This window comes from Nyctereutes procyonoides, unplaced genomic scaffold (genome assembly GCF_905146905.1).
Source record: "Nyctereutes procyonoides isolate TBG_1078 unplaced genomic scaffold, NYPRO_anot_genome, whole genome shotgun sequence".
Taxonomy (NCBI): Eukaryota; Metazoa; Chordata; class Mammalia; order Carnivora; family Canidae; genus Nyctereutes; species Nyctereutes procyonoides.
Genome location: NW_026575035.1, coordinates 24,383,323 through 24,455,411, shown reverse-complemented (window position 1 = coordinate 24,455,411; position 72,089 = coordinate 24,383,323).

The following is a 72,089-nucleotide window of genomic DNA, read 5'->3' as shown; positions in this document are numbered from 1 at the left end:
TGGCTAGCCCTCATGAAATGGATTCACAAGGTGAGGATAGTTGAGTAATGCCACCCAGCAGGCATGCACTGTGGAAGTAGCCTCAATCACCAAAGAGAATGAAATGAACATCCTCTGATGTCAGACAGCCTATTTCTGCCACCTTGATATTTGCTCCCTGGGCTCATGCGAAATAAGTCTTGATGGCAGGGACAAAGCCCATGAATCCAACCACAACTCAGAATGGATTACACCTCACTGGGGTTAATCTGACCACTGCCACTACTGAGCGCCAACCTGCAAACAGCAGAGGTAATACAGCCTTCAATATGATTCCATCACCCTGAGGAACTGGCTGACTGCATGGTTGCAGGTTGATTAGATGTATACCTCAGATTTAAGTTTATCTTCCTTGTCTGTAGCACTGTTTGTGAACTTATAGAAGGCCATCTTCATCAGCATGATACCTCATTCAAAATTATCTCTGAACAAATCTTTTTTCTTTTTTTGGAAATGAGCTCATATCCATAGAATTAATGTGTCTTACCCACAAAACTTCTGAGTTTTATCACTCAGAAGCAGCTGGCTTGACAAGATGGTGAAACCACCAGTAGAAGACTCAGTTATTTTATCATCTAGGAAATAGCACTGTTTGGGACACTTTTTATAGGATGCATTGATGCATTATGTTGTAAGTCAGAGACTAATTCATGGTTTGGTCCCTGCTACATCTAGAATTTTCAGGTCTGGAACCAATGGGAGGAGGAGATGAGAGTGGCCTCTATCACTGTTAAAGCTAACAACTCACATCAGAAAATTTTGCTTTCTTTGTCTACCATTTTGGACCAAGTATGTTTGAAGGTTCAAATATCCATGAAGGAACGCTTCCACCAGAATTCACAATCCTGGTTCTGTTACATTGGAAGCCAAGAATGCTTCCTGGCTCTTTGGAGTTCTTACTAAGCAACCAAAATGCAGACATTTCAACCCCAATTACCTAGAGAGGAAACTGGGTTGCTGATATAGAACAGGGAAAGGCTATCCATGTAAGGAATCCAAAGGATTCTCAGGGATGCTTTTTTGTCATTAGCACTTTGTCAAATTGTATTCAATGAAAACTGCAGTCACTCTATAAAGAGGGCCTCCAAGAACTCAGACCTACATGAATAAAGGTTTGCGTCACTTCACAAACTGAAGAATACTTCCAGCAGAGGGGCTGGCAGAGAGCAACAGAAAGATGAGTTGTAGAAAATCGCAGTTATGATGGTAAACCTGGATTTCCTGATCAACTTACAAAATCAGGAGCTAGAGCAGTAACATCTTATGTGAATGAATGGTTTTCTTCCTTCTCCTCACCTTACATAATAAATATCATTAATGGTGTTAACATTTTAGGTTTTAGAAGGGAGTATTGACTGAATGCACTTCATCTTGCTCTTCTAATGATATGGAAATTTGTGTGACCCTGGCACCAGGCCCACTATTTTCATCCATATAAAGAACTCTTGAAATCCCAAAGACGAGAGTGGCCAAAGACAAGAGGGACAAAGGAGTGGACTTTCCTGAATGTCCTCTGTTTGGCCTCCCAGATTTACTGACCACAATGCTTCATCCTTTGCTGCTCCTCAAGGTTACATCACTGCTCTGCTGTCTGAGCTACATCACTTCAATCCTGGCCTTCTAGCTTCTGGTTGTGTTTTGTCAATGATTTAGATGTCAGAAGTGGGGAAATGTCAAGGTGTTTGCTCCTCTGTCTCCTTCCAGTGGCCCTGGGGTTTGGCAGTGGCTTCCTCCTTTCTCAAAAGCCAGATCTCCTTCCTGCCAGAGGGGCCACTGCTGCAGCCACAGCTTTTCTTCATCCACTGTGTGCCCTATCCCAAAAGATGAAAGCTTCCCACTGAGCCCCACCCTAACTGCTTCAGGTTGCTTAATTGCTTTCCTCAAGCCTGCTCACACCTCTGTGAAGAGTACTCATCATGTGTGTCTGCTATTTATTTCCAGCTAACAAATTCTCATTTCCATAGATTCCCTTTTGTGAGAAAGCAAACATTCAAAAGTAGAATAAATCTATTTTTAATGATCTCCAAATGAGCTTTTTCCCAAAAGAAAGAAAAAAAAAACTAAGAACTAGATTTTTACTAAGATAAACATTTGTGCACTTCATGTAAAAATTTCAACCTCCTGAGGCTTTTTTTTTTCCTTTTTTTTTGTATTTTTTTTTATTGGAGTTCGATTTGCCAACATATAACACCCAGTGCTTATCCCATCAAGTGCCCCCCTCAGTCCCGGTCACCCAGTCACTCCATCCCCCCGCCCACCTCCCCTTCCACTACTTCTTGTTCGTTTCCCAGAGTTAGGAGTCTCATGTTCTGTCACCCTCTCTGATATTTCCCACTCATTTTCTTAGCTAATGTTTCTCTTTCATTTCCTGTGACACATGGTCAACTATCTTTTATGTTTTTAAATAAAATGATAACCCTAGAAAGGACAAAGAGGATAATCATTCAACATTAATTGACGATCTATCAATGATCAGAATTTATGCATTCACAACAGTATGAGAGGAATGCAAAACCCAAACTATGTATGCATTTATTTAAAAGTCAGTTTCAAGGTTCTACTGTGTGAACAGCCATTTTTTACTATGTCAGTAGAAAGACCAGTGCTGGGTATGGGTATGTAGTAACCATGACACAAAATGTTAATCTCTCAACTAAGCAGAAAATTCCAGATTCCTGTCCTTCGTTTTCCCAGGAAAACGTGTGAAAGGATTCTTCAGAGCCAATTGTTCTCACTATCAAATAATAGTCACTAACATTGTGGTTTGTTCAAGAGTGAATTATGGAAATGTCTGTGATACACCTGGAGGGCAATGAATCAGGATGTTTGAAGGAAGCCCTAAACCAACTTTCCAGGCACCAGTGCCATGCCAGCACTGAGAATAATTCAGGAGCTGGATGCCTCACTTTTCCCATTTTTCATTCCCGACATTCAGATGCAGATTGGTTTGCCCAGAGCCCTCAGGGTCCTTAAAAAAAAATCTTTTTTTAAAAGAAGAACTTTCACATCATTTGCCACAGTCTCAAGGAAATAATTTTGCAAATAGAAAATCTTCCTAAAGTAAAGACCAGTGGCAATGAGTCCTCCACTAACAGAGCAGATTTTTTCCACATATCTCAACGGTTTTTCCTCTAATGACGCATCCTCCTTCTCAATTGATAGCAAATGAGGAGACATAAGGTTTGCCTTGAGTGTCTCCACTGGCACATGAAAGTCCTTGGCCATGTTTCCAGGAATGCATTATCCAACCCAAAGTAAGACCTGTAGAGGTGTAAAGTATCCACCAGCTTCTCCACCTCATTATCACTGATCAAGCAACAGCCTCAAGGGATGGTGGCTGTTGCTCCAACCTTCATGGCCTCCAACCAGATCTTCTGTCTCAGGGAATCCCTCTTCCAGTCAATGGCAGACTTGGTAATATTGCATGAAGATGTGAGGTTTGTGGGCTGGGACTTCCCTCAGAAGGGTGATCTCCAGGCTTTGGAAATCATAGTTAAAACAACTCAAAGCTGAAGATGAAGATCTGAGCATCACTCATAGTGGCCTCCATCAGTTGTTTCACATAGTCATTGCAGATCATTTGCAGAATTTTACCCTTATTGAAGTTTTTGGGTTGGCTAATTTTTATATTATGTAAATCACTGTCCACCTTAGTTCAGACAAAGTAGATATTCTTCTTCATTTTTCTAATTGCTGTAGCTAATTGTACATCATTGATTGTGAAGCATGTAGAAGAGATGATAATAAAGAAATTATACTCCCAATATTTCATTTTCTTCAGATACTCAGTGGTAAAATGGTAGTGGTCCCCATGCCAGATAGGTTTCACAATATCACATTGGGAAAATATTTGTGTTTATATTTGACTCTCTTCAACTTGTCTCCACCAGCTTGGTGGCAGCCACTTCTACCTCTTGTCCCATGCCCTTCAGGCATTGATGAAGCTGGACTTCCCTGCCCCAGACTCTCCAATAACAGCAAAGTTCAGAGAGGTATTTTCAATTTTTCTCAATGCATCACTAATCATAAACCACTTTCTGAAGGTCCCTCTCCTCTAGATGTGATTGAATCAAATTGATGGTTTCCTGAGGGACGATTTGGCTTCCCAGCTTGAATTCCCTAAAAAACTTGCCAACTCTGGAGTCCAGACCACCATCCACCATATGACAGGATGTGGTAGAGGAAGACTAACCCATGGCAGAGACAGTAGAAGGCACTGGAAATTGAGCTCCCTCAGCCTGGCCTTCCAAGCCACCAAGCGGAAAAGGCAGGGCTCGTGCTGTGCCACGTGGGAGCAGGGAAGGCACGGGACGTTCCTTATGGGAACATGCTGTGCCCGTCCCCTCTTCGTCTTCTTATACATCACGCCTCAATGGACTTTTGAGGGGCCTTCTTAAACACCTGGTGGAGTTGGTTTCAGAATGATTTGGCATGGCACTGCCAAATTATGTTGCATGGCGGAGGTGACCATGAAGTTTTGCCATCTCATCTCGCCTTTTGCCTTAGTGGTGCCACCATCTTAAACAGGAGTGAATAACCCTCCTGAGGCTTTTGGGTGGTTCAGTCTTGTTGGACTTTTGATTTCAGCTCAGATCACGATCTCAGAGTCGTGGGATCCAGTCCTGTGTCTGGCTTGGTGCTGGGTGTGGCGCCTTCTTAAGATCCTCTTCCTCCCTCTCTCTCTGCCCCTGCCCCTGCTCACATTCTCTCTCTCTTTCCCTCCCTCTTTCTAAAATAAATAAATAAATCTTTAAAAATATTTCAAATTCATATCAACAAGATGTGACTAGTTTCCCATTGGCCAAGTCTCCATACTTTGTTCTTCTCCATGTGTCAAGGAATCTATATATAAAAATCAATCCATACTTCAAGAATGTACCTATGCAAGTAAGTATAGAACATAAAACTTAATGAAATTAATCCATTTAGATAACTAGTGACCAACCTTGAGGTCCTTGTGGATCCTCAAAGTTAATAATGGTAGATTGTCAATCAATTAAAACAACTATGAAAATTTGATATAAACCATCCATTTGCCATGATGTCTGCGAGGAAGTAATGTGGCAACATACAGAAGATGTTTTATTTTTTTAAAGATTTATTTATTTATTTGTTTATTTATTTATTCATGATAGACATAGAGAGAGAGAGAGAGGCCGAGACACAGGAGGAAGGAGAAGCAGGCTCCATGCAGGGAGCCTGACACGGGACTCGATTCTGGGACTCCAGGTTAGCGCCCTATGCTGAAGGTGGCACTAAACCGCCGAGCCCCTCAGGGATCCCCCAGAAGATGTTTTAAACCACAAAATTCACTTCTGAATTTTAAAAAAATATGTTATTTATAATATATTGGGAATAAAAATTATGAAAATATTTCAGAGCATATTATTATAATGCCTTGTGGCAAATATCTTTTTTTTTCTACTATACATCCATGTAAAAGAAGTAATGTTGGCAACATTTAGTTTTAAGTTGACTGTTATTTATAACAAGACTTATTAAACCTCATTATTGGATAGTGACACTGCCTATACAGCATAGAACAAAACAATTTGCTTAAATTGTCTAAGAATTTAAGGCTGGGATGACAACAATACTGGATTCACTTAGGCTCATAAAATTTTGTATTGAAATCTAAATCAGCTGCTTTAATCAAGCTAGTCAACTTATTTTTCCCACCAAGACTCTCTCTCTAGATTCTAAGGAAAACTGAGGGGGAGGGGCAAGATGGCGGAAGAGCAGGGTCCCCAAATCACCTGTCCCCACCAAATTACCTAGATAACCTTCAAACCATCCTGAAAATCTACGAATTCGGCCTGAGATGTAAAGAGAGACCAGCTGGAACGCTACAGTGAGAAGAGTTCGCGCTTCTATCAAGGTAAGAAGACGGGGAAAAAGAAATAAAGGAACAAAAGGCCTCCGAGGGGGAGGGGCCCCGCGAGGAGCCGGGCTGAGGCCGGGGCGAGTGTCCCCAGGACAGGAGAGCCCCGTCCCGGAGGAGCAGGAGCTGCACCAACCTTCCCGGGCGGAAAGGGGCCCGCAGGGAGTTGGAGCAGGACCCAGGAAGGCGGGGATGCCCTCGGGCTCCCGGGGACACTAACAGACACCTGCGCCCCGGGAGAGTGCGCCGAGCTCCCTAAGGGCTGCAGCGCGCACGGCGGGACCGACCGGAGCAGCTCGGAGGGGCTCGGGAGCGGCTCCGCGGAGGGGGCTGCGGGGCGGGAGCGCGAATCCCACAGCGCAGGCTCCGGAGCACAGGGCGCCGGGACACAGCCCAGGATCCGGCCTCCCCCGGGACAGGCAGAGGCCGGGAGGGCCCAGGACAGCAAGGACGCTCCTGCCCGGAGCTGAGCAGATCAGCGGCCCCGCCCCGGAGCCTCCAGGCCCTGCGGACGGAGAGCCGAGAGCCCCGAGCCCCGTAGTTCCTGCGGAGGCTGAATCCAGGCTTCCAGAGTTGCCATAGCAACTGCTGCTGTTCCTCCTGGGGCCTGGCGGGGTAAACAACCCCCGCTGAGCCCTGCAGCAGGCAGGGGCAGAGCAGCTCCCCCAAGTGCTAACACCTGAAAATCAGCGCAACAGGCCCCTCCCCCAGAAGACCAGCTAGAGGGACCAGTATACTCCCCGTGTTCCAATACAACTTGTTTTTGGCCACTCTGCACTGAGCAAAATGACTAGAAGGAAAACCTCAACTCAAAAGAAAGAATCAGAAACAGCCCTCTCTCCCACAGAGTTACAAAATCTGGATTACACTTCAATGTCAGAAAGCCAATTCAGAAGCACCATTATACAGCTACTGGTGGCTCTAGAAAAAAGCATTAAGGCCTCACGAGACTTCATGACTGCAGAATTTAGATCCAATCAGGCAGAAATTAAAAATCAATTGAATGAGATGCAATCCAAACTAGAAGTCCTAACGACGAGGGTTAACGAGGTGGAAGAACGAGTGAGTGACATAGAAGACAAGTTAATGGCAAAGAGGGAAACTGAGGAAAAAAGAGACAGACAATTAAGGGACCATGAAGACAGATTAAGGCAAATAAATGACAGCCTAAGGAAGAAAAACCTACGTTTAAATGGGGTTCCCGAGGGCGCCGAAAGGGACAGAGGGCCAGAATATGTATTTGAACAAATCCTAGCTGAAAACTTTCCCAATCTGGGAAGGGAAACAGGCATTCAGATCCAGGAAATAGAGAGATCCCCCCCTAAAATCAATAAAAACCGTTCAACACCTCGACATCTAATAGTGAAGCTTGCAAATTCCAAAGATAAAGAGAAGATCCTTAAAGCAGCAAGAGACAAGAAGTCCCTGATTTTCATGGGGAGGAATATTAGGGTAACAGCAGACCTCTCCACAGAGACGTGGCAGGCCAGAAAGGGCTGGCAGGATATATTCAGGGTCCTAAATGAGAAGAACATGCAACCAAGAATACTTTATCCAGCAAGGCTCTCATTCAAAATGGAAGGAGAGATAAAGAGCTTCCAAGACAGGCAGGAACTGAAAGAATATGTGACCTCCAAACCAGCTCTGCAAGAAATTTTAAGGGGGACTCTTAAAACTCCCCTTTAAGAAGAAGTTCAAGTAACTCTGAACGTGAATGGGCTTAATGACCCCATCAAAAGGCGCAGAGTTTCAGACTGGATAAAAAAACAGGACCCACCTATTTGCTGTCTACAAGAGACTCATTTTAGACAGAAGGACACCTACAACCTGAAAATAAAAGGTTGGAGAACCATTTACCATTCAAATGGTTCTCAAAATATACCCTAAAAACTACAGAACACTTCTGAAAGAAATTGAGGAAGACACAAAGAGATGGAAAAATATTCCATGCTCATGGATTGGCAGAATTAATATTGTGAAAATGTCAATGTTACCCAGGGCAATTTACACGTATAATGCAATCCCTATCAAAATACCATGGACTTTCTTCAGAGACTTAGAATAAATTATTTTAAGATTTGTGTGGAATCAGAAAAGACCCCAAACAGCCAGGGGAATTTTAAAAAAAGAAAACCATATCTGGGGGCATCACAATGCCAGATTTCAGGTTGTACTACAAAGCTGTGTTCATCAAGACAGTGTGGTACTGGCACAAAAACAGACATATAGATCAATGGAACAGAACAGAGAACCCAGAAGTGGACCCTGAACTTTATGGTCAACTAATATACGATAAAGGAGGAAAGACGATCCACTAGAAGAAAGACAGTCTCTTCAATAAATGGTGCTGGGAAAATTGGACATCCACATGCAGAAGAATGAAACTGGACCACTCTCTTGCACCATACACAAAGATAAACTCAAAATGGATGAAAGATCTAAATGTGAGACAAGATTCCATCAAAATCCCAGAGAAGAACTCAGGCAACACCCTTTTTGAACTTGGCCACAGTAACCGGAGAAGGACAAACACTGTATGTTCTCATTCATTTGGGGAATATGAATAATAGCGAAAGGGAATATAAGGGAAGGGAGAAGAAATGTGTGAGAAATATCAGAAAGGGAGACAGAACATAAAGACTTCTAACTCTGGGAAATGAACTAGGGGTGGTGGAGGGGGAGGAGGGTGGGGGGTGGGGGTGAATGGGTGACGGGCACTGAGGGGTACACTTGACGGGATGAGCACTGGGTGTTATTCTGTATGTTGGTAAATTGAACACCAATAAAAATTAATTTATAAAAAAAAAAAAAAATAGATTCTAAGGAAAACTATCTTTTATGTTGGAAATCTCACTTCCAGATTCCATCACCTGCATTCTGTACACTCTTCACAGCATGCCAGAGCCCACTAGCTCTAATACAGTCTAATCCTATCAGGTATCTTTTATGCACATCAATGCCCCCTCTTTATTGCACTTCTCCTTTGGTATTTAGCATGAGTTACTCATTTAGTTAGTGGTTGCATGATGTACTTTTTTTTTTTCTGGACTAAATGGCAAGTTCTTCTGAAACAGAAAGCCTCTTATGATTCAGATATAGGATCCAATATGCACTCACTCATAGAAAATGTTCAGTATATACTGGTGACAATTTTTGAACAAATCTTCCCCTTCATTTTGTCCCTGTGATCCAGCAGGAGGACATGCCACATTGGGCGGCCATCAGCTCACTGTACTGAGTATGTCTCCAATCAGATAGTGAATGAAGAGCACTGAGCTAAGATTCAAGGGACCTGAAATCTAGTCCACACAGTTACTAGCCTAGTATGAAACCCAGCTATTTTGTCTCAATTGTTCTTGTCCATATCATAGAAATTCATATAATTTGGACAGCCAGATTGCTCAGTCAGGTCATCTGAGTTCAGCTCAGGTCATGATCTCAGGGTCCTGGAACTGAGCCCCAGAGATGGGCTCTGCCCTTAGGGGGGAGTCTGCTTCTCCCTCTCTTTCTGCCTCTGCCCCTCCCACCCACTCATACTCTCTCTGTCTCTCTCTCAAATAAATAAAAAAGTCTTTTAAAAAAAAGAAATTTAGATAATTTCCCAACCACAGAGAATTGTATTGAGATTCAAATTACATAATAAATAGCTAACTTTACTGCCCTCCACAGAAAAAAAAAAAAAAGTATTATTAAGCCAGAGTAGGATTTAGACCTCTCCTCAAGGGAGCTGTATGTTCAAGCTCTTATGCTACTGTAATGTTATGGCTAGATGAATTTTCTACCCAGCGACCTATTCCCAAAATAACTGATCCTGCCTTACTTTCAAAGGCTTGGTCATAACTTTCTTTCAAAGGCTATTCACTGATTAGATGTACTGATTACAGCACTTTAAACCCAAACTGGCTTTACTTTGTAATAGGATGATTGGCAGTTAATCAAAAGGCTAAAGATTCATTCATTCATAGAGATTCATAGAGGTTCTCTTTTTTAAATCTGAGGCTACTAAAATCTGATACAACAGCAGTTGTGTGTTTAAGTTTCCATGATTACACAGTTTATGTCTCATCATTAGAAAAATAACTGACTGCAGAATAATCTAATCACACAGTGAACTAACACTAACAAGAAAAAGAAATCATTTCCATTTATATTTATTTCATTTACTATATAAAGGCTGAGATGCAGTTTATACCTGAAATATTTAGGGTAGTGAATCTTACAGACAAAAATTCAGACAAGAAAACAAACTAGGAGCTGTGTCCCCCACCAACATTGCTGCCCCAGAATAGCTTGGCTTTAACATGTGCTCTGAAAACATGCCCATGTCTTTGCACTAATAGAATCATACTAATTTTCCTTTGTTTACATTTTAAAGGTTCCTTCTGGGAAAATGCTCATCTAGTGGGAACAGTGGGGCTAGAGAAGATTCAGAAGCTGGGGACCTGGAGACGCTGAACGAGTGGGTGTGCTCCCAGCTTGCTCTCTACAACAGAGAGAGAGGGTTTCTGAGGGACACGTAGCTTGAGCAGACTTGGCTACATACTAAGATTTCATTGTCCAATCTCATCAAAGGCAGCCAAGCAACACCTAATTATATATTTTACTGTTTACATTTCTATAGATGTTCCTAAATACAGTAACAACAATCATTTTTATACCATCTTTTCAAAAATGTTGTGATCTTTAATTCCTTTACCCTTTTATTGCAAACATACAACATTGCATTGTTAACTAGGTGGCATCCCTGCAACCAGGCTTTCCAGGGAATGGTGTTGATGATGATGGCAATGATGAAGATGGTGACAACTTACTCAGAAGGCATTTCAAAGTCCTAGCAATAAACTGGAATCCATTTTGATACCAAGCCATAGTCTCCTGACCCTAACCTTGATTTCATCAGAAAAGACATTCACAGAACTACTGTATTGCTTCATTTTACTTTTTCTCAAGGGTTTTGTTTCTTTTTTAAAGAAGCATCAACCAGAAAGAGTGTTTTTACTCTTATGATAATATGAGCAAAAAGGAAGGCCAGAGCCAGAGAAGGGAGGAAGACAAGGCTGGGTTTCAAGTCTAATGAGACTCTTTAGAGTGTGTTTTACCATGTTAAGTTGTGGGGTTTGTCTCTGGTTTTTGTTTCCATTTGCACAGTGCTTTGCTCAGCATTTGGTCCAGGTACTTAGGACACATGAAGAGATCTTGGCCACTGGTTCTAATCCAGCCCCAGCTGCAGTGGCTGGTGGTCCCAATCCGCCTTACACCCACACTTGTATGCCTTTCATCTTCTGTCTGCCATCTCTTTCCCATGAGGTGAATATTGCTCTGGAACCTGTTTGGTGCCTGCACATATGCAACTTGCAACTCAAAGTAAATTTAACAATCCTCAGAGTAAACATTTGACTAATTGCAGATAGAGGCTTGTAGAGAAATTCTTCTCTCCTCTCTGGCTGCATGTTGTGAGGTATGGTAGCTCATGTGGCTTTATGGTGGGCAATCCCATGAGTTCAGCAAGAAGATGCACTTGCTACCAAGGGATACCAGATCCATATCCCAACTCTTTGTGTCTGCTATCTCCTCCCCCTTCTTCCCATTTGTGCCCCCTCCTTATAAGATTTGCACATCTTATAAACATGTTAGCATATGTGTTTTTGCTTCAGGATTGGTTCTTTTTTTTTAACTGAAATCTATAAGTGAAATAGGTAAAGAGGATTGAAAAGTACAAACTTCAGGTTATAAAATAACTCACAGAGATGAAAAGTACAGCATAGTGAATATAGTCAGTACTATTGTAATAACATTGTATGCACACAAATAGTGACTACACTTACCATGGTGAGTACTCGAGTAATGCATAGAATTGTTGAGTCACTGTGTTGTATACCTGAAACTAATATAACATTATATGTCAATTATATTTTAATAAAAAAGAAATATGAACAAAGGCAGCAATGGGAGTGGGAGTGAATATTAAATGAAAGGCATGAAATTATTAACGTAGAGGAACTTTGAGGTCAGGGTTATGGAGATATCTCCGTTTCAACACTGAAATTGCTCATAAAGATGACAACATTGTTACATATAGGACAGTTTCACACCCAGTTGTTAAAGTCCTTACACCCTCCATGGAGACCTCCCTGATACTCTTGTTCTTAATTATTGCCCTGTTCTCTGAGTTCAATCAATACATTTTATCCCAGAAGTGGACCCTGAACATTATGGTCAACTAATATTTGATAAAGGAGGAAAGACGATCCACTAGAAGAAAGACAGTCTCTTCAATAAATGGTGCTGGGAAAATTGGACATCCACATGCAGAAGAATGAAACTAGACCACTCTCTTGCACCATACACAAAGATAAACTCAAAATGGATGAAAGATCTAAATGTGAGACAAGAGTCCATCCAAATCCTAGAGGAGAACACAGGCAACACCCTTTTTGAACTCAGCTACAGTAACTTCTTGCAAAATACATCCACGAAGGCAAAAGAAACAAAAGCAAAAATGAACCATTGGGACTTCATCAAGATAAGAAGTTTTGCACAGCAAAGGATACAGTCAACAAAACTCAAAGACAACCTACAGAATGGGAGAAGATATTTGCAAATGACGTATCAGATAAAGGGCTAGTTTCCAAGATCTATAAAGAATTTCTTAAACTCCACGCCAAAGAAACAAACCATACAATCATGAAATGGGCAAAAGACATGAAGAGAAATCTCACAGAGGAAGACATAGACATGGCCAACACGCACATGAGAAAATGCTCTGCATCACTTGCCATCAGGGAAATACAAATCAAAACCACAATGAGATCCCACCTCACACCAGTGAGAATGGGGAACATTAACAAGGCAGGAAACCACAAATGTTGGAGAGGATGCGGAGAAAAGGGAACCCTCTTGCACTGTTGGTGGGAATGTGAACTGGTGCAGCCACTCTGGAAAACTGTGTGGAGGTTCCTCAAAGAGTTAAAAATAGACCTGCCCTACAACCCAGCAATTGCACTGCTGGGGATTTACCCCAAAGATACAGATGCAATGAAACGCCGGGACACCTGCACCCCGATGTTTCTAGCAGCTATGTCCACAATAGCCAAACTGTGGAAGGAGCCTCGGTGTCCCTCGAAAGATGAATGGATAAAGAAGATGTGGTTTGTGTATACAATGGAATATTCCTCAGCCATTAGAAATGACAAATACCCACCATTTGCTTCAGTGTGGATGGAACTGGAGGGTATTATGCTGAGTGAAGTAAGTCAATCGGAGAAGGACAAACATTGTATGTTCTCATTCATTTGGGGAATATAAATAATAGTGAAAGGGAATATAAGAGAAGGGAGAAGAAATGTGTGGGAAATATCAGAAAGGGAGACAGAACATGAGAGACTCCTAACTCTGGGAAACGAACTAGGGGTGGTGGAAGGGGAGGAGGGCGGGGGGTGGGGGTTGCTGGGTGATGGGCACTGAGGGGGGCACTTGGCAGCATGAGCACTGGGTGTTATTCTGTATGTTGGTAAATTGAACACCAATAAAAAATAAATTTATTATAAAAAATAAATATATGGTGTAAACCTCAAAAAAATAAATAAATTTTATCTGAGCCAATTATGTAATAGTCAGCAATGTGCACTAATCATCCAAATATGCTGCTTCTGTGTCCTTGACTAGATTATAAATAGCTTGTTTATAGACTCTTCCGTGCCCCTTATTAAAGGCTTGGCACAGTGATTATTCCAAAGTGGATTCAGTGAAGGCTTGCTAACCTCAATTAATTAATTGAGCAATTTTTTAAAAATGAGAGCAACCTTAATGTAATTTGTTGTTTTCATAACTGGAGACTTACAAAATTCTTATACTTTTTTCACAAAAAGGCTTCATATCAAAAAAGAACATGTGTCTTTTAGAAGGGAAAATATACTCATCCATTCAACAAACATTTATCACATACCTACTATGTGCCAGGCATTTTTCCAGAAATTGAGAATGCATGATGAGACAAAAATTTAAAAAGAAACAATGAATTATTCCTTTTTGGGGAGAATGTAGTAGATGAAGAAAGAAAATGAACATCATAAATAAAGTATCTAGCATGTAAGAAAGTGATAAATGCTAAGTAAAAATACAGACCACAGTAAGAAGACTACTGCAGAGGGTGGGTACTGAGGGTGGAGGAGAGGTCAGGCAGCACGGGCCTCTCTAGGAAAGTGACATTGAAGGCACCTGGGTGGCTCGGTTGTTGAGCGTCAGCCTTCGGCTCAGGTTGTGATCCTGGGGTCTTGGGATCGAGTCCCACATCAGGCTCCCCTCAGGGAGCCAGCTTCTCCCTCTTCCTATGTCTCTGCCTCTCTCTCTCTGTGTCTTTCATGAATAAATAAATAGAATCTTTAAAAATAAAAAGAAGGTGACACTGGAGGTAGGAGATAACCACGTGCTACTTCCTGTTTCCATGTGGGATCTTTCTACCTCCACATTATTTTCATCTGATATTAACATTCCCTGGCCCTTTTCTTATACTTTATGTAAAAGCAGAGAGAGTATTCTCTCTTCATCTTCCCTGAACAACTCCTTTTTATCTGTGCCACCTAACATGGCTCTATGGGCAGCAGACCAGAACACCCGGATTCTAATCTTTACTTTATTCTCCATTAGTTGTATATTTATATAGCCATTATTATTATCTAGTGTGTGTGAATACCATCTGTGTGCTAAATACTCTCCTAAGTATTTTATGAGATTATACAAATTTATCTAAAGTAAACTGAGACCCAAGAGATTTCAAAGGTTCTCTGGTGCTCCAACCTTCTATATATTTGAGACAATTCAACTCGTCTCCTAAAAAGATAAGAAATTGTTTCACAGAACTGTGGTACTTGATGTGAGTACTTTGTGTGTGTGTATGGAAGAAAAAAAAATTTACATCATTTTAATCCCGTAGAATCATATCTAGTAGTTTTTTTTTTTTTTAACAATGCTACAAATGAAAAATGAAGCCTGGAAGTGTAAGTAACTTTGGAAAGTTATAGCAGATCTGGGCTTCCCATTCAGATTCAAATCCAAAATGCTGCTGTCTCCACCAGTTTGGTTTACTCGCTTACTAAGTATTTTTGAATATGTACCAGGCATACATGAATGATGTCCCAAACTGCAAGAACTTAGAGCTTTTGGTGGAGACAGACCAGGAAAGAGACAATTACAACATAAAACATTAAATGTCATAAGTGAGGCATAGATCAAACAGAAGTGCATTTACCTCGAATCTAATAAAATTTAAGCTTCCAAAGTGCTGGGAGGGTTCTAATAAGGTGTTTATGGGATTGTTTTGTTTTTGTTGTTCAGTTTGCACATATGTGGTTTGTAGTTACTTCCATGTAAAGTTATTTATGAGACTTTTAAAGAGAGAGCGTATGGTAAGATAGTGGTTCCTAAAGATAACTCAGATCTTAATTCCTGGCATCTGTGAATGTAAAGTGACATGGCAAAACAGAGTAAGAATTTTGAGATGGGGAAATTATCCCGGATTACCCAGGTGGGCCCTAAATACAATCTCAAGGAGATCTCAGAAGGAAGAAGAGGGCAGTGTGACCACTGAAGCAAAATACTATGCTCCTTGAAAATGGAGGGAGAGGCCACGTACCACAAGATGCAAAGATGGAGTGCAGGGCAAGGCTCGATTCTCTCCTAGAATCTTCAGAGGGAGTGCAACCTTGCTGACACCTTAATTTTGGGGCTCACTAATACTGATTTCAGATTTCTGACCTCAAGAATTGTAAGATAATAAATGTTTATGTTTTAAGCAATTTTATGATAATTTGTAATAGCAGTCATAGGAAACTAATACAGGGTGGAATATTCCAGGAATATTCCTACTTCCCAATGGGTGACACATGGAGCACAGGAAAGGAGGCTAAAGGCTACAAGTCAGTAAGAATGCATCTTATAGTGTCCAACACTAAAAGTTTGAGATTTAAGAAACCAGAAGCTACTCTGGAAAACTCTTTCCATAATCAGACTGTAAAATTATGATCAGAGAAAAATTGATCCAACTACATCATAAATTCATTTTTTCTTTCTTGAATTATATGAAATCAAATTAATCAGAATTCTTGTGTAAAGATTTATACTCTTTGAAAGCTACTCACTGACTGGAGCCTGGGTAGCTGGCAGGAAAAATTATTAGAAAGAAAACTAGTAAGGGGAGATTAGGAACTGGAGAAAGGTCTGCTCTTATAGTATAGTTTTTAAACTGGGACAAGCTATCCTTCCACAGCCCGCCTCTCCTGAGGTAGTGAGCAGTAACTTGTTCTTCACATTTACTCCTGGGAACATGGGCTGCTGCTTCCTACACAGACTGCTGGTTACTCTGAAATATTTTCCCACGCATCACAGTGTAAAATATTACAGCATTCTGTGTTAAAGATTAACTGTCTGAATCTCTATACACCATACTGTTGTGAAAATGTGAATTTTTATAAAATTGTCTCTTGTTAAAAAAAAGAGTATAAATCAATAGCAATACTATTGCTGCTTGTGAAGTTTCCTGTTTTATGCATTAACCTAAGGGAAGTTTCTCACTACCAACATAAAAACAAGTTTTGATCAAATGTGTTAGTGGAAGGATTACGTTATCTTTTTTTCCTTAGAGAACATTATGATAAAAGTTCCAGGTATTAAAAAGGCAAGTAAGGAGACTGCAGTAAAAAAATGTAGGCAAAATATTTCAGCAGAGTATCAGGCATTAATTAATAAAATTGTTATGTTCTTTTTCTGGATTTTAGTGTTTTTTTCTGGATTTTTATGTTTGTGATATCTGAGATTTATTTTCTCATTCTAAATAAATAATTGCTCTTTTACAAAAAAGATTTATTTATTTATTCATGAAAGACACAGAGAGAGGCAGAGACATAGGCAGAGGGAGAAGCAGGCTCCTTGCAGGGAGCCCAGTGCGGAACTGGATCCCAGATTCGGGGATCACAACCTGAGCCAAAGGCAGGGGCCCAGCTGCTGAGCCACCCAGGCGTCCCAAATATTTGTTCTTGTACCTAATTTTACATTTATTCAATTATTCTTTTAAAATAAGGTCCCCATAATTCATAAGTTTCAGGCCCCATAAAGCCTGATTTACCCATGGTACCAAGTGATTGGAAATGTGACAGAGGGAACTCAACCCAGCACATGCTGGAATTCAGGATGAGCTTCTGGGTGGGATGGCGCGGGGGTCCTGTGGCAACTTCTAAGGGCTAATGGAGGAGACTGGGATGTGGGGAAGGAGGCTTGAGAGGAGGCAGTCATCATTACACAGAACTTTGTCTACTCCCTTTTACTGAGAATAGTAGAATTTATATAGATGATGGATTTAGCAAGCAGGTAGGTTTTCAATATTATCTGTCTCTTTCAGTTTTACAGGATCATCACTCAGATTTGTTTTTTAAGCAATCATGTAGGTGTATACTAAAACTGAAGGCTAACACCCACTCAAGGGAAAATCACAGCCTTGAGGGATTGGTGTGGAAGATCACTGATATTTACTAGCCTGAGAAAAGCAAACAATAATCACAGCAGGAAAAGCTTTTCATACCAGCAAGAAAATAATGTACCCAAAATTAGATTAGGAATATGAGTTCAATTTATTCCATTTCATTGCAACTTCATAGTTTATTGCGACATTATGGAAGGCAACCTATTTAACACTTCTAAGTATTATAGTTGATGCTAGCATAAGTCTTCCTCACTGCCCTGGAACTCATATACATAGTTTGGGTCAATTCATTGAAATACAGAGTAATTTGCATCTACACATTTTAAAATCCAAGAATATAATATGTGAACACATTGGCAGGAAAGCCAATAGTTATAGTAAAATAACTCTTCCATACAATTTCTTCATTTTTTCTTCAAGGGTTAAAAATTCAAGAAACCTATCACAGTATTAACAAGTACCTCACTGTAGTAACACCTTAGCATAAGGACAGGGAGTGTATGTGGTAGGGTGAGTCAGTCTGAAGCCCACCCTATACCCTGCGTGCAGCCTCAGAAATACCTAAAATAAACCTGAACAAGGCTAGCCTAGAGGACAGCGTGGCCAATAAAAGGCAAAATCTGAGGGATGGACCGAAACTCATCCAATGCTCATCTAGGAGCACAACTTTCTTTAGTTCAGAGTCACATTATGTGCTTCAGCATAGGAGGAAAAGTAATTTTGGGATTTTTAGATGAGATCGGGCATGTTCAGAGTGGTATGGCCATAGACTAATTTTGTGATTTTAGTAGCAGATTTCTAAATAAATTCGTATCTCTTGGTTGGAGGCCATATGTAGAATTCTGTAGGAAAATGTGACCCATAATACCACCTTATAGTTAACTCCTAAACATATGTTTTCTTCCAGGCATTTCTTGTGCATCTACAAACCCTTCACAATTGAGTTTATTCTATGTAATTTTTATGACCTACTTTTTAATTGAATAATATATTTTGAGCATTTTCCCATGCCAGTAAATATTCCTCAACCACATTATTTAAAATGACTTAAGAGCATGCCATTGTACACATGTGTCATAACTTAGTATTTTCTATACTTAGAAATTTATGCCATTTCTAATATGAGGCTATCAACTAATACTGTGATACATATTCTCATATTATGAAGATGTACACAGCTAATTATTTCCTCAGTTAATTTCTAGAAAAGTAATTATTGCATATGATCATTATTTTTAAACTTAATGGACATTTTTCTGAAGAATACATACAGATAGAAAGGTGCTCAACATCCCTCATCATCAGGGAAATACAAATCAAAATCAGAGTAAGAATTTCCTCAAACCTATCAGATGGCTATTATCGAAAACACAAGGGATAAACTGGTGCAGCCATAATGGAAAATACTGTGGCGTTTCCTCCACAAATTAAAAAGAGAAGTACTACATGATCCAGCAATCCCACTTCTGTCTGTATATGAGAAGGAAATGAAAACTCTAACTTGGAAAATGTATGCACTCTCATGTTCACTGCAGTATTATTTATAATAGCCAAGACATGCGAGCAACCCAAGTACTCACCAATGAGGAAATGCATAAAGAAAATGTGGTCTATATGTGTATATATATATGGAATAATATTCAACCACAGAAATAGGATGAAATCTTGCCATTGCAAAGACATGGATGGGCCCTGAGAGCAGTATGTTAAGTGAAATAGGTCAGAGAAAGAGAAAGACAAATACTATATGATCTCACTTATATGTATAATTTGAAAAATAAACAAAAAACAAAACCCTGAACTCACAGATACAGAGGACAGATAGGTGGTTGCCAGAGGTTGCCAGAGGCATCAGGGGTGAGTGAAATGAGTGAAGGAGGTCAAAACATACAAACTTCCAGTTACAAAATATAACTGTCATAAAATATATAAGTCCTGGGGATATAATGTACCACATGGTGACTATGGTTAATAATATTGTATTGCATATTGGCAAGTTGATAAAAGAGTAGATCTTGGGGGGACACCTGGGTGGCTCAACAGTTTGGCACCTGCCTTTGGCTCAGGGCATGATCTTGGAGTCCTGGGATTGGGTCCTGCTTCGGGCTCCCTGCATGGAGCCTGCTTCTGCCTTTCTCTTTCTCTCTCTATCAAGAATAAAAATAAAATCTTAAAAAAAAAGAGTAGATCTTAAAAGTTCTTATCACAAGAAAAAAATGTATGTGTGGTGATAGATGTTAACTAGACTTATTGTGGTGATCATTTTGCAATATACAGAAGTATTGAATCATTATTTTACACACTTTTAAAAATTAATATATTAAATGTCAATTTTATTTCATTATATATGTCAATTTTATCTCAATAAAGAAATTGGATAGATATTACCAAATTATAATCAGTAAGATTCCATTAGCAACATCAGAAATACTGCTTCACCTTTTGTCAACACAAAAATGACTTTTTTTTAAAGATTTTATTTATTCATGAGAGACACACACACACACACAGAGAGAGAGAGAGAGAGAGACAGAGAGACAGAGAGACAGAGAGACAGAGTCACAGGCAGAGGGAGAAGCAGGCTTCATGCAAGGAGCTTGATGTGGGACTCAATCCTGGATCTGGGGATCACACCCTGAGCCAAAGGCAGACACTCAACTGATGAGCCACCCAGGTGTCCCCAAAATGGACATTTTTAAAGAATTTCTGATAGATATATGGCCAGAATACTTTATTTTCACATTTATATTTCTTGAATCATTAATGAGTGAATATTTTTCATATGTTTATTAACATTTGTATTTTTTTACTTTTTCTCTTTAAATTTTCTACTCATGTTTATCCAGTGATTTTTATTTTCTATTGATTTTAATTATATTTCTTTTTATCCTAGAATATTATTTAATCATTTCGTGTATTTATACAATATATATTTTAAGCATTTTCCCATTTAACATTTGCATTTTAATTTTTTCCTTTCTAAAATTGAGGTATAATTCCTATACCTAAAATGAAACAAAAAAGCAGAGCAAAGTTTTATTAAAGTACACTCCAAGGGAGGAGTAGGCCAGTCAAGATAGACAAAGGCCCTGGAAACTCTGGGGTGTTGGCTTATATCAATTTTTTTAAAGATTTAATTTATTTATTCATAAGAGGCACAGAGAGAGGCAGAGACGTAGGCAGAGGGAAAAGCAGGCTCCCTGCAGGAAGCCTGATGTGGGACTTGATCCCAGGACCCCGGGATCACAACCTGAACCAAAGACAGATGCTCAACCACTGAACCACCCAGGTGCTCCTATATCAATTTTTTCTTTTGGGTGGGTCCTAGGGTTCTAACATTTTAGACATGCCTGGATTATATAACAATTAGCCAACTACATGTGTCCTTTCCCAAGATATTTAAAATATCTGTGTGTGGGGAAGGGAGGTCCTGTGTGGTTCAGTCAATTGAGCATCTGACTCTTAGTTTTGGCTCAGGTCATGGTATCATGAGTTGTGGGATGGGGCCGTGCATAGGATTCCACATTAAGCAGGGAATCTGCTTGAAGATTCTCTCCCTCTGTCCCTACTTCCACTCTCACATTCTCTCTGTTTCTGTCTCTGTTTCTCTCTCTTTCAAATAAATAAATCTTTTTTTTAAATTTTATTTATTTATGATAGTCACAGAGAGAGAGAGAGGCAGAGACACAGGCAGAGGGAGAGGCAGGCTCTATGCACCGGGAGCCCGATGTGGGATTCGATCCCGGGTCTCCAGGATCGCGCCCTGGGCCAAAGGCAGGCGCCAAACCGCTGCGCCACCCAGGGATCCCCAAATAAATAACTCTTTAAAAAATAATATATCTGCGTGGGGTAGGAAATGGCAACATCATTTTTATTCTAGAGACAGAGGTCAGATAAGAAGTGGTTGCTTTCTGCTCAAGTGCAACAAGCACAATAAACTTAACTCTTCCTCTGCCAGGATGTTGTAACTGCAAACCAATTGCTAGATGGGAGGAATGAGGTAGTCCCTGGGCAGTCCTCACTTGGGGCTCCCCCTCAGGACATCTAAGGACCATCCTCCTGTCACTTATGCCTAGCTTTCTGCCTAACATTAGTAGTTAAGTTTTTGGGAGTCAAAACTTACACATGGATTTACATAGTTAAGTTTTTGGGAGTCAAGACTTACACATGGATTTACATCTGTTTACATCCTTAACCCTCACGTTGTTCAAAGGTTGACTGTGCTTATATATTACAATATGATTACCACCTTAGCATTAACTAAAGCCTTCATTACATGACATAATTACTTCTTTTGTGGTCAGAACATTTGTGAACTACTTTACTAGCAATTTTCAAATATATAATATTGAAAATATTAAAATACACTGTTAACTATAATCATAATGCTGTGCATTAGAACCCCAGAACTTATGCATCTTATAGCTGGAAGTTTGTACCTTTTAATCAACACTTCCCCAAATCTCCCACCTCCCAGCTCCTGGTAATGACCTTTCTACTATTTCTATGGTTCAGCTTTTTTTCTGATTGTACATGTATGTGATAACATATAGTATTTGTCTTTCTCTATCTAACTTCATTTAGCATTATATGCTCAAAACCCATCCATGTTGTCACAAATGGCAGGATTTTCGTCTTTCTCAAGGCTGAATAATATTTCATTGTGTGTGTGTGTGTGTGTGTGTGTGTGTGTGTATCACATCTTTTTATTCACTTACCTGTCCATGGACATTATATTGTCTTAATATCTTGGTTATTGTGAGTGATGCTGTGATAAACATGGGAGTGCAGAGGAGTGCAGATATCTTTTCGATATACTTCTTTAGTTTCTTTTGGATATATACCCAGAAGTGGGATCACTGGGTCATATGGCATTTCTATTCTTAATTTTTTTAGAGGAACCTCCTTACTGCTTTCCACAGTGGCTGCACCAATTTACATTCCCACCAGCAGAACACCAAGGTTCCTTTTCTCCATGTCCTTGCCAACACTTGCCAATTTCAAGTCTCATGTTTAAGTTTTTAATCCATTTCTGGTTAATTTTTATGAGTGGTGTAAGACGGGCTCCAATTTAATTTTTTCTTTGATTGATTATCTAGTTTGATCATTTATTATAGGGACTTTTAGATATACTGCTTTCCTCATTGGTATTCTTGATTCCCTTGCCAGTTGTTAGCTGACTACATATGTGGGGTTTATTTCTCCACTTTCTATTCTATATGTCTCCTTTTATGTCAGTACCATACTGTTTTGATTACTAGAGCTTTGTAGTACAGTTTGAAATCCGGGAACATGATGCCTCCATCTTTGTTCTTTCTCAGGAATGCTTTAGCTATTTAGGGTCTTTTATGATTCCATATGAATTTTGAATTCTTTGTTCTATTTCTGTAAAAAGAAGTCATTGGAATTGACAGGGATTAAATTAAATTCAGATGGTGTTTGGTAGTATAGAAGGTTAACAATATTAATTCTTCTAATCCATAAGCATGGATTATCTTTCCACTTCTTTGTGTCTTTTTCAATTTCTTTCATCAATGTCTTACAATTTTTATTATTCAGATCTTTCATCTCTTTGGTTGAACTTATGCCTAAGTATTTTATTTTATTGTTTTTGATGTTATTGTGATTAAGATTATCTTCCTTACTCCTTTTAAAAAATATTTGTCTTAGTGTATAGAAACATAATGGATGAAATGGACTGATGGGCTTTTCTGAACTAATTCTGTAAAATCTATATTGTTTGTCGTGTGTATCTACTGAAGTCTTGTCTTAGTGTAGCATTTGACTGGGCAGAAATTTCCATTTAGCTCCCAGGACCAACCAGTCACTCAGTCTTTGCTAAGGGCCTCTGTGTTGAGGCCCTTATGTCCTTGTTGAGACATATCTTCAAAACTCAGCCAGGTAATTGACCTCTCTGCCTTAGTCTTCACTTCCTGTTTGTGCAGAGCTCAAGATCAGCCCAAGGTGACATGTTAGGTCATTTCCAGGTGTGTCCTGAGCATACTCATATTCCTGAGTATGACCACAATCTTATACATATGAGTGACCTTCTAGATTCCTAGGAATATGTCAGAGCTCTTCAAAGCCACTATGAACATCTTCTCTCCTATATTTTCTTTTTAAGCTTTTTGGTTAGTTTGTTGTCTACTTCAATTTCATTCCCTCCAGCAGCTGATTAATTTAACAATTGTCGCTCACTCCATGCCCCCACCCCCTGCCATTCCTCAAAATGTTCCCAGGAGAAAAGGCTACACTGGGCAAATTCTGAGTCAGATTAAAGATAGCCTTGAAAGTAGAATTCTCTAGGGAACCACCAGACAGGTCAGAATATGATCATTTGGTAGAATTCTCTAGGGAACTGCCAGACAGGTCAAAATATGATCATTTGGGGGAGAATGAAGATTTGAAAAAGTTTTAAATTTTGTTTTGCATCCTCTGATGACTGCCATTTTCAAAAGGATTTGAATTGAGTAAACTGAAATGCCACAAAATTCACCATTTTTAACCAGATTCATCCACTTTCTTTTTTTTTTAATTTTTATTTATTTTATGATAGTCACAGAGAGAGAGAGAGAGAGAGAGAGAGAGAGAGAGAGGCAGAGACCCAGGCAGAGGGAGAAGCAGGCTCCATGCACCGGGAGCCCGATGTGGGATTCGATCCGGGGTCTCCAGAATCGCGCCCTGGGCCAAAGGCAGGCGCCAAACCGCTGCACCACCCAGGGATCCCCATCCACTTTCTTGACTAATTTCTCCCCAGATAACTGGAAGCCTTTGCTTAATTTCTAGAGTTCTGAAAAAGGTGATTCTGACCATTTTAGCAGTTTTCTAATTGGTTTCGTGGAGAACATAATTTCCAGAGGCCTTTATTCCATTATTTAATGGATGCTATCCAAACTAATTAAATCTTAAATAACCATAAAAATTATTTTTGAGTATGGGTGGATTTTTCAGTTGCATGGACTTTTCTTGAATTTTAGAATAAAATAAGTGAGCAATAACAAAGGAAGAGAAATATTAGAAAAAATGGACGTGGAAAAACAGAAAATTTTGGCTAACCATTATTATCCTCTTCAAATCAATGAACTTTTAGAGTGTATTGGCTATATATAGAAAATAGCATTAAATGATAACTTTTAAACTATACCTTCATAAATAGCTATAAAATTATTATTAATTATTGATTACTCACCAACTTCTTGGTATTTATACAAGGTGTAGAATTTGTAATCAAGTAAGTAAGCAAGCACAAGACGAAAAATGTAAATCAATAGAGTATAATATGTAGGTTTGAGAGATAATATATAATGAATACTATATGTGGGATAGATTTTCTAAAATTCTAAAAAGCCCAAAGCTTTCAAATCAATAAATTAAGCATTATGCCCATTACAAAATGTGCACTGTAAATATTAAACATTGTAATGCAGAATTTCTTTAAATGCAGCTCCTCTTATGCTTTTCATTCTTTTTTCTTTTTATTCCTTTTTTTCCTTTTTAACCTTTAATTAATTATGAATTACTTGACATGGAATGTTAGGGATATTGACCCCCAAATCTAAAGCTTAAGCATCAGCAATTCTTGCCAATTAAAAATCAGTATAATTCTGCATAGTTTCTCTGAAACATTAAATAATATTGTAGGGGATATGGAATTCACATTACAAGAATTAAATATACAGGCAGCTTTTAGGAAATGAATAGGAATAGCTGAATCTTGACAGGAAACCCACCCATTCACACTAAAACAGGGAAACAGAAAGGAGGGTAAGTTAGTACTAGAAAAATGATTGTACAAGTTATTAACTTAAGTTATTTAGTTAAGTCTTTTTTAGTGAAATTATTGACCACAGAGTTGTGGATAAGATCACAAAGACCCAGAGAGGCTGTTAAAGCCCAAGGAGGTAATTGTTATTGGCAGAGTAGGAATTAGAGCCAAGTCTCTGCATAGTCCAGTATTCATTATAAACCATGTGGCAATTTTTTTGGGGGGGGCATTACTTTTTCCAAGAATTCCCAGGACACTCTTAAGGTCATTCACATGAAGACTTGAGGGAAGAGGAATCTGTACAGAGAATATGAGAGTGATTATTTTTTTCAAATTGTAAGTAGAGCATTTATTCACTACTTATATTGATTCCTATGTTCTCATGTAATTTGCAGGTCAACAGAGGAGACTGACAGTAGATAAATAATCAGTATTTAATATATAATGAAAAATAAATATAAGTTTTATATGAGAAAGAATGTGGGGACAGATTATCAGGTGTCAGAGAAGAACCCATTGAAGAAAGGATATTTAGCTGAAACCTAAAGGATAATTAACAGTGGGAGAAAAATGGAACTCAGCCAAAGACAAAGTACTTCATCTGATCTTCCTTCTCACTGGTCATTTACCTAGTGACTTGAGATGCTCCTAACCTTGGTGTACTGTGTGAACAAAATAATCAGGTTTCTTTGAGCATATGGTCCTGTTATCATGCCTTGATGGATTCTTGCCCCTGAGTGAGGACTTTCACATTTTCTTGTCCAAAAGCCACCATTTTCGTACTCTCTGTGAGACCTTCCAGGGCTTCCCAGAGTGTGCTCTCTGCAGAATCATTCTAATTACTTCTTTTTTTGCTATTTTATTTTTATTTTTTTCTCTTTGTCTTTTTTTTAATCTATTTTTTCGAAAACCTTCTTCTTAACTACCTATTTTTTCTTCATACACCTTCACTATAACTCACCTGAATTATGACTAAAAAAAAAGCAGCCTTTCAGAGTTCTATCATGCAATTTACTCAGTAATATAGAAGTAGTAGACAAAAAAATCAATGAATTTTCTTTTTATTTTCAAAACCTCATTTAACAAAGAACACTGAAGTATTTTACAGTAATCTCATTTTTGATGTGTCTGTTTTGCACAAAAATAATCCTGACTGAGGTTAATGTGGCTTGTTGGCTTTTGAAAATTATTTTTTGTTATTATTTATATATCACCTATGATCATTTTATAAAATGCTACATTATTGTCTAGCTTTGAGAGTCTAAATCAGATTAACAAGCTGAGTTGGAGGAACTGGCCTGTTCCGCACCTTGATCTGGCACACTGAAAAGTCTGTGTAATTGCTGTGCTGTGCACTCTGCAGTCAAGATGAGTTCAGAGCCTCCATAAAGCAGACTGCAGGCTGCTATCCTAATGAGAGAGGACCAACTTTCTACTGGAAAATGGAGGCAGAAAATCTAAGTCTTTATCTGGCTGACATAGGGAGAAGAACACACTCCCAAAGTAAAGCTCTGGAGGAGCTGAAGGCCAGAGCCTGAGGTCCCACAGCAGGATTCCAGACAATTGGACAAAGACAAACTTCAAAACCAACTGTGATTGACAGAATTGAGTGAAGAAACAAATATTCACCCTTTTAATCTTTCAAGCTTTCTATTTTCCTTGGCTCTTAGAAATGAGTGAAAATTATCCTGAGTGCTCACTAATAGGCAGAAATACTTTCTATTATTTCTACCACTACTTCTCAAGAGGGAGAATAATCAGGATGAAAACTCTAAGCAAAACTATATAATTGGTTTGACTTCTTCAAATTGGCATGTATTTCACACAGGACTTCTAACACGTTGCCAGTTCTCTCCTCCACTTTTGGTTTACCTTAGCTACCAGACACTGATTACAAAAATAGAGAACAGATATACACAGAAAAAGACAACAACAAAAGAAGAAACCTGTTTTAAGTTTCAAAGTAACTTGAATAAAAAATGTTTTGTTTTATTTTGTTATAATCTTATTTGCATAAGTAATTTTGATTTTTTTAAGAGTTGGTCTTTTCAAATGTGTGAATATAAATATATTTATATTTTGCATGCCTACAATTAAAGCACTAAGAATCTTAGAAAAGCTGACTGTGGGCAGCCTGGGTGGCTCAGCGGTTTAACGCTGCCTTCAGCCCAGGGCGTGATCCTGGAGACCCGGCATTGGGTCCCATATCAGGCTCCCTGCATGGAGCCTGCTTCTCCCTCTGCCTGTGTTTCTGCATCTCTCTTTCTGTGCCTCTCATGAATAAAAAAATAAAATATTAAAAAAAATAAAAAAAAAAAGCTGTCTTCTGCTGGCAATGACAAGGTGTCCTGGAAAGAATTCAAATGGAAGTGGGGCTAATAGGAACACCAATGGGTAACTCTCCAGGCTTAGTGGCACAGGCTACCCTGGACATGAAATAGGTCCCTGACTCTTTGAAGATCCATCATCAAATTGGTTATTTTAAGGCAATTCTGTTTAAAAAAAAACATTTTTAAAGAAGATTTTTTTAACATATTCATTTGAGAGAGAGAGAGCAAACAGGCAGGGGGAAGGTTACAAGGAGAGGGAGAAGGAAACTCCCTGCTGAGCAGGGAGCCCAATGTGAGGCTCAATTCCAGGACCCTGAGACCATGACCAGAGCCAAAGGCAGCCACTTAACCAACTGAATCACCCAGGTGTCCCAAGAAAAAACATTTTGTTTATAGCTTTTCTCACAAATTTCCAACCTCTCATTTGTGGAGAAAATGCAAATTCAAATCAGAAGATCCTGCTAGGATCAAGATAATTGCCTTATTTTCTTAAAGAAGATGATGATAAGGTCTGTTTTTGCAAAAAAAAAAAAAAATAGAAAGAGAGTTTCTAAGAGTCCTTTGGAGGGCCTTGGGACCACAGGGAAAGATTAAGGCAGTGGCCATGTAGGCCCATAGCCATTTCAGAACATCTCAGTTCTCTAGACCAGGGATGGTCTAGCATTAAGAGCATTCAGGAAGCTGGAAATGTGAAGTGGGTTTTATTTTAGGTAAAGGTGAGATTGACTTGAGTTAGGTACACAATTATTCTTCCTTTTTTTTTTTTTTTTTTTACTTAAAACAATAGAAATTTATTAACTCAAAGTTCTGGAGACTGGATGTCAAAATTAAGGTGTTGACAGGGCCATACTCCCTCTGGAACCTAAAGGAAAATTGTTCCTTGCCTCTTCCTGGTTTCTGGCCTCTTGCTGAGTGTCTTTGGCATCCATTGGTCAGAAGCTGTATAACCAAATTTCTGCCTTTATTGTCACATGGCATTCACCCTATCTTCACAGAGCCTTTCTCTTATAAGGACACAAGTCATATTGGATTGGGATCCATGTCCAGGATGACCTCATTTTAACTAATTACATCTGCAGTGATCCTCTTTCCAAATAAGGTCACATTCTGAGGCACATGGGTTAGGACTTTAACATTTCTTTTCTGGGGGGACAGAATTCAACCCATAACAACAAGTCTGGCCCTGGAGGCCAAAGGAGACTTCATAGGCAGAGGATTTCTGTTCACATAATTCTCAAACAGCCATGCCTGTGTCTCCCATGGCCCCCAATCCCCAGTGACTCTGAGGCTTTATCCTTTGGGCTTTGTGTAGTCCAAGAGAGAAATTGTATTTAGTAGTAGGTCCTTCCTAAGGGGAGCCCTCAATTCATTTTTCTCCAAACAAACATTTTCTGCTCACTGAGTGAATATCTTTGCCCCAGTTGGACAGACTTTTTCATTACTTGGAAAATCCCTCAAACTCCAACGTGAAAAAAAAAAAAAAGCACAAGTGAACATATTGCTATCTATTTTTCCCACACAAATGCAAAAAAAAAAAAAAAGCATTAGGGAATAAAGCTGAAATGTCATGCTGAGTTGACTAGTTGACTGTTTTCCATGCTGATTGACTTTTTTTTTCTAGTTTCAAGAGTATAATTTTGTGATTCATCAGCTGTGTATAACCCAGTGCTCATTATATCAAGTGCCCTCCCTAAAGCCTATCACCCAATTACCCCATCCCCCCATACACCCGCCCCCCAGTAAACATCAATTTGTTGCCTGGAGTTAAGAGTCTCTTATGGTTTGCCCTCCTCTCTGCTTTCCTCTTATTTTATTTTTCCTTCCCTTCCATTATGTTCATCAGTTTTGTTTCTTAAATTCCACATGAGTGAAATCATATGGTATTTGTCTTTCTCTGACTGGCTTATTTTCTTTAAAGATTTTATTTATTTATTCATGAGAGACACAGAGAAAGAGGCAGAGGCATAGGCAGAGGGAGAAGTAGGCTCCCTACAGGGAGCCTGATGTGGGATTCAACTCCAGGACTCCAGGATCATGACCTGAGCCAAAGGCAAATGCTCAACCACTGAACCACCCAGGCACCCATCTGACTGGCTCATTTTGCTTAACACAATACCCTCTAGTTCCATCCTTATCATTGCAAATGGCAAGATTTCACTCTTTTTGATGACTGAGTAATATTTCACCATATATATATATATATTCATATATATTCATATATGGTGAAATATTTTCCTGTAATTGGCTATTGTAGTCATTGCTACTATAAACATTGCAGTGCACATACTCCATTGAATCACTATGTTTGTATCCTTAGGATAAGTAACTAGTAATGCAATTGCTGATTTGTTGGGTAGTTCTATTTGTAATTTTTTGAGGAACCTCCATACTGTTTTCCAGAGTGACTGTACCAGTTTGCATTCCCACCAAAGTTTAAGAGGGTTCTCCTATCTCTTAATCCTCTCCACCATCTGTTGTTTCTTGACTTGTTAATTTTAGCCATTCTGACTGGTGTTAGATGCTATCTCATTGTGACTTTAATCTGTATTTTCCTGCTAACTAATGATATTGAGCATTTTTTCATGTGTCTATTGGTCATTTGTATGCCTTTTTTTTTGGAAAAATATCTGATCAGGTCTTCTGCCCGTTCTTTTTTTTTAAGATTTTATTTATTTTTTCATGAAAGACACAGAGTCAGAGATATAGGCAGAGGAAGACACAGGCTTCTTGAGGCAGCCCAATGTGGGACTCAATCCCGGGACTCCAGGACCATGCCCTGAGCCAAAGGCAGATGCTCAACTGCTGAACCACCCAGGCATCCCTATTGACTGGATTTTTTGATTTTGGGGTGTTGAGTTTGATAAGTTCTTTTTAGGTCTTGGATACTAGCCCTTTATCTGATGAGATATTTGCAAATGTCTTCCCCCATTCTGTAGGCTGTCTTTCAGTTTTGTTGACTGTTTCCGTTGCTGTGCAAAGGTTCTTATCTTGATGAAGTCTCAGTAGTTCATTTTTACTTTTGTTTCCCTTGCCTTTGGAGACGCGTCTAGGAAGAAGTTGCTGTAGCCGAGGTCAAAGAGGTTGCTGCCTGTGTTCTCCTCTAGGATTTTGTTGGATTCCTGTTTCACATTTAAGTCTTTCAACCGTTTTGAGTTGATTTTCATGTATGGTGTAAGAAAGTGGCCCAGTTACATTCTTTCACATGTTGCTGTCCCTCCCAACACTATTTGTTGAAGAAACTGTCCTTTTTTTCTATTAGACATTCTTTCCTGCTTTGTTGAAGTTTAGTTGACAGTCCATTTCTGGGTTCTTTATTCTGTACCATTGATCTATGTGTCTGTTTCTGTGCCAGTACCACACTGTCTTGACAATGACAGCTTTGTAATACACTTTGAAGTCCAGAATTATGGTGCTTCCAGGTTTGGTTTTCATTTTCAACATTACTTTGGCTATTCAGAGTCTTTGTGGTTCCATACAAATTTTAGGATTGTTTGTTCCAGCTCTGTGAAAAATGCTGTTGCTATTTTGATAGTGATTGTATTGAATGTATAGATTGCTTTGGGTAGCTAGCATAGACATTTTGACAATATTTTTTCTTCTAATCCATGAGCATGGAATGTTTTTCCATTTCTTTGTGTCTTCCTCAATTCCTTTCATAAGTGTTCTATACTTTTCAGAGTACAGATCCTTTACCTCTTTAGTTAGATTTATTCCTAGGTATCTTATGGTTTTTGGTGCAATTGTAAATGGGATAGATTCTTTGAATTCTCTTCTTCTGCTTCATTGTTAGTGTATAAAAATGCAACTGACTTCTGTGTATTGATTTTATATCCTTCTGTTTTGCTGAATTCCTGTATTAGTTTTGGCAAATTTTTGGTGGAATCTTTTGAGTTTTCTACATAGAGTATCACGTCATCTGTGAAAACTGAAAGTTTGACTTCTTTGCTGATTTGGATGCCATTTCTTTTTGTTGTCTGATTGATGAGGCTAGGACTTCCAGTACTATGTTGAACAATAGCGGTGACAGTGGACATCTCTGTCATGTTCCTGACCTCAGGATATATTATATATATCCCACCGAAGATATAATATTCATTCTGGGCTTTTCCTTATATGGCTTTTATGATACTGAGGTATGTTTCCTCTATCCTTACACAGTGGAGAGTTTTAATCAAGAAAAGATGCTGTATTTTGTCAAATGCTTTTCTCTTTTGAGAGGATCATATGGTTCTTGTCCTTTCTTTAATTAATGTGGTATATTACATTGATTGATATGTGGATGTTGAACCACTCTTGCAGTCTAGGAATATACCCCACATGGTTGTGGTGAATAATCCTTTTAATATACTGTTGGATTCTACTAGATGGTATCTTGGTGAGAATTTTTGCATTCATGTTCATCAAGGATATTAGTCTGTAATTTCCCTGTTTAGTCGGGGTCTTTGTCTGGTTTGGGATTTAAGGTAATGCTGGTCTCATAGAAAGAATTTGGAAGTATTCCTTCCATTTCTATTTTTTTGAAATAGTTTCAGAAGAATGGGTATTAATTCTTCTTTAAATGTCTAGTAGAATTCAGCGGGAAGACATCTGGCCCTGGACTCTTGTTTGGAGATTTTTGATTATTGATTCAATTTCTTTGCTGGTTATGGGTCTGTTTAGGTTTTCTATTTCTTCCTGTTTCAGTTTGGTAGTTTATGTGTTTCTATGAATGCATCCATTTCTTCCAAATTGCCTAATTTGTTGGTATATAATTGCTCATAATATGTTCTTATAATTTCTTCAGTATTGGTTGTGATCTCTCCTCTTTAATTCATGATTTTATTAATTTGAGTCCTTTCTCTTTTCTTTTTGATATGTGTTTATTGATCTTATTAATTCTTTCAAAGAACCAGTTCTTAGTTTTGTTGATCTGTTCTACTGGGTTTTTAAAATTTCTGTATCATGATCTGCTCTAATCTTTATTATTTCTCTTCTCCTGCTAGTTTTAGGAGAATTTGCTGTTCTTTTTCCAGCTCCTCTAGGTATAAGGTTATGTTGTGTGTTTGAGATTTTTCTTGCTTCTTGAGGAAAGTCTGTATTTATTGCTATATACTTCCTGCTTACTGCCTTTGCTGCATCCCAGAGGTTCTGAACTATTGTGTTTTCACTTTCATTTGCTTCCACATATTTTTTAAAATTCTTCTTTAATTTCCTGGTTGACCCATTCATTCTTTAGTAGGATGCTCTTTAACTTCCATGTATTTGTGATACTTCCAATTTGTTTTCTTGTGGGTGACTTCAAGTTTTAAAGCATTGTGGTCTGAAAACATGCATGGTATTATCTCAGTCTTTTGGTACTGTTTGAGACCTGATATGTCACCCAATATATGACCTATTTTGGAGAATGTTCCATGTGCACTTAAGAAGAATGTGTATTCTCTTGCTTCAGGATGAAATACTCTGCATAAATCTGTGAAGTCCATCTGGTCCAATGTGTCATTCAAAGCCCTTCTTTCCTTATTGCTCTTCTGCTTAGATGATCTGTCCATTGCTCTGAATGGGGTATTAAAGTTCCCTACTATTATTATGTTATTATCAATGGGTTTCTTTAATTTTGTTATTAATTGGTTTATATATCTGGCTGCTCCCAAATTAGGAGCATAAATACTTATAATTATTAGATATTCTTGTTGGATAGACTCTTTTATTATGATGTAGTGTCCTTCTTCATCTCTTATTACAGTCTTTGTTCAAAATCTAGTTTGTCTGATATAAGGATGGCTACTCCAGTTTTCTTTTCATGACCATTAGCATGATAAATCATTCTCCACCCTCTCACTTTCAATCTGGAGGTGTCTTTGCTCTAAAATTAGTCTCTTGTAAGCAATATATCAATGGGTCTTGTTATTTTCTTTTCTTTTTTTTAAAGATTTTATTTAGTTATTCATGAGAGACACGGAGACAGAGAGAGAGAAGCAGAGACACAGGCAGAGGGAGAAGCAGGCTCCATGCAGGGAGCCCGACGTGGGACTTGATCCCAGGTCTCCAGGATCACACCCCAGGCTGAAGGTGGTGCTAAACCGCTAAGCCACTGGGGCTGCCCTTGTTATTTTCTTTTTATCCATTTCTGATACCTTATGTCTTTTGGTTGGAGCATTTAGTCCATTTATATTCAGAGTAATTATTGAATGATACAAATTTGGTGTCATTGTATTACTTGTAGAGTCACTATTCCTGTAGATTGTCTCTGCTCCTTTCTGGTCTTTGTTACTTTTGGATTTTTTCTCCACTCAAAGTTTCCCCTTTAATATTTCTTGCAGAGCTGATTTACTGTTCATAAATTCTTTTAGTTTTTGTTTGTCTTGGAGACTCTTTATCTTTCCTATTCTGAATCACAGCCTTGCTGGATGAAGTATTCTTCGCTGCATATTTTTCCTTTTTTTAAAAGATTTTATGTATTTATTCATGAGAGACACAGAGAGACAGGCAGAGACATAGGCAGAGAGAGAAGCAGGCTCCATGCAGGGAGCCCAATGTGGGACTTGATCCTGGAACTACAGGATCACACCCTGAGCCCAAGGCAGACATTTAATCTCTGAGCCACCCAGGTGTCCTGGCTGCATATTTTTGCTTATTTAGCACACTGAATATATCATTCCAGTTCTTTCTGACCTGCCAGGTCTCTGTGGACAGGTCTGCTGCCAGCCTTATGTGTCTACCCTTATAGATTAAGGACCCCTTGTCTGCAGAGACTTTCAGGATTTTCTCTTTGTCTTTGAAATTTGCAAGCTTCACTATTATATGTTGGGGAGTTAACCTATTTTTATTGATTTTGAGGAGGGTGTCTTTGCTTCCTGGTCTTGAATGCCTGTTTTCTTCCCCCAGATTAGGAAAGTTCTCAGCTATAATTTGTTCAAATAAGCCTTCTGCCTCTCTCTTCTACTACTCATCTTCTGGGACTTCTATTATTCCAGTATTATTTTGCTTTATGGAATCACTGAGTTCTCTAAATTTTCCATTGTGACATAATAGTTTTCTTTCTGTTTTCTTTTCAGCATCATTATTTTCTATCATTTTATCTTCTATATCACTGACTCTTCTGCCTCAGTCATCCTCGTTTTTGTACCCTTCACTTGAGACTGCATCTCAGTAATAGCATTTTAAATCTAGGCCTAACTAGATTTTAGTCCTTTAATGTCTATAGTAAGAGATTCTCTAGTGTCTTCTACACCTTTTTCAAGCCCAGCTAGTATATTTGTAATCATTGTTATAAATTCTAGTTCAGACATCTTACCTATATTTGTATTGCTTAAATCCCTGGCAGTGAGTACCACTTCTTACTTTTTCTTTTGGGGTAAATTTCTCCATCTTATCACTTTGTCCAGAAAAGAAAGGAAGAAACAAAAAGAAAAAACACAACAACAACAACTTCAGGAAGTGTTTCTGGTGTATGTTATATACACTCTGCTACTGCATTTTGGCTGTTCTTTCCCCATGGTCTGTCCTCTACAGAGTTCCTCCTTGCTTGTAGTGGGGAGTATCTGGAACCTTAAATGGGTGTGTTTTGATTTTTTTTGTCAAAATAAGCCTAGAAAGGAATAAAAGAAAAACAAAAACAGAAAATGAAAAACAAAACCCTGATCCAAGACAAGAGAAAAGGAAAAGGAACAAAAATTTAAACAGACAAACAGAAAGCTATAAGCTGAATTCCAAAGAATAAGAAAAAAAGCAGAAAAAAAAAAGAATAAGGAAAGAAGAAAAGAGAGAGAGAAAAAAGAAGTCTCATCTGAAAAATAAGAGGACAGAAACAAATCAACAAATGAACAAAAAATTGTTTTGATACAAAATTTTCTGATACAAAAAAGAAAGAAGAAATAAATATATAAGATAAAGAATAAAAAATAAGAAATAGAAAAATAAAAATTAATACATTTAGAAAATTCAGAAAAGAGGAGGAAAAAAAAGAAGAAAGCCTGGTCTTATTTCCATCTGAACCTGATATTTGGAGCTTTCATTAATCACTAGACTTGGTAGATGCAGGGGCTCCTGTCAGTCTTCTGAGGTAGAGGTCTGCTTGGCTGGCTCACAGTCAGACTTACCCTTGTAAATATGCTCCTGTATCTGCACTGGAAGTTCTGTGTTTCTCTCTGAAGTCCTGCTGTGCTTGTGGAAAGGGTGGGTGTGGGTGGGGAGAGGAGGAGGAGTGGTTTATAGAGGAGGAAGATGGGGCCACACAGCCCTCTCATCCACAGAGAGGGGAACTACTGGCCACTGCTATTTTGGAGGTCCTTTCAGAAAAGTGAACAATTTCCTGTGTCCTCAGCTGTCATCAGTTCCCTGCCTAACCTGTCTGTGACTGGGCCCTGGGCATGCCCAGAGCCACAGATCTCCTGTATTTTATCTCTGGCCAGTGGCTAGGATTCAAAACTCCAAGTTTTAAAGGGCCTGGTAAGGTACAGGCCCAGTCCTGACCATGGGAGGGGAGGCTCGGGACATGCCTAGCACTGCCACTGAAAAGACTGAACAGTGCTTTATTGCGATGTATAGCGAAAAGTTGGATCCAGGTTATCCACACTCCATCCTCCACTCCCTTCTGTCCCAGAAAATCTGTCACAGATGCTTGAATCTATCAGGGCCAAAAGCAAAAAGCTCCAGCCAGGTTAATGGCAATCTACTCCAGTCTCTGCTTTCTGCTCAGTTTAGTCACAGAAAAGCAGCCACTTGGCATAGAGGTTTAAGCCTATTGTGGCTCACAGCAAAAGTTAAGAGGTTTCCTGTCCCCTGCATGCACCTCTGACTCTGCAGCTGAGATTCACTCAGTGGTTCCTGGCTGGCCTTTTGTCTTTGGAGAGGCAAGGCCAAATGTACCCTTTGGAGGGGGGTGATCACTCCCCAAGGGATCTCCTCACCAGGGCTTATCATGAGGTCCCTACCCATCAGGCTCTCTCTCACTCTCTCCCTCTCCCTGACTTTGTTCTGTGAAAAGGGTTCCCTCCCCTTTGTGGCCAAGTGGCTCTCCTCTCCCTCAATTCATAGCTCAGAACTTCCCATCTGCCAGGTTCTCTCCCTCCAACTGTGCAGATTGTTTTCTTAATCCTCAGATGGTCTTCCTAGTCATTCAAAATAGTTGGATGTTGATCTGTGTTCCAAGGTAAAGCAAGTGCAAGTCCCCCTGCTACTGTACCATCTTAACCTAGAAATGGTACACAGTTACTCCTACAGTACTTTGTTCAGATAAATACTTGGTGATGTATTTTCAGTGCTTGGCACTGGGCTGGGAGTTGAGTGATAGAGTTCCTACTCTTGTCTACTTTATGGTCAAATGCAACTTGGTTGGGACAAGAATAAATAATTTCATTGGAGATTGATATGCATTATGGTAGAGTTAGCTGTAGTTAAGGGGGGTTGAAGACATGGGATATTAAAAAAAATAAGTAAATAATGATGTTGATAGCATTTGAGGTGGGGACAGTCTCAAGGAAAAATTGAAAAATCTAAATTTGACCCATTTCCCCCTCTTTCCATGCTTTTTTCCCATGGAGATGTTGGGAACTTGGCAGTTGTATCCATCTCAGAGGAAAGCAATTTTAAAAACTAATAAACTTTTAATGCCTTAGTGTTCTATATAAGTATTTGCTTCATATATTTCAACCAAAACAACATATTGCAGCAACAGATCAAATGCAGAAGTAAATAGGAAATCCCAGCTATCTTCTAATATATGAGGCATTAGGGAAATTTGCACAAATGTAAAATAGTGCCATACTTGTCCCTAATTTTTGTTTTTTATTTGCAAAAAAACCCCTATTTTTCTTAAAAGTATATCATTTATATTATCATATAATGGATTTATTATTGTTATTTTAGAGTCTCAACTTATTTTTCTAATGTGATGAATATCAATAGATATAATCCATATAAACAAAAGTTCTTTGGGATCCTTGATCATTTTTAATAATGTAAAGGGGTCTTGAGACAAAAACATGTGAGCACTACTGATGTTATTAAAACAACAGGGTTTGTTTCCTTGTACCACCTGCTAACAATGTGGCCTTGGCCAGAACCACAATTTGCTCATCAGTATCATGGGCATTTGAACATAGCCACTTCACATGGTCATTGTGAAGAGTAAGGTAAATACCCTGGTAAGTTACTCATTTAATAAATACCGTCTGCACAAAGAATCCAGGTTTGGGAGGCATAAGCATTCTAGCCACAGATTTATTTAGTGATGAAATAAGCATAATTCACCATACTTTTTTCATGCTCTGAATGAACAACTCTTTAAGATAATACCATTATTTTTGTATGTGTTCTTGTTCATTTAGCAACTTTCAGATAATGAATTTAGTTTCCCAGCTATTTGAGGAAAGAGAAATATCTTGGATTGTGGGTAAGAGCATATATATCTAACCACTGTGAATTAATAACAGTCGCTCTTATTTATACATAAATCTTTCAGATCAATTCAGGTGCCTTATAGTAATAGTAAAACCTGCAACTGAGCAGACTCTGGCAGGGCCTGTGCCTAGGCTATGGAAATAAGTCCCCAAGACATCTTCAAACTGATCAAATTGAATTTAGGAGTTTTAAGCAAAAATAGAGTAACAAAAAATATAGTGATCTCAGCACACCCCAGGTACACCACCATATGAGAAAAGCCCCTTTATCCTAGGATATTCCTACCTGTTTCTTCTTACCTGCTATGTAACCCTGGATTTATATAGCACCCTGCTTTAGAGGCAGAATTACTACCAGTGTTTCAAAAATTATTTTTATCATTAACCGTTTTCTCTTGTAACATAGAATTACCATCATAAACTTGAAATTATTTTCCTAAAGTATTTTAAAATATTTCCAAGCAAATATTATACATGTATGCCACTTTCTAGGACAGTATGACTGGCAGTTTAAAAACATTTATTTTGGGGCAGCCCAGGTGGCTCAGCGGTTTAGTGCTGTCTTCTGCCCAGGACCTGATTCTGGAGACCCAGGATCGAGTGCCACATCAGACTCCCTGCATGGAGCCTGCTTCTTTCTCTGCCTGTGTATCTGCCTCACTCTCCCTCTCTGTGTGTCTTTTATGAATAAATAAATAAGATCTTTTAAAAAAAATAAAAAAATATTTATTCTTCAAAACAACAAATTAGAAACTGCAGACTATGTAACCATTTACCTGATAGCTCAATTCCTATGCCAGTTAAGAATTTAGGATTTTATGAAGCATTAATTCTTCCTTCCTGTGCTGTGTAGTGCCCTTTTGAGACTAAATTTATGTGCAAAATGCAAGTCAATAATTTGAATTTTGCATTAGGATTTTTTACCTAATCACTAAAGCTGCTCTGTTTTTGCCAAATAGTGTTCAATGTAGCAACATGGCTTTTTAGTACCAAAGAAATTGAGGCAATTAGTCCAATAAAACTTTAGAAGGAGGGATCCCTGGGTGGTGCAGCGGTTTAGTGCCTGCCTTTGGTTCAGGGCGCGATTGAATCCCACGTCGGGTTCCCGGTGCATGGAGCCTGCTTCTCCCTCTGCCTATGTCTCTGCCTCTCTCTCTCTCTCTCTCTCTCTCTCTCTCTGTGACTATCATAAATAAATAAAAAATTAAAAAACAAACTTTAGAAGGATTCCTTAATTGAGTAAGTATATTCAAGAGGTGAATAACCTACTTTAAAAACAGCAGTAAAATTTAAGCTTATTTTGCATAAACGATTAATGTCCTAAAATATGTGCTCTGCATTTCTATCCCAGATCTAAACGTTAGAAATTGTATCATTTGTACCTAACCTCTTGCAATCTGCAATTTTATTCAACCTTTCTGGAGAGTTATCCATCCTGATATTTGTAGTTTGTTCATTTTAATTTCTTATTAATATTTCTGTGAATGATTATGCCATATATTGTTTTTTAATTTTTCTGATCATGGACATTAGGTTGTTTTGAAGCATTACAAATAATACTGCAATGCACACTTTTGTACATGCCCCCAAGCTTGTCCTGAATACATACCCATGTATAGAATGGTTGGGTCTCAGGACAGATATGTACCCCTGAAACATGCACAGTATTTCTCCTGTGTTGAGAGTTTCCACTCTTTTACATACTATACTGTTCAATATTTGATAATATTGGGCTTTAAAAACTTCTGTCAATATGATGCATGCCAATCACTATTTCATTGAGCTTTGAATTTTTATTTCCCTAATTATAGTCAGATTGAACACTTCTCCCACAAGTTTATTGACTATTTGAGTTTGTTCTTCTCTTAATTTGCTTAGGTTATTTTTAACTGATTTACAGAATTTCTTCAGATATATGTATGTCTATTATGTTTGTTGAAAATATATTCTCAATGCAAGCTTGTCTTTTCATTTCTATTACAAAGATCTTTTGTAGAGAAATTTAAAATTTTAATGATCAAATTTATGAATCTTTTACTTAATTTGCTTTTATTGTGTCTTGCTTAAGAAAACCTTTCCTACTTTAACTTCATACTCTCTGTATTTTCTTCTAAGTTTTCATGTTTAGTTTTTCACATTTAGAACTTTATTTGTCTTTAAAGATTTTATTTATATAAGAGAGAAAGAGAGCACACAAGTGGGGGTGGAAGGTTGGCAGAAGGGGAGGAAGAAGCAGGCTCCCCACTGATCACCTCACAAGGGATCCATCATGATCCTGGAATCATGAGCTGAGCCAAAGGCAGGTGCTTAATTGACGAAGACACCCAAGTGCCCCCACATTTAGAACTTTAATCCATCTAGGATTACTTTATTTAAGTGTGTTGCATTGACTTGTAATTCTCCTCCATCATATATCAAGGTTCTTGCTATGCATGGGTCTCTTTCTCATTCTGTGGTTGTGACACTTGTTATTTGTGTATTCTTGCACCAACACTGCACTATCTTAGCAGCCTTTGCAACTTTATAGCATTGGTATGATCTTGCTATCTGATTAAGCAAACTTTTTTGTTCTTGTTGTTTTTCAATACTCTTGCCATTCCTTTACTCTTTGATTTTCTGTATTGTTTTTGTCACCAGTTGTCACATTGTACAAGAAATCCTGCTGCAATTGATTGGCATTGTATGAGAGATACAGATTAATTTGGGGAGAATTGACTTCTTTATGATAGGTAGTTTTGTGATTTATTTCAACAATTATTTAGGGTTTTTAAAGGAATGTCAGTATTATTTTCTAACTTTCTTGTACATCTTTATTAGACTTGTTCCTGTGCATTTTGTAGTTTAAGTTGCTTTTGTGTTAGTATACTTTTCTGTCATATCAAAATCACAATAAGATATCACCTCACACTTGTTAGTATGGCTATAATCAAAAAGGCAAAATGTGGAGAAAAGGGACCCTTGTAAACCATTGGTAGAAATGTAAATTGATTCAGCTACTATGCAAAACAGTATAGACATTCCTCAAAAAACTAAAAATAGAATTGCCATGTGATCTAGCATTTCCACTTCTGGGTGTATATATCCAAAGCAAATGAAAATAGGAGTTCAAAGAGATATATACACCCCTATATTCATTGCAACATTATTTAAAATAGCCAAGATATGGAAACAATCTAAGCGTCCATCAGCAGATGAATGAATAAAGAAGTTGTGGGGTATTACTAAGCTATAAGAAAGAAGGAAATCCTGCGATTTGTGACAACATGGATGAGTTCTGAGGGCATTTTGCTAAGTGAGATAAGTCAGACAGAGACAAATGCTATATGAAATCACTTACATGTGAAATCTAAAAAATCTGACTCAGAAAAACAAAAAGTAAAATGGTAGTTACCAGAAACTGGGTAATAATAATCTTGAAGAAGTTAAATAATTTATAAGAGGACATAGATAAACAATTAAACAAAATCAGGAAAATGAGTAAGAGGAGCAAAAAGGAAAAAAAAAAGAAGAAATTTGAAAAATCTAAGAGATTTACAGGACAACCAACAAGTGGACCAATATATGCATTATGGGAGTTCCAGGAACAGGAAAGAGAAAGAGACAATGTGCATGTTCAAAGAAAGAATGACCCGTGCTTTTCCAAATATGAGGAAGATAATGCACAGGCAAATTCATGAAGCTAAAGGGAATACAACTAGCAAAATAAAATGGGTGGGCATTTTTATATCAGAAAAAAAATATATTTTAAGTTTAAATGGTCATAAGAGACAAAGGCACTGTATAATGATAAAAGGGTCATTCACAAGGAAGATAAAACAACTACAAATATGTATACATCTAACATCAGAGGACCATAATACATCAAACAAACAGAACTCAAGAGAGAAAAAAACAGTAACAAGATAGATTTCAATACTCCATTTTCAATAATGGACAGAATAACCAGATAGAAGATCAATAAGGAAATAGAAGATCAATAAGGAAAAGAAGATTTGAACAACACTCTAGACTAGTTAAACTTAGCAGATGTATACAGAACACTCCACCTAAAAGCAGCAGAATATATTTTATTCCAAAGCACACATGGAACATTCTCCATGATAGGTCATGTTAGGGCACAAAATATATCTTGACAAATTTAAGAATACTGGAATCATACCAAGTATCCTTTCCAACCACAATGGAATGAAATGAAAATTAATAGAGTAGGAAAATTTGAAAATTCACAAATAGTTGGAAATAAAAGTTTCTTCAACAACTAATAAGTCAAACAAAAAAATCAAAGAAAATATTTGAAACAACTGAAAATAGAAACACAACATATCAAAATTTTTAGGATTCAGCAAAAGCAATACTGAGGAATAAAAGCTTATAGCAGTAAATGTCTATTATTAAAAAGAAGAAAGATCTCAAATAAGCAGCCTCACTTTACACCTCAGAGAACTAGAAAAAGAAACAAAACAAACTCAAAGTTAGTAGGAGAAAGGAAATAATATAAATTAGAACAAAAAAATAAATGAAATAGAGAATTGAAAAACAAAGAAATGGCTGACAAAACAGAATTTTTTTGAAAAGATCAACAAAATTTACACACTCTTACTAGACTTCAAAAGAGATAACTCAAATAACAAAAATCATAAATGACAGGTGACATTACAATAGGTACCACAGAAATAAAAAAGAATTATTAGTACTATAAACAATTGCATGCCAATAAGTTAAAAAAAACCTAGAAGAAAATTCATAAATTCTTAGAAACATACAATCAACCAAGGTTGAATCATGATGAATAGAAAATCTGAACAGGTCTATAAGTAAAAAGATGGAATTAGTAATAATAATAGTAATAGTAATAACAATAATGCTCCTTTTTTAACAATAATGCTACTAATAAAAGAAAAGCTCAGGACTAGATGACTTCATGGAGAATTCTACAAACATTTAAAGAATTAATGCCAATCTTTTTCAGTCTTCAAAGTATTGGAGAGGAGGGATTACTTCCAAGTTCATTTTATGAGGCCAGCATTACTCTGATACCAAAGATTTTATATATATATATATATATATATATATATATATATATATATATGGATACTATAAATGAAGTTTAAAAAGGAAAACTATAGACTAATATTTCTAATAGATACTGATGCAAAAAGTCTTAACAAAATACCAGCAAACTGAATTCAATAACATATCAAAATGATAGGATGCCATGACCAAGTGGAATTTATCTCTTGGATACAAAGACACTACAATATATGAAAATCAATAAATGTAATACACCAAATTAACAAAATGAATCACATGATCATCCCAATTGATGTAGAAAAAGTGTTTGACAAAATCCAACGTCTTTTATGGTAAAAACATTGGACAGATAGAAACATTCTAGAGATAGAAGGAAATTACCTCAACATAATCATGTATAAAAAGAGACAGATAATATCATATACAATGTGAAAAGCTGAAAACTTGTTCTGTAAGACTCAAACAAGGCAAAAATACCTATTCTTACCATTTCTATTCAACACAGTACGAGAATAGCCAGAGCAATTAGTTAAAAATTAAATTAAATTTAACTAAATTTAATTTTAAAAAGCATCCAAATATAAAAGAAGTAAGAAGTATTTCTGTTCCTTGATGACATGATCTAATATGTAGAAAATCCTAAATGTTCCACAAAGACTGTTAGAACTAATGAACATAGCAAAATATTCATTTACATGAAAATGAATATTAAAATTTGTATAAAATCAAAATATGAAAATCAGTTGCATTTTTATACACATGGTGAATAATCCAAAAAGGAAATTAAGAAAACAATTTCATTTACAATAGTATCAAAAATAATAAAATACTCAGGAAGAAGTTTTATAAAAAAAATAAAAGCTAAGGACTTGTACATAGAAAGCTATAAAACATTGCTGAAAAAATTAAATAAGTTGCAAATAAATGGAAAGGCATTCTATGTCTGTGGATTGGAAGACTTAATATTATTAAAATGTCCATTCAACCTAAGGAAATCTACAGATTCAATGCAATCCCTATCAAAATCCTGATGATGTTTTTTACAGAAATAGAAAAAGAAATCCTAAAATTCATATGGAATCCTAAATAATCTTGAAAAAGAAGAAAAGAGCTAAAGGCCTCACCTTTCTTGATTTCCCAACCTATTGTAGAGCTACAGTAATCAGTAGTATGGTACTGTCAGACACACTTAGAGACCAATGGAACAGAATAGAGTCCAGAAATAGAACCTCACGTGTGTATCAAATGATCTTTGGCAGGGGTGCCAAGATGACACAATGAGGAAATGAGGATCTCTTCAATAGTAGAGTTGAAGAAACTGGAGAGCCACATGCAAAAAAATTAAGAATTAAGATGAACACTTATACCATAAAAATTAACTCAAAATGAATTAGAAATCTAAACATAAGACCTGAAACTGTAAATAATACTTTTTAAAAAGATTTTATTTATTTATTCGTGAGAGACACACACAGAGAGAGAGAGGAGAGAGAGAGAGAGAGAATCAGAGACACAGGCAGAGGGAGAAACAGGCCCCATGCAGGGAGCCCGATGTGGGACTCCATTCCAGGTCTCTAGGATCACACCTGGGGCTGAAGGCGGCGCTAAATGGTTGAGCCACGTGGGCTGCCCAAGACCTGAAACTGTAAAACTAAAAAAAAGAGCACTGAGAAAAACCCTCATGATACTGAAATGGGCAATAATTTCTTGGATACAATACTAAAGGCACAGGTTACAAGAGTTAAAGCAGACAAAGGAACTGCATCAATCCTAAAAATGTCTGTGATCAAGGAAACAAGTAACAGAGTAAAAAGGAAATTTATGGAATAGGATGTGACAAAATATTTGCAAACTCTATATCAGATAAGGAGTTGATATCCAGAATATATAACTTTTATAACTCAATAACAAAACCTCCCACAAATCACCCAATTAAAAAAATAGACAAAAGACTTGAATAGATATTTTCCTAAAGGTGATATACAAATGGTCATTAAGTGTATGAAAAAGTACACAATATCATGAATAATTAAAGAAACGCAAATTAAAACCACAATGAGATATCACCTTTTACCAGTTAGGATGGAGACTACCAAAAACCAAAAAAAAAAAAAAAAAAAAAAAAAAGTGTTGGCAAGAATGTGGAGAAATTGGATTTTTTGAAACACTGTTGGTGGGACTGTGAAATGGTGCGTATGCTATGGGAAATACTATGGCAGGTCTTCAAAAAAAAATTAAAAACAGAACTACCATTTGATTCAGCAATCTCACATCTGGGTATATAACCAAGGGAAAATAGGATGTCAAAGAGATACTTTCACATCCATGTTAATTGCAGCATTATCCACAATAGCGAAGATGTGGAAGCAATTTAAATGTTCAGGATGAATAGGTAAAGGAAAGGTGGTATACACACATACATACAGTCTTTAAAAAAAGGAAATCCTCGCATATGCTACAACATGGATGAAACTTGAGGATATTATGCTAAGTGAAATAAAGACAAAATCACACACACACAAAAAAAAAACCACACAAATACTACATGGTTCACTTATGTGGAGTATCAAAAGTAATCCAACTCAGAACAGTGGTAGAACAGTGGTTACCAGGATTGGGGGAGGGTAAATGGGATTGTTCAATATGCATAGAGTTTCACTAGTGCAAGATGAAATAGTTCTAAAGTTCTGTTGTACAACAATGTAGGTACAGTTAACAACACTATACTGTGTACCTAAAAATTGTTAAGAAGGTAGATGTATGTTACATGTTTCTTGCCACAATAAAATGTTATTCTGAAAAGGCTGCATACTGTATTCCAAGCGTATGACATTCTGGAAAAGGCAAAACTATGGAGACAGTAAAAGATCAGTGGTTGCCAGGGGTTGAAGGAAGACAAGGATGAAGGGGCAGAGCATAGATGATTTTTAAGGCAACAAATCTATTCTGCATGACACTATAGTGATGGATATATGCCATTATATACTTATTCAAACTCATAGACTGTACAACACCAAGAGTAACCCCTAATGTAACATGTCAACTCAGTGACAATGATGTGTCAATGTAGGTTTGTCAGTTGTAACAAATGTACCAGTTTGATGAAGTTGTTGATAGTGGGAGGAGCTGTGGGTGTGTAGAGAAAGGGGGTATAGGAACACTCTACTTTCCACTCAATTTTGCTTCAAACTTAAAACTGCTCTAAAAATAATCTCTTTAAAATTTCAAAAACAAAACCAAAAATGCCCACTTTATCAGAATTAAGTTTGTATCCTCTAAGCCCCCTTTTTGATGGGCTGTCACCTTAAAGGGCATAACAAATTGTCTAGTCTGGAGTCATTGTTAGGAGAAAGATCACATATCATGTTCGGGAATGGTCAGGGAGCATTCTGAATTTTCAAACTTTTCACAACTAGTCTGTATCACCCTCCCACCCTTCATACTGACCATGACCTAGTAAGCAACCTAGAGGAGAGAGTTCCTTTCTGGGACAGCTACCATATTCAATGATCCCATCTGCCTTACTAAGATGTGTGTATAGGGAGAAGGTGAAGTAAGTTGTGAACCATCAGCTCACTGCCGAGTAGCTTCTACCACAAAGGCACACTGTTATGAAACTACATCTGATCACAAATCTCAGTACTTTGCACAAATGCGGAATTAATGCGAATTTAGACTTGGGTATGGGAGACTTAATTCAGTAAAGGAGGGAAGACCACTGCAAAAGGGAAAATACTCCAAGAGCAGGATCTGAAAATATCTCAAAGCATAGACAGGAGAGTTTTTCTTTTCTAGGGAAGAGCAAGCAAAGCTAGAGAAAACTGGGGGTGTTAGCTGGGATGAATGGGTAGACTGATGGGCAGTTGGTCAACTGTCAAGAAGAGGTTGGTTGTTCTGTGTTTAGAGCTCAAGGGTAGGCCAAAGTTCAGGACCCAAGAGAAGAAAGGAAACCTAAAGACCTGAACACACATCGAGTTTGTGGGCATTTTGTCCATCCCAACTGGGCAGGGGTCCAAAGACTATGGCTCATCTTTTATAAAACAAAGATTGGGCATTGGAGGAGCTGCATATGGCCTTAAAGGAAAATAAAGGGACATCCACAGCCTCACCTGGGTCATATGGGGAGGTGTAGGTTGTTTGCCCCAACACAGAAGGGTAAAGGATTCTTGATCATCACTGTTTCCAGAAACACAGCGATCAGGTAAGTTCAACACCATCACAGATACCTTTCAGGAATCAGGTCAGTATGGTGAGTCCTGCAGTTCACAGACTGAGTTAATAGAGAGCACAGAGATCCCTGTGAGGGGCCCAGTGCACCAAGGAACATGCTCCAGGTGGCTTTCCCCAGGGAGATGTAAAAGAGCATCCTTTGTCAGGGTCTGGCATGCAGTGGTAGCTTCTGCATTACAAACTCCGAGCCTTCATTTTGTGCCCTGTGTGTGGTGTGGTGGGGGATGTGTATAGGGACAGATGCAGGTAGTGTTGTGGTGATAAATAGTGTGGCAGACTCTGTAAGGGAACAGATTCCAGCATAAGCCCTTCCTGTGGGCATCTGCAAGAGTAATCCAGACAGTCTGTTAGGTGATCACAATCCATACTCACAGTATGGGAAGGGGATGTCCTTCATCTTCATCAGTCCAGGATTCAGAACTGAGCAAACATGCCTGCTTCAAGGGACACCTGAGTGGCTCAGTGGTTGAGCCTGAGCATTTGGCTCAGGGCATGATCCCAGAGTCCTGGGTTGGAGTCCCACATGGGGCTACCTGCATGGAGCCTGCTTCTCCCTCTGCCTATGTCTCTACCTTTCTCTCCTCTCTCTCTTTCTCTCTCTCTATTTCTCTCTCTCTCTCTATTTCTCTCTCTCTCTCTCTCTCTCTCTCTCTATGTGTGTGTGCGTGTGTCTCATGAATAAACAAATAAAATCTTTAAAAAAGTATTACTCAGCCATTAGAAACGACAAATACCCACCATTTGCTTCAACGTGGATGGAACTGGAGGGTATTATGCTGAGTGAAGTAAGTCAATTGGAGAAGGACAAACATTATATGGTCTCATTCATTTGGGGAATATAAATAATAGTGAAAGGGAATATAAGGGAAGGGAGAAGAAGTGTGTGGGAAATATCAGAAAGGGAGACAAAACATAAAGACTCCTAACTCTGGGAAATGAACTAGGGGTGGTGGAAGAGGAGGAGGGCGGGGGATGGGGGTGAATGGGTGACGGGCACTGAGGGGGCACTTGACGGGATGAGCACTGGGTGTTATTCTGTATGTTGGTAAATTGAACACCAATAAAAAATAAATTTATTAAAAAAATTTAAAAAATTAAAAAGTGTCTCCTTTCCATCCAACAGAATTGGACAGCCACAGTCCTCACCATGGGGATTCAGCTTACTTAACACCAGCATTGCAGGCTCAGGAGCTTACAGAGACCTCTGTGAACTGAGGATCCTATACAGTAAACATTTTGCTTTGGGCAGTGAAGTGGAAGATGAAGTTCTTCCCCCTGTAAGAAAATCTATCACTTAGGCAAAGCTAAGATGCCACTGTGACAGGCATTCTTAACATCTTAGTATCACATCCAAATGACAAGGGATTATTTTGGAGCCCTTTTCACTTATCAATCATAATAAAGTCAAATGAGCCCCTCCTTTCTGCTTCTTCCTCTATAAATAGGCATGTCAAGCCAGGGAGCCAGCAGACCTCTAAGGGTTAGCACTTAATTTCCACAGATGCTCAGTAGCAAGCCCAACTACTGCTTTCTAAAAAAAGACAATCTAGTAGCCAGGTCAGAGACCTAAGTCCAAAACTCCAAAAGGAGTCCCTCTAGCTGGCAGTTGCCTGCTCTTGAATGCTGCCTCTCTTTTCCAGGGGTTCTCCTCAGCAAAAATCATCACCAGTTACAGAAACTGGTTCTGTCTACAATACTTCCAAGGGTCCTCTGTCTCCTCTTAGGCACAATGGGTTATGATATTTGGGTAAAATCCTGTTTAATGTTTGTTTCAACGTCATATCTTTTACCCCACTGAACAAAAACATTACTTATAGTATGTATTTTTTTAAAAATCACAGTGTATACCTAAATATTTAATGTACACTGTTTCATGTTGATTTGTTTGTCTTTCGTGAGAAGAACTACAGGTTATATATGTACTCTTATTATTTAGAGTTTTCAAACAGTTTTCTACAGATCACTAACCACTGAACATAAGCATACAAAATTTAAACCCTCTGGAAAATCAAAGCCCAAGGAAGGCAGCCCTAGTCTTCCTGGTCTTTGTGACTTTCTGTTGCTCCCATCTGATAACAATAATTATTGTTTCTAATTTAAAAATTGAAGCTCCTGGCTTGACAAAAGGCATCTGTACCACTTTGGGGACTGAGAGGTAACTTGGGAGATAAGTCAGTGGAAATTCTAATACAACTATATGTTTTATGGGGACAATGTAGCAATAAAATTGAAACTGAGACTGTTCCCAACAGGAAACTTGTACTTGGTAATTGCTGAATAATATTTTTAATGGAATCAAATCAAATAAAAATAGATAAAGCTGAATAATATTTTTAATGGAATCAAATCAAATAAAAATAGATATAGGGCTGTCACCTGTAATTTTTTTATGGTCACCATAACTCTGGTGCCTCCAATAACACACCCAGAGTAGACTGAGATCCTTGAGAATGGATGGTGAGGGAAACAGTCAGCAAAACTCAAAATTAGATTTTCCCAACTCAACATTGCATTCCAGCATTTTTCAATCATTGTCTTTATGCTTCTCATCTCAATGCATTATTCCAGAGACTCTGGCTTCTGCTAACATCATAGTTACAGAGACACGAGGAGGTCACAGATAGAGAGAATACTGCTGGTACTAAGGGCTCTAGTATGCACAGATAGCTGGAAGAAAAGATGTGGATTGTTAAGAAAATCTCTTTTTTATGAGGCATCTAGGGGCATCTGCCAGCTGCTGAGCATGAGCATTTATGGACAATGCCCAGGTCTGACTGCCTCCCAGCAACAACTGAAACACCATGGATGGGCGCCCTGGGGAACTCAATGTGTCTGAGCAACATGATTCTATCAAGGATAACGAATCCACTCAATCTCATTGGGAGAGGCAGTTTCTCAAGAACAATTTATCTTAACATTTAACCACAAAATGATGTCCAAATATTTAAGAAAGTTGTTATCCATTACATAATCTCTGTCACAAAAATGTACTAGAACAATATGACCAGGAGTAGTCAATAAATCTGCAGAGAAGACCTAACAATGTTTTCCATACATACAGCACTCATAAAAGGGGAGGCTGGGTCAACAATATGATTTCACTTAGTTGAAATTCTTTGATAACAGATCTTAAAATTATCTTTTCTGCTTCTTACATATTTTTCATTTATAAGAAAGTAACCATAATATGAACAAGAAATTAACTTTATACTTTTTTGAGTACTACTCATAAAAGTTTAATTCTAAATGTGATAATATCCTTGGAGGAAAAAATCTTAGATTCTTCTAAATCTAAATTTATAAATCATAATTTAGCAGTCATAATTTATAACAATTTTTATTTTAATTCATTTAATTTTATCTGTCTTCTCATATGACAAGAGAATTCAGGCCAACAGGTTAAACTATAGCAGATTTTTTAAAAGTAATTTCCACCCTTAATATGGGGCTTGAACTCACAACCATGATACCAAGAGGCACATCCTCTTCTGACTGGCCCAGCCAGGTGCCCCTAAACTATATCAGATTATTAAACATGCAGAGGTCTCCAGATAATAAACAAATAAGTCAATCCTAAACTATTTTCTCTGTTTAAAAATATTTTACCAGTTTGGTCAGACAGGAGGTATGAATGAGTGCAAATATGGGGCTGACAAGTCCAATCATCTGAGCATAAAGGGAACTTATCACTTTTGGTAATAGCTGACTCATCAGTCTGTAAACTTTAGACTCCACTCTGTTTCATAGTGGAGTTGAATATCTTTGAGAGACAGTCATTAAAGGCATATTTTCTTGTGCTACCAAAATTAATTTGATTTCAGGAAAAAATCAGAGAGCTAAGTCTGCAAATATTGTAATTTTGCCTGTCCTGAATATTTCATGAGTTTTCATGGATACAAAGCATTTGACTCTATGGTTTATGCTGTCATAATGCTCTCAACCATGCCAAAGGATTTACAGGGACACCCTGAAATCTCAGTTTTCAAGTAGTAGTGTATCTTGGGAATAGGATACAATGAAAAGGATCCTTGATGCCAGTTTACACAATGTCATTCAGACACTGAAGAAACTTAAATAGTGAACAGATACAATTACCTTATTACTTTATTTAATTTCAATTTTTATTGACTTTATTTTAGATCTTTGTAAGTAGGTAGTATAATAGGTGACCTAATGGCTGGAGGAAAGAAAAGAAGCCTCGAGATAAAAAACTATAGCTCTCTAGCCATTGCTATTCAGTTAGTTATATTTTATGTCACTTTGTTCAACAAGCTACCTCTTGTGTACCTGCCACTGTTAGCACTTACCTTTATAGAACATGGTTCATATGTTTCCTTCATGAGATAGCAGCTTCTTGAAACCAGGGACTATAAGATATTTATAACAGAGGCACTGGGGGGATGGTGCAGTGATTCCCCCAAAATATACTTGCTCAAAGTCACCTGGAGACTGTACATATATTGAAAAATTATGGACTTCTACCTCTAACCTGCTATGTAAAACAATATGGGGGTTATGACACAGCACAAATGATGTCACTAAGGTAGCAGAGTATGAGACCCCAGGATTGAAATTAGAAAGGAAGAAGTAAAATTTTCTGTTTGCTTGTGACATGACCTTACATATAGAAAACTCTAAAGACTCCATCAAAGAACTGTTAAACCTAATGAATGAATTCAGTAAAGTTTCAGGATACAAAATCAACATACAAAAATCAGTTGCATTTCTATACATTAACAGTGAATGAAATGAAAAAAAAACTCATTAAAAATAAGAAAGTACTTAGGAACAAATTTAACCAAAGAAGTGCAATATATATATATATATATATATATATATATATACGCTAAAAACTGTATAATAGTGATGAAAAAAATATCGAAGAAGACACAAATAAATGGAAAGATATCCCATGTTCATTGATTGAAGGATTAATATTGTTAAATTTCCATACAACCTCAAAGTGCAATCTTTATCAAAATTCTAATGAAATTTCATCCATAAATAAACAAAAAGAATCCTAAAGCTCATATGGAAACACAAAAGACCTCCAAAAGCCAAAGCAACCACGAGAAAGAACAAAATGGGATGTATCACATTTCCTGATTTCAGACTATATTACAAAACTATAGCAATTAATCAAAACAGTATATCACTGGCATAAAAATAGACACATAGACCAATGGAAAAGGACAGAGATCCCAGAAATAGACTCCCATATATATGACCAACTAATACCTGACAATGGAGCCAAGAATATTCAATGGAGAAAGATAGTCTCTTCAATAAATGATTTTGGAAAAACTGGATATTCAAATGCAAAAGAATGAAATGTGGCCTCTGTGTGATATCACTCATAAAAATTAACTCAAAATGAATTAGGATGCAAACATAAGACTCAAAACTCACATTTCTAGTGAAAGCATAAGAAAAAATTTCTTTGACATTGTTCTTGGCAATGAATTTTTTGAGTAGGACACTAAAAGATTTTTTTTGACACCAAAAAACAATCAACAAAAAAGGCAACATAAAGAATATGAAAAAATATTTGCAAACCATATATTTGATAAAGGTTAATATCCAAAATATGAATAATTCATAAAACTCAGTAACAAAAAAATTCAATAAAAATAGAGCACCTGAACAGATATTCTCTCAAAGAAAGCATAAAAATACTCATATTATATATTATATATTATTAAATATTATATATTATATATATTTAACTGAACGTTATTCAGCTATAAAAAAAGAAGAAAATCCTGCTGATTGACAACACAGATGGACCTTGAGGACATTATGCTACATGAAAAAATCAGAGGAGCAAATACTATATAATCTCACTTATTATATGGGGAATCTAAAAACATTGAACTCATAGAAATAGAATAGAAATGCCAAGGCTTATGGGTGGGGGAAGTAGAGAATTGTCAGTCAAAAAGTGGAGATTTTCAGTTAATAAGATAAATTAATTCCAGGGATTTAATGTACATTATGGTAACTATAGGTAACAATAGTATATTGTATACTTGAAAGTTGTTGTGATAGTAGTAAACATACATAAAATCATAATTATATGAGGTAAACGATGTGTTAACTATCCTTACTGTGGTAAACAATTCAAAATATACATGTATATCAACTCATCACACATACATCTTAAACTTACATAGCATAATATGTCAATAATATCTCAAAGTAGGAAAAAAGTTTCAGCCCATCAATATGATGCGAAAATTCTAATTAGTATACTTTATTACTGGTATTTTCCTTCTATATGCCCTGGAATAGATAGGGAGGAGTTGGAATTAAGATGGCAGAATAGCAAGGGGACACTGAGCTTTCTTCCACTTTGAACACAGCTGGATTGTATCAAATTTTTTAAAAAATATTTATATTAGAATTCAATTTGCCAACATATAGCATAACACCCAGTGCTCATTCCATCAAGTGACCCCCTCAGTGCCCATCACTCAGTCACCCCAACCCCCGCCCACCTCCCTTCCACCACCCCTTGTTCGTTTCCCAGAGTTAGGAGTCTCTCATGTTTGTCACCCTCTCTGATATTTCCCATTCATTGTCTCTCCTTTCCCCTTTATTCCCTTTCACTATTTTTTATATTCCCCAAATGAATGAAATCATATGTGTGTCCTTCTCCAATTGACTTACTTCACTCATCATAATACCCTCCAGTTGTAGCCACATTGAAGCAAAGGTGGGTATTAGTGATTTCTAATGGCTGAGTAATATTCCATTGTATACATAAACCACATCTTCTTTATCCATTCATCTTTCGATGGACACCGAGGCTCCTTCCACAATTTGGCTATTGTGGACATTGCAGCTGTGAACATTGGGGTGCAGGTGTCCTGGCGTTACACTGCATCTGAATCTTTGGGGTAAAACCCCAGCAGTTGGGTAATAGGGAAGATCTATTATTAACTCTTTGAGGAGCCTCCACACAGTTTTCCAGAGTGGCTGCACCAGTTCACATTCCCACCAACAGTGCCAGAGGGTTCCCCTTTCTCCACATCCTCTCCAACATTTGTGGTTTCCTGCCTTGTTAATGTTCCCCATTCTCACTGGTGTGAGGTGGTATCTCATTGTGGTTTTGAGTTGCATTTCCCTGATATCCAGTGATGCAGAGCATTTTCTCATGTGCTTGTTGGCCATGTCTATGTCTTCCTCTGTGAGATTTCTGTTCATGTCTTTTGCCCATTTCATGATTGTACTGTTTGTTTCTTTGGTGTTGAGTTTAATAAGTTCTTTATAGATCTTGGATACTAGCCCTTTATCTGATAGGTCATTTGCAAATATCTTCTCCCATTCTGTAGGTTGTCTTTTAGTTTTGTTGACTGTTTCTTTTGCTGTACAGAAGTTTTTTTATCTTGATTAGGTCACAGTATTTCAGTTTTGCTTTTGTTTCTCTTGCCTTCATAGATGTATCTTGCAAGAAGTTGCTGTGGCCAAGTTCAAAAAGGGTGTTGCCTGTGTTCTCCTCTAGGATTTGGATGGATTCTTGTTTCACATTTAGATCTTTCATCCATCTTGAGTTTATCTTGGTGTATGGTGTAAGAGAATGGTCTGGTTTCATTCTTCTGCACATGGCTGTCCAATTTTCCCAGGACCATTTATCGAAGAGACTGTCGTTTTTCTGGTGGATAGTCTTTCCTGCATTGTCAGATATTAGTTGACCATTGAGTTGAGGGGTCCATTTCTGGATTCCCTATTCTGTTCCATTGATCTATGTGTCTGATTTTGTGCCAGTACCACACTGTCTTGATGATCACAGCTTTGTAGTACAACTTGAAGTCAGGCTCAGGCATTGTGATGCCCCTTGCTCTGGTTTTCTCTTTCAATATTCCCCTGGCTATTCGGGGTCTTTTCTGATTCCACACAAATCTTAAGATGATTTGTTTCAATTCTCTGAAGAAAGTCCATGGTATTTGATAGAGATTGCATTAATGTGTAAATTGCCCTGGGTAGTATTGACATTTTCACAATGTTAAGTCTTCCAATCCATGAGCATGGAATATATTTCCGTCTCTTTGTGTCTTCCTCAATTTCTTTCAGAAACATTCTGTAGTTTTTAGGGTATTGATCCTTTACCTCTTTGGTTAGGTTTATTCCTAGGTATCTTATACTTTTGGGTGCAATTGTAAATGGGATTGATACCTTAATTTCTCTTTCTTCAGTCTAATTGTTAGTGTATAGAGATGGCACTGATTTCTGGGCTTTGATTTTGAATCCTGCCACCTTGCCAAATTGCTGTATGAGTTCTAGCAGTCTTGGGGTGGAGTCTTTTAGGTTTTTTATGTACAGTATCATGTGATCTGCGAAGAGGGAGAGTTTGACTTCTTCTTTGCCAATTTGAATGCCTTTTATTTCTTTTTGTTGCCTGATTGCTAAGGCTAGGACTATGTTGAATAGCATTGGTGAGAGTGGACATCCTTGTCATGTTCTTGATCTTAGCGGAAAGGCTCCAGGGTTTCCCCATTGAGAATGATATTTGCTGTGGGCTTTTCGTAGATGGCTTTTAAGATCATGAGGAATGTTCCCTCTATCCCTACACTCTGAAGAGTTTTGATCAGGAATGGATGTTGTATTTTGTCAAATGCTTTCTCTGCATCTATTGAGAGGATCATATTATGGTTCTTGTGTTTTCTCTTGTTGATATGATCTATCACATTGATTGTTTTAAGACTGTTGAACCAGCCTTGTATCCTGGGATTGAATCCCACTTGGTCATGATGAACAATCTTCTTAATGTACTATTGGGTCATATTGGCTAGTATCTTGTTGAGAATTTTTGCATGTGTGTTCATCAGGGATATTGGTCTGTAATTCTCCTTTTTGGTGGGGTCTTTGGTTTTGGAATTAAGGTGATGATGGGCTCGTAAAAGGAGCTTGCAAGTATTCCATCTCTTCCTATCTTTCAGTACAGCATAAGTAGAATTGGTATTGTTTCGTCTTTAACCATTTGATAGAATTCCCCTGGGAAGCCACCTAGCCCTGGATTTTAGTGTCTTGGGAGGTTTTTGAAGACTGCTTCAATTTCCTTCCTGGTTATTGGCCCGTTCAGGTTTCCTATTTCTTCCTGTTCCAGTGTGGTGGTTTGTGGTTTTCCAGAAAAAAAGATTTTATTTATTTATTCATGAGCAACACACACACAGAGAGACGAGAGAGAGAGAGAGAGAGAGAGAGAGAGAGAGGCAGAGACACAGGCAGAGGTAGAAGCAGGCTCCATGCTGCACCGGGAGCCTGATGTGGGATTCGATCCCGGGTTCCAGGATCGCACCCTGGGCCAAAGGCAGGCGCCAAACCACTGTGCCACCCAGGGATCCCTGGCTTCCTCTTTCTTATACAGAGTCCCCCTTCATAATTCTTGCAGATCTGGCTTGGTGGTCACATATTTTTTTTTCAGTGTCTGCTTATCTTGGAAGCTCTTTGTCTCTCCTTCTATTCTGAATGAGAGCCTTGCTGGATAAAGTATTCTTGGTTGCATGTTCTTCTCATTTAGGACCCTGAATATATCCTGCCATCCCTTTCTGGCCTGCCAGGTCTCTGTGGAGAGGTTTGCTGTTAATCTATTATTTCTCCTCATATAAGTTAGGGATCTTGGGCAGCCTGGGTGGCTCAGTGGTTTAGCGCCACCTTCAGCCCAGGGTGTGATCCTGGAGTCCTGGGATCAAGTCCCACGACAGGCTCCCTGTGTGGGGCCTGATTCTCCCTCTGTCTGTGTCTCTGCCTCTCTCTCTCTGCCTCTTATGAATAAATACATAAATTTTTTTAAAAAATGTTAGGGATCTCTTGTCTCTTGCCTCTTTAAGGATTTTCTCTTTATCTTTGGAACTTGCAAGTTTCACTATTAAATGTTGAGGTGTTGAATGGTTTTTATTGTTTTTTTTTTTTTGGGGGGGGAGGACCTCTCTATCTCCTGGATCTGAATGCCTGTTTCACTCCCCAAGTTATGGAAATTCTCAACTATGATTTGTTCAAATATGCATTCTGGCCCTCTGGCCCTCTCGGTGCTCTCTGGAACCCCAATTCTATGTAGATTTTTCCTTCTGAGGCTGTCACTTATTTCCCTTAACCTTTCCTCATGGTCTTTTAATTGTTTTTCTCTTTGTCCTTAGCTTCCTTCCTTGCCATTAACTTGTCTTCTCTGTCACTCACTCTTTTTTCTACCCCATTAACCCTCGTTGTTAGGACCTCCAGTTTGGATTGCATCTCATTTAATTGATTTTTAATTTTGGCCTGATTAGATCTAAATTCTGCAGTCATGAAGTCTCTTGATTCCTCTATGTTTTTTCCAGAGCCACCAGTAACTTCATAACTGTGCTTCTGAATTGACTTTCTGACATCAAATTGTAATCCAAATTCTGTAACTCTGTGGCAGAGAGTACTGTTTCTGATTCTTTCTTTTGTGGTGAGTTTTTCTTTCTAGTCATTTTCCTCAGTGCAGAGTGGCTGTATGAGCAGGCTGAGTCAAGAATATCAACCACAATCTAAATAAATTTCACCCTAGATGATTCTGCGAAGGTTAGAGCCCAGAAATTGAAAACAAAGATCAGAACGAAATAAAGCAAGGGACCACTAAAGTGAAAAATAGATTTTAAAACAAAGTAGTAAAAAACAAGGCCAAGAATCCCAAAGAAGAATAGAAAAAAATAAAGGAAAAAAAGGAGAAGAAGAAAAAGAAAAAGGAGGGGGAACTGGGAGATGGTGGTGGTGATGAAGTTGTAGTGGAGGGAGAATGTAGTCTACCTGAGGGGTCCTAGAGGGTGATCCTCTTGTTTCTGAGTATATTAAGTTCTTTATGTTAGAAGATGCTAAGTCCAAAATTTATATAAACCAGAAATACTTGTAGAGGGCCCCAACACTGACCACTGAAACATAAATGAGATAAAACTGGGGGCAGAATGGGAATGAGGAATCTCACAGAATGAACCAGCACAGTATACCACTTGGTTCTGGACGCATGCTGGTCATGTTTTAGCAGCTATTAACTTCCGCCATTGTAGAATAAAATGAGGCAGAGAAAACAAAACAAAACAAACACAAAAAAACACACAAAAACTTATCTTGCATATCTCCCAAAATTAAGTTGAGTATGTTGAAGGGAATCTAGAAGTGGAAAATATATCTAGGACCTGTAATTGTAGAAATATGAAAGTCAAAAAAGAAGAATCTTAAAAATGAAGAGGTGGTAAAATATTGTAGTTAAGGTGGGAAAAAAGAAAAAAATTGGAAATTTACAGTCTGATATAAAAACTAGTTGTAGTAGAAAAAGGAAGAAAAAAAAATAGGAGTGGTACCCTCTGGTTCTATATACTGCAAATCCCTTGACTTCCCCTGGAACTTTATAGCGCTGCTTGGTCCAGAACTTGCTCTTCACTGTCCTTCCAGCTGGTCTTTTGGGGGAGGGGCCTGCTGTGCTGATTCTTAGATGCATGCACCTGGGGGAGTTGCCCAGCCCCCCTGCCAGGTGCCACGCACAGTGGGAGCTGTTTAGCCCATGAGGCCTCTGTTCCCTGGGGCCCCGCCTCTTTCAGGCACATAGTGATGCAAGGAGAAACAACACCACTGGCAGTGGCCAGGTCCCTAGCTCTGGAGTCTTCCCCAGTAACCACCCACAGCTCCCAGTCCGCATTGGCCTAGGTGCTCCTAGCGTGGCACAGGTGCACTGATCTGCACATTGGGGGCGCTCGGTGGCAGGAGCATCCTCACTGTCCTGTGCCCTCTCGGCCTCCGCCTGTCCTGGGGGGAACCATAGGATCAGGAGCTGTGTCCCCTGGCGCCCTGGGATCCAGGGCCTGCACTGCTAGAATCGTGCTCCCGGGGCCGGGGTTCCCGAAGGCAGCAGAGTGCAGCCCCCTCCACCCAGAGCCTTGCCTTCCACTGGCTTCTCCCCAAGGCCCTTCCCAGCGGCTCCAGCCCTTTACCGAGATCAGCCATGGTTTGTGGTGTACTCTCCTCCAGGCGCCCCTTCCTTCCTAGTGACCCCAGGAAACTGGAGGCGTCTCTGCCCTCCTGCGATTCAATTTCCCTGCTGAGCACTTTCCTTCCAGGAAGAATCTGGTGCGGATTTCTAAAGTTCTTGGTCTCTGGGGCTGGGCTCTCCTGTCCCAAGGCTCACCTGCCTGGCCTTAGCCTGGGTCGTTGGGCCCCCTACCCCACTTAATTCTTTTTTATTTTTTTTCCACCTACCTACCTTGTTAGAAGTGAAAACCCTTCTCTCTGTAGTGTCTGGCTGTTCTCCCTTTTAAATCTCAGATTGAATTCATAAGTTTTCAGGGTGGTTTGAAACTTATCTAGGTGAGCTGGTGGAGCTGGGTGAGCTGAGGACATTACTCTTCTGCCATCTTCACCCACCCTCAACATCAAACACTTAGAACAACTAGGAAATCAATCTAAGGATTAAGAAAACAATCTGCACAATTAAAGGGAGAGAATGTGGCTGATGTGAGGTTCGGAGACATGAACTGGGAGAGAGAAAAACCATAGTGCTTCAGAGGAAAGGAGCCCTTTTTATGCAGAGAGGTCAGGAAGAGATGGAGAGGTGGGAAGAGAGAGTGACACATAGGTTGCACAAGGCACTGTGCTGTGGGGATCCCCTGGGTTACACTGGGGAGAATGTTCCCCTTCCTGGAGTACATTTGGAAGAGTGTATATTACCTCTTCAAGGACAAAAGACCCACCATGTGCCATCGAGTGACCATTCAACAGCATGGGACACAGGCATGTGCAGAGGGCAGTTAACCTGGTCACAGATTTTTTTCTGTGGTCACCATAGACTTCGGGCACTTGCACCACTGAACAACTGCTTTTTTATGACAGAATAGTACCAGGTACAGCACTGCAAGGCTCTCCTTGGGGGGGGGGGGGCAGGTCCAAGCTTTGCCAGGTCCTTTAAGATATGGAGTTTTGAATCCTAGCCTCCAGCCACAGACAAAGCACAGGAGAAGTATGGTGCCAGGCTTGCCTGCAGCCTAAGCACAGACAGGTTGGGGCAGGGATCTGACAAAAGCCTGGGACACAGAAGAGATTGTTTGCTTTTCTAGGAGGGCCTCCTGAACAGGTGACTATGAGTTCCCCTCCCCTGGGAACAAGAGGGGAGGTGATGACTTCTTCCAACCTTGCCTATCAGCCCAGATGGACTTCAGTGAGCAACAGAGCCCCAGTGGAAGCTGGAGCCACCTACACCAAACTATACCCACTTACACCCTGCAGGGACATCTTTCCTAGGGCAGGTCTGACTGTGAGCCAGTGAAGTGGGCCTCTCTCCCAGAGGACCAACACAGGCCCCCTGTATGTACCAAGTCTACTGATCATAGAGTGTTCCAAAGCATCAGATTCAATTCTGGTGGAAGTAAAACCAGGCATTTTGTTGTTGTTTTGGTTTGGTTGGTTTTGTTTGTTTATTTTCCTTTGGAATCAGGCTTATAGTTTTTTATTCATTTATTTGTTTCCTTTTCTCTTTTTTTGAATCAGATTTCTATTTTTTTCTTTTTTTATTCTTTCTTTTTCTTTGGCATCAGGCTTATAGTGTTTTGTTTGCTTGCTTGCATTTTTGTTCCTTTTCCTCTTCTTTTTACTTGGATAAGGTTTTTTTTTTTTAATCTGATTTTTATTAACAAACAAATCAAAGCACACCTAGTTAAAGATCAAACATTGCCCACTACAAGCAAGGAGGAATTCTGCAGAGGAGGGACCTGTGGGAAAGAGTAGCCTAAACACAGCAGCAGAGTGCACATAGCACATCAGAAACACTTCCTGAAGCACCAGGCCCTAGACAGTATATGACCCCTTCTTAATATAATATAACTTTCAGGAGCAGGAAAAATAAGAAACTTTCATAACACACAAAAGACAAAAACCTAGACATAATGACAAGACAGAATTCTCCCCAAAACAGAGATCAAGAGGAAATCACAGCTAGGAATTTGCTCAAAAAAGATGTAAACAATATATTTGAGGAAGAATTTAGAAAACAATCATAAGAATACTCGCTGGGCTTGAAAGAGGTATAGAAGACACAAGAGAAGCCCAGGTTACAGAGATAAAAGATCTAAAAACTATTCAGGTTAAAATAAAAAATGCTGTAACTGATATGCAAAACTGACTGGATGAAATCACAATGAGGATGGGAGAAGCAGAGGAATGAATAGATGATATAGAAGATAAAATTATGGGGGTATTTGGGTGGCCCAGTCAGTTAAGTATCTGACTCTTAATTTCAGCTCAGGTCATGATCTCAGGGTTATAACATCAACCCTATGTCAGGCTGCATGTTGGGTGTGGAGCCTGCTTGGGATCTTGGGATTCTTTCTTAGTCTCCCTCTGTCCCTCTCTTAAAAAAAAAGGGGGGAAATAATGAAGCTGAAAAGAAGAGGGGGAAAAAAGCTTTTAGATCATGAATATGCACTTAGAGAACTCAGTGATTCCATAACATGCCAATAATATCCATATCCAGGATATCCAGGAGTTCCAGAAGAAGAAGTACAAGAAAAGGGAGCAGAAGATGTATTTGAATAAATTATAGGTGAGAATTTCCCTAATCTGGGGCATTCAAGGCACAGAGAACTCTTCTCAAAATCAACAGAAACTTGTTTATATCAAGAAATATCATTGTGAAGCTTGCAAAATACAAAGATAGAGAATTCTGAAAGCAGCCAGGGACAAAAGGTCCTTAACCTACAAAGGTAGCACATGAGGTTAGCAACAGATCTGTTGCTTAGCAAGCCAAAAAGCAGTGGCATGATATCTTCAACATGCTAAATGGGAAAAATATGCACCCAAGAATATTAAACCCAGCAAGGCTGACATTCAGAATAGGAAAAACAAAGGGTTTCCAAGACAAGCAAAAACTAAAGTAGTTCATGAACATTAAACCAGCTCTTCAAGAAATATTAAAAGGGAGGCTTTGAGTGGGAAAGAAAAACCAAAAGCAACAAAGACAGAAAAGGAACAGAGACAATCTACAGAAACAATGAACTTACAGGTGATACAATGGCACTAAATTCATATCTATAAATAATTTCTCTGAATATAAATCCACTAAATACTCCAATCAAATGACATAGGGTATCAGGATGGATAAAAAAAAAAAAACAAGACCCATCTATATGCTGGTTATAAGAAACTCATTTTAGACACAAAGACACCTCCAGATTGAAAGGAGAACCATTTATCATGATAATGAAAATCAAAAGAAAGCTGGAGTAGCCATATTTATATCAGAAAAACTAAATTTTAAACTAAAGACCATAATAAGAGGTGAAGAAAGGCACTGGAATATGCCCTGGAATAAACATTACTTCAAATAACAATAACTTGGATTAAAAAACTCAATAATATCAGAACCCCAAGAGCAGACTGCAATTAAAAAACATAGAAATATTATATATATTTGGTCTTTCTCCCTGATTCCTAGGAAATTTGTAAAACACTTGGAATCTTTACTGTGATGAATGCCTTTTGTATGCTAACAATATAATGAGTGGCTGGGGACCCCAACCAGGTTGCTGCTGGTTGTCATAAAAATCAACCATTGTGATGAGAAAGTTGGAACTTTCAGCTGTCTCCCTACCCCACCTCTTCAAGGAAGAGAAGAGAAGCTGGAGATTGAGGTCATTTAATCAATCATACCTGCATAATTGAACTTCCATAAAACCCCTACATAGCAGAGTTCAGATAATTTCCTGGTTGGTTGGTTAACACATTAAGGTATTAAGAGGTTGGTGAGCCCAGAAAGGTCCTGAAAACTCCATTCTCTTTCCCCTATACCTTGTTCTATGCATTGCCTCATTTTGGCTATTCCTGAGTTGTATCCTTTATAATGAACTAGTTATGGTAAGTAAACAGTTTTTCTTGAGTTCTGTGAGCAATTCTAGCAGATTAGCAAATGGGATGGGGGTTGTTAAACACCCATTTTATAAAAAATTAAAGAGGCCCAGGAATTGGTATTGGTGTCTGAAGTGGGACCAGTCTATGGGACTGAGCCTTTCACCTGTGGGGTTGTACAGGTAGTTAGTATGAGAATTGAATTGTAGGACACCTAGCTGGTGTCAGAGGGTTGGAGACCTGTATGATGTGAAGAAAACCTACAAACTTAGTGGCAGGAACGTGCTATTAGAAAATAGGAAGTAGAGCATGAGGTCTGTGCTTACAAGATCTCCCTGAGAGCCATAGGTATAATGGAACATGCTTGAAAAAATATGACTTTAAATGTTGCCTGTCTTTTGTGAACCATCATTTAGATGCACTTAGATGCTTAGGATTTATATGTCCTATGATTAACCTGAGAGAAATTGTGTGAAGTCACATTAAATAGGAGCAAGTCCTTATATATTAATGGTTTGTGATCTAATTTTTTGTCATTTGTTTGGAAATTTAAACACAGGGGGAGTGTGTTTATATGTGGGATGAAGTGAGAGGAGAATCCTGCCAGCCAGTTTGCAGTATAGGAAAGGATCAGCATCCCCATTGCCTCCCCTTCTGGTCCTTTGAAGGTCATGTCAACTTAGCACAGTTACACCAGTCAAAATGAAACTTCTTCCCTGTGAGGTCACCTATCTGATATTACACACCAAGATCTTTCTGAGGTTTTAAAACATCTTGCCCTCACCCCTGGGCTCCTTGCTAGTCTCTCAGCAGAACTGAGGCCCCATCCACAGTTAGCCTGCAAGTATCAGTGCTACCGCATAGAGGAGACTAGTGGCCAGAAGCTGAGAGTGCAGGAAACAGGAATTACAGTTCATGCTAAATATACAGATTAATGAGGGAGAATACCAGCTTTATGAGTTGACTCTCTCTCTAAAAACATGGTCTGCCTCTTTCTTTTTTTAAATCTTTACTTCTGCTTCTGGGGCACATGTAGAATGTTCATCCTATAGAACTTGCACACATGTTGTTTATCTGTACATATTTTATTTTTCCCTAAGTTTAATTTTTTTAATAAATTAATTTTTATTGGTGTTCAATTTACCAACATGCAGAATAACACCCAGTGCTCATCCCGTCAAGTGTCCCCCTCAGTGCCCGTCACGTGGATGGAACTGGAGGGTATTATGCTGAGTGAAGTAAGTCAATCGGAGAAGTTTAATTTTTTTAAGATTTTATTTATTTATTCATTTTTTATAATAAATTTATTTTTAGGGCAGCACAGTGGCTCAGTGGTTTAGCACAGCTTCAGCCTGGGGAGTGATCCTGGAGACCCGGGATCGAGTCCCATATCAGGCTCCCTGCATGGAGCCTGCTTCTCCCTCAGCCTGTGTCTCTCCCTCTCTCTCTCTTCTGTCACTCATGAATAAATAAATAAAATATTAAAAAAAATAAATTTAATTTTATTGGTGTTCAATTTGCCAACTTACAGAATAACACCCAGTGCTCATCCCATCAAGTGTCCCCCTCAGTGCCCGTCACCCAGTCACCCCCACCCCCCGCCCTCCTCCCCTTCCACCACCCCTAGTTCGTTTCCCAGAGTTAGGAGTCTTTATGTTCTGCCTCCCTTTCTGATATTTCCCACACATTTCTTCTCCCTTCCCTTATATTCCCTTTCACTATTATTCATATTCCCCAAATGAATGAGAACATACACTGTTTGTCCTTCTCCGATTGACTTACTTCACTCAGCATAATACCCTCCAGTTCCATCCACCTTGAAGCAAATGGTGGGTATTTGTCATTTTATTCATGAGAGACACAGAGAGAGAGAGGCAGAGACATAGGCAAAGGGAGAAGCAGGCTCCCTGTGGGGAGCCTGATGCCAAACTTGATTCCAGGACCCGGGATCATGCCCTGAGCCAAAGGCAGATGCTCAGCCACTGAGCCATCCAGGCATCCCTTTTCCCTATGTATTTACCTTCAAATAAGTTTATCCCTGGAACACCTGGGTGACTCAGTGGTTTGGTGCCTGCCTTTGACTCAGGGCATGATCCTGGAGTCTCGGGATCGAGTCCCTCATCAGGTTTCCTGCATGGAGCCCCCTCTGCCTATGTCTCTGCCTCTCTGTATATTTCTCATGAATAAATAAAATCTTAAAAAAAGTTTATCCCTAAGTATTATATTACTTAGATATTGTCAATAAAATATTTGCTTTTAGCATTTTATTGTTATTTACAAAAGTTTTTCAGTTGATATTCTTGGGATTTTTTTAAAAGATTTTATTTATTTATTCATAGAGACAGAGAGAGGCAGAGACACAGGCAGAGGGAGAAGCAGGCATCATACAGAGAGCCTGATGTGGGACTCGATCCAGCGTCTCCAGGATCACGCCCTGGGCTACAGGCGGCGCTAAACCGCTGCGCCACCGGGGCTGCCCTTTTTTGGATTTTTTATGGTCCATTATTAACTTATTTGCAAATAATATACAAGATTAAATAAAATTGAATGACTGCAGATATCCTTATCTTGATTCTTACTTTAATGAGACTCTGGTGTTTCATCATTCTGTACAATGTTTAATAGATAATAATTATTAGATTTAAAAAGTTTCAAATATTTACATGTAATTTAAAAGTTTTTAATTAAAATAGATGTTAAAGTTTTAAGACTTTCAATATGAAAATCCAATATTTTCTGTTGTTTAATAATACAGTAAATATAATAGATTTTTAATGGATATATCTTTTTAAATGGAGATATCATGATATTGGTATATTATTTCTAAAATCTGTTTTCTTGTAGATTTTCAGCTCATTATTATCCTTATTTTACGAAAAATTTAGAAAGTACTTTTTTTTAGAAAGTACATTTTTTAATGTTCTGAAATTGTTTGAAAAGCATTAGAACCATCAGTTCCCTGAATATTTTGGTAGCATTTCACTCTAAACCTCTATCTGTTAAGATCTGATGATGATATTTTGGGGTGTGTGTGTGTATGTGTGTGTGTCTGTGAGGGAAGGGGCTGATTTGATTTATGATAATCATCTCCATTTCCTTAAAGTATTTAATACATGTAATTTATTTTTGCCATCTACCCATTTCATTTAATTTTTTGTACTGTAGAGTTGTTTTATACTGCTAAGTATTTCTTCACTTCTATTGTCTAGTTTATGAGCTTCAAATAATATCTTCAAATAATATCTTGGTTATTAAAAATAGGACCCCCTGGGTGGCTCAGTTGGTTAAGTATCTGACTCTTCATCTCAGCTGGGTTTAGATCTCAGGGCTGTGATTTCAAGCCCCACCTTGGGCTTCATGCTTGGTGTGGAGGCTACATAAAAAAATTAAAGAATAGTTAAATTAGCACATTTACATAAACCACCCCTTATCTCTTCAAAGTATTGATTTGGGACATTTACATTTACATAATATTCCCTAATCCCTACATTTGGTTTAATCTAGTATGTACAATTAATTCGATATAGGGCTCATTGTGAACCCCTGTAGAGTTTTCCATTCATTTCTTTTTCTTAAAGATTTTATTTATTTGTTCATGAGAGACACATAGAGAGAGAGAAAGACAGAGACACAGGCAGAGGGAGAAGCAGGCCCCATGCAGGGAGCCTGACGTGGGTCTCTAGGATCACGCCTTGGGCAGAAGCTGGTGCTAAACCGCTGAGCCACCGGGCTGCCCTCCATTCATTTCTTAGTGGGCTGAGTTCATTCTATTCTCTTTCAAGATGAATGCATGAGAACCATAGTTTCTATCTTTCTTTTTAAATATTATCAAATGATTTATCTCTTGCTTTGACATTTGAATGACAGTGTAGGTGGGTAGAAAAATTGGGAAGTCTTGTCTTTTTTCTTTAAGTACTTTGCTCATCTCTCTTAATATTCTAATGAATGGGGCTATGGAGAATATTTTTTCCTTTTGAGCATCTTAGTCTTTCCTAGGTTACCAAATATGTCTTTATTTTTGATGCTCAGAAACTACTACAATACGTCAGGATATTTCCTTTAAATCTGTGGATTCATGTCTTTGTTTATTTATCAAAATTTTTGTTAAACTATAATTTTAAAATTAAACTATAAAATTAAATTAAACTAAACTAAATTAAATCAAACTAAACTAAATTAAACTATACCTTTCAAAAATTTTCTGTTCTATTATTTGTAATTTATTTTGGAGGTAAGGGGGTCCAATTATGTGTATTTTTAGCCTCCTTTGCCTCTCTTACTTCTCTATTATTTTTTCTCTAGTTGTTTAGTTGCTGTGTGTGTGTGTGTATGTGTGTGTGTGCTCATTCTAATCTCTCCCATCTTCTTTGATTCTTCTGGTGTTGATTATTCACAACTGTCAATTTTGTCCTCTTTCCTGGAATCATTTTTGCTTCTAATACTTTTCTGAGCTCTGTCAACTCTATTTCATTTTCTTTTGTGGTTTTGCCATTTCTTTTATGACTTTTTGCATCTTGTAGTTTTGATTTTTTTAAAAGTTTTGATTTTTTTTCAGATTGTTGTTTTAATATTAATTGCAAATGGCTAGTCAAATTTTTATATGCTCTAACGGCAACAGATATACTTCAAAGGAGTATTCTGTTCCCATCTTTGCGAACAAAAGATTTTGGGAGTTCCTTTTCGCATATACACTACCTCTTGGGTGTAAGCTTTGTCAGCTTGTTCCAAAATATATGATATAGTAGTGCTATTGTCACATCTTTCCACACTTCCAAGCCAAACCTTTCCAATTGTTTTTCAGGGCTCCAAGTATTTTTTTATTTTGAAAAAAAAAAACTTATTATTTTATTATTTTTTTTAATTTTCAAGAGAAAAAGGAAATTCATGAGCATGTCTTAAGCATCATTGAAATATGTAATTAATTCCTTGGTTTTATCAGATTTTTAAAACTATGTGTTAAAAATAAGGATAGATTTCATAGAGAACCGAAGAATGTATAATTAAGTCCTACAGGGAATAGATAATTAAAATGTTATTTTGACACAAGTCACTAGTCTCTTTCTTAGCAAAAAGGTACATTTCTGAGTAATTTCTCTTTTCACAAAACCTCATTAAGGAGCTGACTACTGGGCACAAAGATGAGCCCCAAATATTTAATTGTGATGTTCTGTGTCCTGTATGATAATATTGGCATTCTGAGGACACCAATGAATTTAACCTAAATTCCCAGAGATGTTACTAAGGAAATTTCCCATTATTATGCCTTTGAAAATAGCTGATAGCTCCCAGGTAAAAGGGATGATTTTGAAATCAGAATCTGTTTATTGAAACCTTATCATTGGGAAAAATACATTCAGAGACTTTTAAATAAAACTACTAAGTCTAATCCTTGTTTTGATGTTTGATGAGGGAGATGAGAAGGTAATGGATGTGGGATAAGGATATCTAATGGAGTTTCACTGATTGTAAGAAAGACAAACTCTCCACCACAATATGCATTACACTCCCATTTTAACAATATTAAAAGTGACTTGCTATATTTTGTTCTAAATATTGCCTTTAACTAATATGGAAATAATTCTTGCTTTTTTAGCTATTAATATTCTAGACTTAAACCTTAATATATTCAATAAACAATTTTATAATTAATTCAAATTATTATCAAGCAATAGGGTATATTGTTGTAGAAAAAATTAATTGGCTAGTAAGTAACACAGATGAAATCCAAATGGACATACTATGGTCCCATCAGTTGATTTGCTAGTGGACATGATATCTGAAAAATAAATTAGCTGAAAATAGGTAAACATTCAGTTGGAATGCATCTAGAAAAATGCAAAACAGGTATATTGCCTGAGTAAATTCTCTTTTCACAAAGACTTAATTAAGTAGCTGAATATTGGACACAAAGATAAGTCCTAAATATTTGGTTGTGATGTTCTGTGTCCAATCTAAGTGCTTCTTTATTGAAATTCAGGCCTATAGGTAAAGATTGTTTTGCTATTAATGTGGTGTTTCCTGAGGTCAATGGAAATTTGCTTTTATTTTAATAAATGATTCCATAACTTCCCTTGTTTTGTTTTGCCTGAATATATTGAAGCAACATCAAATGGAAAGTTCATCAATTAAGATACTTTAGTTAAAATAGCTAAGGAGACACTTGGGTGGCTCAGTGGTTAAGTATCTGATTTGGGCTCAGGTCATGATCTCAGTGTCTTGGAATCAAGCCCCCGCATTATGCTCCACATTCAATGGGGAGTCTGCTTGTCTCTCTCCCTCTGCCTCTCCCTCAGATTGTGCTCTTTCTGTGTCTTTATCACATAAATAAATAAAACCATAAAAAATAAAGTAAAATAGCTAAGGAATAACCTCAGGTCTCAACCCTCTCAATGTGGTCAATAAGTCTGTCTTTTTTGGGCAAAAAAAAAAAAAGAATATATCTGTTTCTCTATCTCTTTATCTCTGTATCTGTGTCTGGAGTCTTGGTGAAATGATTGGACGCATACTATATATAGTGCATGCAAACTCTTACTGTTCAGCTCCTTACTTCCTACTTAAGTTTGCATTGTACAGTTTTTCTTGAAGAAATTTTGATTTGTGATGTAATAGTTCCATCCCATTGATATACCTTGTTCTCCATGTTTATTTTGAGACGTGCACATTTTTTCACTCTTCTTTTAGATAACAAATCCTAAGGCAGATATTGATGAGCAAATTCATTCATTCATTCATTCATTCATTCATTCATTCATTCTCTTAACAAATACTTATTGAGAGCCAGCTCCTGTAATGAGACTTCAGAGACTAAGAATGGAAAAGGCTCTATTTTAGTTACCCCACTAGGAAGCATTTAATGTAAGGAGTTCATTTTTTCCCCATTAACACAATGAAGGAAGTGAGAGAAATTTTATGATATATCCAGGAATCTTTCCTATTTTCCTGATTTTGACTAGGTTCTGAACAATTTTCTGATTTGCAAAGTTGCTCAGAAGTGAATACCTTCTAAGATAAAACTTTAACAATAAATTCTATCCATCTCTTCTCAGGAAATACCCAACTAAGACTCTAGCATATCTACATTTTTAAAAATATTTTATTTATTTATTCATGAAAGACACAGAAAGAGATACAGAGACATGGGCTGGAGGGAAGCAGGTTCCCTACTCCCAGGACCCTGGGATCACTACCTGAGCTGAAGGCAGATGCTCAACCATTAAGCCACCCAGGCATCCCAGGACTCTAGCATATCTAAGGCTGGCCCTGTAATAACAAGATTAATTAGTTTAACCAAATATTTTTCTGAAAGTACTTTATTTAACAAGGAATAAACGATTTTTTTCATAGAAGAGAGAAAAATTCTTTTTCCAGAAAGTTGATTGATGCTATGATAAGAAATTATCAAGAAGAGTGACTGCCATGTGGAAAAGTGACCTCTTTCATATCCATTTATGAAAAGCTCACAGGTCACATTATAATAAGTGGGTAAAACTAATGAAAACTTTTTCTCTAAGATCCAGTACAAGGCGAAAATGCCCATCTTGCCACTTCTATCCAAGACAGTATTGGAATACTAACAAGAAAAATCGAACAAGAAAGAAATGAAATCTATACAAATCAGTAAGGAATAGGTAAAACTATCTCTGCTCACAGATGGCATAATCCTATAAATAGGAAATGCCTATGACTCCACAAAAAGACTGTTAGAATCTATGAATTCAGTAAGGCTGCATGATATAAAATCAACATACAAAAATCAGTTGCATTTCTATCCATTAACAATAAACTATCAGAAAAACATAAGAAAACAATCTCATTTATAGTAGTACCAAAAAGAATAAAATACTTAGGAATAAATTTAACCAAAAGATGAAAAATCTGTACTCTGAAAACTATCATATTGATGAAAGAAATTGAAAATCCAAAGAGTCTCTTGGGAGGGGCAAGATGGCGGAAGAGTAGGGTCCCCAAATCACCTGTCCCCCAAAAATTACCTAGATAACCTTCAAATCATCCTGAAAATCTACGAATTCGGCCTGAGATTTAAAGAGAGACCAGCTGGAATGCTACAGTGAGGAGAGTTCGCGCTTCTATCAAGGGAGGAAGACGGGGAATAAGAAATAAAGGAACAAAAGGCCTCCAAGGGGGAGGGGCCCCGCGAGGAGCCGGGCTGAGGCCGGGGCGAGTGTCCCCAGGACAGGAGAGCCCCGTCCCGGAGAAGCAGGAGCTGCACCAACCTTCCCGGGGGAAAGGGGCCCCCAGGGAGTTAGAGCAGGACCCAGGGGGGCGGGGATGCCCTCGGGCTCCCTGGGACACTAACAGACACCTGCGCCCCGGGAGAGTGCGCCGAGCTCCCTAAGGGCTGCAGCGCGCACGGCGGGGCCGGAGCAGCTCGGAGGAGCTCGGGCGGCGGCTCCGCGGAGGGGGCTGCGGGGCGGGAGCGGAATCCAACAGCACAGGCCCCGGAGCACAGGGCGCCGGGACACAGCCCAGGATCCGGCCTCCCCCGGGACAGGCAGAGGCCGGAGGGCCCAGGACAGCGAGGACGCTCCTGCCCCGAGCTGAGCACGTCAGCGGCCCCGCCCCGGAGCCTCCAGGCCCTGCAGACGGAGAGCCCCGTAGTTCCTGCGGGGCTGAATCCAGGCTTCCAGAGCTGCCATAGCAACTGCGGCTGTTCCTCCTGGGGCCTCACGGGGTAAACAACCCCCGCTGAGCCCTGCAGCAGGCAGGGGCAGAGCAGCTCCCCCAAGTGCTAACACCTGAAAATCAGCACAGCAGGCCCCTCCCCCAGAAGACCAGGTAGACGGACCAGTTCCAGGGGAAGTCAAGGGACTTAAAGTCTACAGATTCAGAAGATACTGCCCCGTGTTCCAATACAACTTGTTTTTGGCCACTCTGCACTGAGCAAAATGACTAGAAGGAAAACCTCACCTCAAAAGAAAGAATCAGAAACAGTCCTCTCTCCCACACAGTTACAAAATCTGGATTACACTTCAATGTCAGAAAGCCAATTCAGAAGCAGTATTCTACAGCTACTGGTGGCTCTAGAAAAAAGCATTAAGGACTCAGGAGACTTCATGACTGCAGAATTTAGATCCAATCAGGCAGAAATTAAAAA